The sequence below is a fragment of the Gossypium arboreum genome, chromosome 7 (genome assembly GCF_025698485.1).
Source record: "Gossypium arboreum isolate Shixiya-1 chromosome 7, ASM2569848v2, whole genome shotgun sequence".
Classification (NCBI taxonomy): Eukaryota; Viridiplantae; Streptophyta; class Magnoliopsida; order Malvales; family Malvaceae; genus Gossypium; species Gossypium arboreum.
The window spans coordinates 20075345-20147433 of record NC_069076.1 but is presented as its reverse complement, the minus strand read 5'-3'; positions in this window follow the sequence as shown (position 1 = coordinate 20147433).

Here is a 72089-nt window from a genome sequence, read left to right as displayed (position 1 = left end):
CATGACCGAACCATGTCCCTAAAAGCCTTTGAAACTTTACCTTTTTGCCAAAATCGATAGCTAGCTCCGAATCCGATTGCTCCAACAACCCACGCCTTCAATCCAACACTTAAGAAGACACTAATCATTGACAGAAAACGTCAGTTAAAAACCCTTAGAACCACATGCCCAAATCGACAGCCTCCCTAGATTTTAGGGACTTCGGCTTTTCCTAACTTTGTAAAATAGGACCAGATCTGAGATGATGAATACTTACCCCTTACTCCTTTCCTTATCTCCACGCAATCTGATGCAGATTTATCTTTCAAACGACGGTAAAACTTAACTCCCGGAGTTTTGAAGTTTCGACTATAAGCCCCCAAATCTATGGTTTTTCGGCTTTTGGGTGATGAAGGAGATGACAATATGAAACTATAACCTCGATATAGAATTGCCGACAGGTCTCTAGATTTTAGAAAGAATAATCGTTGATTAATGGAAACACAATGTTAAAGGGTTTGGCTTTGAAGAAATCGGTACCAGTAATGTGTGTTCAAGATTTCGGCTTTTATGGATTCGACAAAAGTATTGATGAACAGCAGAATTGATGAATGGTTTTGAAGAAGAAAAACAGAAAAAGAAGAATAGAGGAAGTGGTAGTTTCGACTAGAGAGGAAGAAGAGAGAAAAGAAAAACCTTGTGATGTCTGAGCAGAAAACAACGGCACCACTCAATACCCTAGGTGCCGAAATACTAACCTCATAACCCTCTGCCGATTTTTCCCTCTTCAATTCCCAAAATTCTGCCAACTCCTAGCCTCTCTCTCAATCCCTTAAATCTCTCCCCTTATCACTCCTTAATCCAAGCGTTTAGACTAATTCAAACTCTCCTCTAGTAGAATCCACCTGGACTCCAACACTTACCCCTCCAGCACTTAAAAATAAATGCATCTATTTGTCAACACAGGGAATCGATCCCATGGCTCCCTCAATGCTCCACACGCCACCTTTTTAGGAGCCTAGTGGTGTCACCCTGGCCACTTTACCAAGGCTCTTTTTGTGATGCAATTTGCCCATAACTCTATACAAGGGCCACCTAGCCAGAACCCCTAACTCCTAAGTCCAAAATTCAAAAATTCAACCGGGTTTTGGCCAACACATGGGCCTTCTATAAGCCCATTTACCTACTCAAAATATTAATTTCACATCTAAATACAAAATTTTTAAAATCTTTACAAAATATTGAAAACCGCGAATAAATCCGAAAATCAAGATGTTACAACTCTACCCTCCTTAAAGAAATTTCGACCTCGAAATTTTACCTTATTAGAACAGTTGAGGGTACTGTTGACGCATAGCCTCCTCAGTCTCCCAAGTAGCTTCTTCTTTGCCATGGTTCCTCCAAAGTACTTTCACTAGTGGAACTGATTTCCTTCTCAACACCTTGACGTCACGATCAAGTATTTGCACAGGTTCCTCTTCGAAAGTTAAATCTGACTGTACCTCGATTTCTGCAACTGGTATGATATGAGTTGGGTCAGATCGATACCGCCTCAGCATGGATACATGAAAAACGTCGTAGATACGATGCAGTTCTGGTGGTAACTCTAGCTGATAAGTCACTGGTCCAACCCGCTTAACAATTCGGTAAGGCCCAATAAACCGTGGGCTCAACTTACCCTTCTTACCAAATCTCAAAATTTTCTTCCAAGGGGAAACCTTCAAGAAAACCATATCCCCAACAGTGAACTCAATCTCTTTGCGCTTCAGATCCGCATACGACTTCTGTCTATCTGATGCCTCCTTTAACCGATCCCTTATCAACCTAACCTTGCTTTCAGTGTCTGCCACAAACTCCGGTCCAAGTACTCATCGTTCACCCAACTCTGTCCAACACGTCAGCGTACGACATCTTCGCCCATAGAGCGCTTCATATGGTGCCATCTGAATACTTGCTTGATAGCTGTTATTGTAGGCAAACTCAGCCAACGGTAAGTAGTCCTCCCAACTTCCACGAAAATCAATGATACAACCTCTCAACATATCCTCCAGAACCTGAATAACCTTTTCTGACTGTCCATCTGTCTGTGGGTGAAAAGCGGTGCTAAAATCCAATTGTGTACCCAACGCTTCCTGCAATTTCCGCCAAAACCGAGATGTAAACCTAGGGTCTCGATCAGAAATTATCAACACTGGCACCCCATGCAGTCGCACTACCTCCGCCACATATAGCTTGGCCAACTTTTGCAGTGAGTAGTCGGTACGAACAGGTATGAAATGAGCAGATTTTGTTAACCTATCCACAACCACCCACACCGAATCTTTCTTGGTGGGTGTCAAAGGTAACCCACTCACAAAGTCCATTGTTACTCTTTCCCACTTCCATAACGGAATTTTCACAGGTTGCAATAATCCCGAAGGCAATTGGTGCTTAGCCTTAACCTGCTGGCACATTAGACATTTCCCAACAAATTCAGTCACCTCTCGTTTTAATCCGGGCCACCAGTACACCTCTCGCAAGTCTCGATATAACTTATTTCCTCCAGGATGCATGGCACAGAGTCCACTATGAGCCTCTTTTAGAATTAACTGCCTCAATTCAGGGTCCTTTGGAATACAAACCCTTCCACGAAAGCACAGAACTCCTTCAGTGTTCAACCCAAAATCCTCGTTCTCACCATCCTTAACTTGCTGGAACCGAAGAGCTAATGAATCGTCCTTCAACTATTTTTCCTTAATCTGCTCAATCCAAGTAGGCCTTACTTGCAGTTCTGCCAACAAGCTTCCATCGTCGTACAGACTTAAACGTGCAAACAAGGCTCTCAAATCAGTAACAACCCTTCTGCTCAACGCATCCGCCACCACATTAGCCTTTCCTGGGTGGTACTCTATCAAACAGTCGTAATCTTTAAGCAACTCCACCCATCTATGTTGCCTAAGGTTCAAATCCTTCTGAGTCAACAGATACTTTAAGCTTTTGTGATCTGTGTATATGATGCACTTTTCCCCATATAAGTAGTGTCTCCAAATTTTTAACGCAAAAATCACCGCTGCAAGCTCCAAATCATGCGTAGGGTAATTCACCTCATGAGCCTTAAGCTGTCGCGATGCATAAGCGACCACCTTGCCCTCTTGCATCAGTACGCAACCTAACCCCACATGCGACGCATCGCTGTATACAGTAAAGTCCTTCCCAGACACCGGTTGTAACACCCCGAACCCGAGACCGTTGCGGTTGCCGGACACGAGGTTAACAAGCCAAGTCCACATATTTGCCCACCAATTTGACATTTCCAGTCGGTGGGAAAACTGCGTCACCGTCCCTTAAAATCATATCTCGAGTTTCAAAACTCAGAAACTGGTTTCGTAAATTTTCCCTGAATTTAGACTCATATATCCATCCATGGATTTATTTCTAGAATTTTTGGTCGGGCCAATTGGTACAGTTTATTAGTTAAATTCACCCATGTTACAGGGATTGACTGCTCTGACCTTCGCGCGTTATAACTTGAATATCTCTCTGTACAGGGCTTTAATACTGGTGCCGTTTATTTCTAATGAAACTAGACTCAAAATGGAATCTTTACATATAAGGCATGACTCCTAATTATTTCTGGATAATTTATAGTAAATTTTTAAAGTTGCAACAGGGGACCCAGAAACCGTTCTGGCCCTGTCTCACAATAGCTTTCATATCTCTTAACATGTAGCTCCTATGACCATTTCGTTTCTTCCATATGAAAATAGACTCATCAAGGTTCATTTACATAGCTTATTCACTATTTAATACCATTCTTACAAATTTTGGTGATTTTTCACATTCACGTCACTGCAGCTGGCAGCTTCTGTTTTTAAGGTAGGTCTTACCTATTTTGTAGTCTCCATGAACCAACTAGTCTTGCCATACAAAGGTTCATATATGATCATTTTAACCATACCAATGGCTGATCATGTGACCAACACTCCCATTTCCAATCCATAATCACATCATGACACCATATATATATATATACAAACCACAAACGGTCTAAGTCCATACTCTACTTTTACGAGCCATTTTCGCATGGCCGTACACATATACATCACAACATAATTGAACCAACAAGGGTAGTCCTATACATGCCATTTCAAATTCCAACCAAAATTATACCAAGATGGAGGCTTTGATAGTGTAGATGACTTCAACCTTAATGATCCCGAATCCGATTGCCATCGAGCAAAATCAGAAACCGAGAGCCAAAGCAACGGGTAAGCATATTTATGCTTAGTAAGTCTCAAGCAATAAATTCAGCTTTAATTAAAGCAATACATTCACATAGCCAAATGCATCATTTCATTAATACACGCTCACATAATCATACTTACTTCACCATCCCAACTCTTATGTTCATACACAAATAACGGCTTCGTTAAGGCCGATAACTCGTTCCATCATAGGAGCGGATATTCATACGCTCTTACTCCTAGCGCATAAGCACACACCACACTTACCTTGTCATTGGGAAATTTCACAAGTGCATTAGCTAAAATTTTCCAGCAAGCTTATAATTTTCAAATCACATACCTTCGGAGTTTAACCGGATATCGCTACTCGTTCAATCGCCTTCGGGACATAGCCCGGTTATGGTAACCCGCACCAAGGCCTCACGGACTTAACTCGGATATCACGATTTGCACAAATGCCTTGGTCTTAGCCGGATAGAATGACTTCATACGAATGCCTTGGTCTTAGCCGGATATAATTACTAGCATAAATGTCCTCGGGACTTAGCCCGGATGTAGCCACTAGCACAATTGCCTTCGGGTCTTAACCCGGATATAATTTCCAGCATTAACGTCTTCGGGACTTAGCCCGGATATCATTCAATTTCTCATGCGCACATACATCAATAATCATTGGACATACATATTTCATTTTCGTTACTAAGGCTCAAACACAATTATAATCACTAGCATAATCGCCTTGGGACTTAGCCCGTATCATTCAAATACTCATACACACATAGTCAATAATCAATACACATCCATACTTCATTTCACATAATTCAAGTAGGGTCACTTCTTGAGGACTTACCTCGGATGTTGTCGAACGGCTTTTACGGCTATTCGATCCCTTTTTCCTTCCCCTTGTCCAATTGTGGCCCTCTAAGCTCTTGAGCTAATTCAAACAAATTCAATTTATTAAAACCTCATTGTGCTAGCTTATGGCCGAATATGACAAGGAGTTTAAATGGTCATATGGCCAACCTTTAGCTTGAATACACAATGGTCATGCACATTTTATACTACATCAAGCAATTCAATACAATTCATTCGAGCATCAAGGAAAAGCTAAGGCCTTCAATAGGCTACCCAAGGCGAATATTCATGTCCATGTTGAGGCCAATTATGCACTTAATACCTCACAAAAACAGCATGCATTTTACTAGTTAATGCTTTGCATATTGTAGCTCAAAACTTATAATATAGCATCAAGCACTCATATGTGTGCTCGGCCGAATGTGCTTGCGATTTCACAATCATTCTTCAACATCTTCTTCTTTAAACCAACATATTCATCACTTAGTTCATAACCAAAACATCATGTGCAAACATATATATACATATATGAGCATGGCGAATTTCAAGGTGTCCATAGCCATCCAAAACACAAATTTTAACTAACATGCAAGAAGCATGAACCATGCTTATGAATGCATCATGGCGAATATGACAATCATGCTCCTTTTCAACTTCAATCATGATTAAACAAAAGAAAACTCAAAATCTTACTCAAGAGTAGACAATCCATCATTGCATGCATCATCATCAAGCTTTACACTTAGCATGCAATGGCTTTATCACCATAACAACTTTGGCCAAATACCATTTCCATGGCATAACAAAGATTTGAGCCATGGCTAACATGCTCATCAAGTTAGCAACCAAAACATGCATGAAACTCCTAACACAACCTCATACATACCTTAATCTTGATGCAAACTTAGCCAAATCTCCTTCTAGATCTCTTCCAAACCAAGCATGAAGCAAAAATCCTCCTTCTTCCTTAGTTTTGGCTCAAAGAAAGGATGAACAAAATTTTTCTTTCTTTCTCTACAACTCACGGCAATGGGGGGAATACCACACTCACACACATTTTTTTCATTCTTTTCTTACCCATACACCTTTGTTTATTATTTCTCCTCATGCACCAACAAAACATGTTTCATGACATGTTTTGCCCATCCTCTCTTGCCATGGCGGCCACTTTATGTTGGGGGAAATTTGACATGCAAATCCTTTATTTTGCATGCATGAGCAACTAGTCATCACACATTTCCCCATCATACTTTCAAAGTTCACTACTAGGTCCTTTCTAGTGAAATTCGCATTTATAACACTAAATCGAAACATCAAAAATGTCACACACAATTTAACACATATCATAGGCATCAAAATAAATTTTTAATTATTTTTATGCCTCGGTTTTGTGGTCCCGAAACCACATTCCGACTAGGGTCAATCTTGGGCTGTCACACTGGTTGAATCAACACTGGCGCTTCGGTCAATACCTTTTTCAACCGATCAAAAGCTTTTTGCTGTTTCTCGGTCCAGACAAATGGTACTCCTTTCCTTATGAGTTTTGTCAAGGTGCCGCCATCACCGAGAAACCCTCCACAAGCCTTCTCAGAGTAACACGCCAACCCTAGGAAACTCGAATTTTCGACATCGACCTAGGTGGCTTCCATTCCAGAATCACTTCAATTTTATGAGGATCCACCTTAATCCCCTCGGCAGAGACCACATGCCCTAAGAAGGTTACCTCCCTCAACCAGAATTCACACTTGCTGAATTTCGCATAGAGCTCCTTTTCCCTTAACACTTGCAGCACAATACGGAGATGCTCATCATGTTTTGTCTCTGTTTCAGAGTATACCAGGATATCGTCGATAAAGACGACTACGAACCGATCCAAGTAAGGTTGGAATATTCGATTCATCGATCCATAAAAGTCTGCGAGTGCGTCGTCACCCAAACGGCATGACCACAAACTCATAATGTCCATATCGAGTTGAATGCTTCTTATGAATATCCCTTCTTTACCCTTAGGCGATGGTATCCGAACGAAGATCGATTTTGGAGAATACCAAGCTCCCTAAGCTAATCAAACAGATCGTCAATCCTTGACAAGGATACTTATTCTTAATCGACAGTTTGTTCAATCGGCGATAATCGATGCACATGCGCATCGTTCGTCCTTTTCTTCACAACAGACCGGTGCTCCCCAAGGAGACACACTAGGCCTAATGAAGCCTCTATCTAACAACTCTTGAATTTGAGCCTTCGGCCCACTAACTCCTTGGTGCCATCCTATAGGTGCAATAGATACTAGAGTGCATTCCGGCAACAAATCGATTCCAAACTCAACTTCCCGATTTGAGGTAATCCAGAAGCTCTTCCGAAAAACATCCCGAATTCCCTAACAGCTCGATGGTCTCCACAATCGGATCCTCGATTTCAGCTTGGCTTACCAAAGCCGATATGCCTCACACCCTTATGCATCGGTTTCAAACCTTCAATGCCGATACTACATTGGATAAGTAATCCTCCGTTCTCCAATAATCATTACCTCTTCATCATTGATATCCTTAACACCATCCTCTTAGTCGCACAATCCAAAGTTGCCTTATGCTTGGTCAACCAATCCATCCCTAGTATCAAATCGAATTCTTCAAGCGGTAACTCCATCAAATCCCCACGAAAACCCTCCTTGAATCTCCGAGAGGCACCTCCTTGAAGAGTTTCTCTACCTTAACCGAATGACCTAAAGGACTTATCACAGACACCCCACACACGTCTCCTCAAAGTGCACACCCAAAGCCCCTGAATTGTTATATGCCACATATGAATGGGTTGATCCCACATCAATCGAGAAGCGATAAGGTACACCATATATAAAAAACGTACCAGTTATGACATCAAGTGCGTCACCCTCCTCGCGGCGACGAGCAGCATACACCAAAGCTGGCTGACGAGCATCCGCGTTACCAATACCTCTGCCGGGTGCCCCACGTCCACGGCCATTACCACTGCGACCTTGTGCACGACCTCTTGGCAATGGCGATCCATCCTCACAGTTGAGCGGTCGACACCCCTTGTTCGCCCCCGAGCACGGGTGGCCCTCCTAGGACAATCCTTAATCCTATGCTCCTTAGACCCACAACGAAGACAAGCCCCTGAACGCTTCCAGCACTCTCCTTGATGCATTCTACCGCAATCCCCACAAGCTTGCGGCCTACCAGTGTTCACCGGAACTGCTCAAACCGGTTCCTCCATCCTATCTCTCTTAACATTTCGATTTGCAGCACCCACCGTCCAAAGATCCCTCCGAACCGATTTCGATCCCTATCACGATTCTTCCATTCGGTTTGCTTCACCTCCTCGGCTATCTTAGCCTTCTCTACCAAAGGCAAATGAAATCTCATTGCCTCATGAGCTATGAGCACCCTTAACTCATCTCGAGGCCATCCTCAAAACGAATCTCACAGCTCAGATTTGGTGGAAGCGATGCCATTAGCATACCGACTCAATCGTAGAAATTCGCCTCATATTCAAAGAATGGTCTTATTTCCACGAGTCGATTCAAGAACTCCTTTCTGCGTGCATCCACTTAGCTAGGTCCAACATATTTTGCCTTAAAGGTCTGCTTTGAACAGCTCCCATGTTACCCTCTCACCGGGGTACCCTTTCTCACAATAATCCACCAATCGACACGCTTTATCCCGAAAGAACGACACCCCTTTCAACTTCGTTCTCTTGAGCAGTCCGGTCATCCATGATCCGCTCTGTGGCTTCCAACCAAGATTTCACCACATTTGGGGCTACTCCAGATCGCCCCTAAAAATCTCAGCTCCGTTGGCCCGAAGTCGTTCAGAAATGGACCCCCTATTCATAGGCCCGATGTTAGCTCCGGCCACTCTTTCCAAAACCCTCAACATGGCTTGAGACAAAGCGACACCCCCTGCGGCCCGGTCATACGGCCCATTTTCATTAACCGGTGGTGGACGTACGTCGCCAGCTGGTGTGTGTTCAGATGACGCAGATCCAGCTTGAGTGTACCTCGGCCTCGACCACGGCCTCTTCCCCGAGTAACCCTTGTACTCATAACGATTTATCTGTTTACGAATTTTATGACATTAGTTTACTGGTTCCACTGTTTATTACACAATGTCTTATGAACAGATAGAGTTTCAGAGTTATTTTCGCGCAATCACAATTTAGCTACGGTCCCAGTTTTGTAGCCCTAATACTACATTATTAATAGCACTATCTCTAATGCTCAGTACTATCTACAGTATTATTTCCAGTCCAGTTCCATATAAATATTTAAAGCAGAAAAACAACACTTACAGACTTGGTGCTGGGGATTCAGTGTGCCACTTCCTTATCAGTCCATTTAAAATTTTTTTAAAAAACCCATGTTTTTGTTTACCGAAAATAAAAAGATTTGATTTGAAAACAAAAACTATTGATTTAACCCCGTTTAACAATAGAAAAACTTTGAACATCTTCGAAAACTTATAGAAAAATTTTTTTTGAAAAGATTTTTGGACCCGATACACAGCCGAGTTGTTGCAACCAGGCTCTGATACAACTAAATGTAACACCCCAAACCCGGCCCAAACGTTACGGCCGAATTTAGTATGTCACATGGAGATGTTTAAAAAAACATGTGTTTAACTAAATTCTTTGTTTAGGGTTTAGCAAAAGTCTGTTCTTGTTTTAAGTTAAAGTGAATGGAAGCTGTGTAGCAGGTAGGAAGCCAGAAAATAGGAGGTGAATCTTATAGGACCGCTTAAGTACCAAGCTCTTCCCGGATCCAATCCTAGACATCCACACATCCATTGCCACACTTTAAGCAGGTTACGTGTCTACGAACATTAAAACAGGTTTAAGTCTGCTTAAAATATTTATTTTCTTGGAAAAACATTTACCTTGCGGAAACTTTGCGCGTCATCGTGATCTTTTAAAAACAAGTAGTTTTTATAAAACGAACCCTAGTGCTAACCAGTTTAATAATCCCCAAAATAAAATTAATTAAAAAGAGCGGCCTTATTACAACTTTAAGCATAATAAAAATAATCCAAATTAAATCCTAAACTTATTAAATCTGGCAATCAATCTTCATGGCCACTCTGAATCCCGCCCAGCTCCAAGTCCACCAACTAGGGCTCACCTACAAGGATGGAAGAGGAAGGGGTGAGTTTGGGAAACTTAGTGCATGCAGAAACCTATCCAAAGCCCAAATCAGCTCGAGCCCATTGGGCCTAATCCCTATACAGATAACAGTACACAGCGGACCAAAGCGCTTTTCAGAATACAGTAGCAAGGCCTTAGCCCCTTTTTACATAACATGTGGCCCATAGGCCCAGCTTCAAGAACATAGGTAACAATAGTAGTAATGCATGCAAACCCATCCTGGGAGACTACTCAACCCACCAACCGCTACACTGCACCAGTACCATTACCCTACACTCCATGTGGGAATATCTCAACCCACCCAAATTTCTACACTCCACAGCTTAAAGAACGCACTCAAATATCAATAAGTTGAGGCAAAGCCTCCAAGACGTGGATGAACCACTTTCAATACTTCCTCCATCAATACCCCAATCCAATGCAACAGATATTAATAAAAGTATATCATGTAAAATACAAGATTAATCAATCATGCGTTTAGCCAATTTAAACCCTAGGGTATATCGGTAATTTTGCTCTTTAGGGTAATCTTCGTAACTTAGCAACTACACAAGCTACTTGATAATTTTCAACAGTTTTATGCAGTTTGGTTCCACCATCTAACTAACAGGCTAATTTGCCCATCTCTTACCCATATTGGTCCGTAAGCCCATTGGGCCCAGTTTTGGCCTATCGACACCCTTTTTCCGAAGTACGTTAAAACGTCACACAAACTTACTTACCACCTTGCGGTGCTAGATCTAACAATTACTCTCGCCTTGAGAGCATTCACATACTCACAAGCCCATGAAATGCCGATTTTGGCATTTCGCTTTTGCCAATTAAACTAAGAAAGGGTGTTAAATACACCGATTCATGACGATCGCTCTCGAGATCCCTTCCGATGTCCTACAATTGATTAGCATAGTTCTTATTTACAAACCATAATCACTAAACCCACAACCTAATTATCCATGACCGAACCATGTCCCTAAAAGCCTTTGAAACTTTACCTTTTTGCCAAAATTTATAGCTAGCTCCGAATCCGATTGCTCCAACAACCCACGCCTTCAATCCAACACTTAAGAAGACACTAATCATTGACAGAAAACGTCAGTTAAAAACCCTTAGAGCCACATGCCCAAATCGACAGCCTCCCTAGATTTTAGGGACTTCGGCTTTTCCTAACTTTGTAAAATAGGACCAGATCTGAGATAATGAATACTTACCCCTTACTCCTTTCCTTATCTCCACGCAATCTGATGCAGATTTATCTTTCAAACGACGGTAAAACTCGACTCTCGGAGTTTTGAAGTTTCGGATATAAGCCCCCAAATCTATGGTTTTTCGGCTTTTGGGTGATGAAGGAGATGACAATATGAAACTATAACCTGGATGTAGAATTGCCGACAGGTCTCTAGAGTTTAGAAAGAATAATCGTTGATTAATGGAAACACAATGTTAAAGGGTTTGGCTTTGAAGAAATCGGTACCAGTAATGTGTGTTCAAGATTTCGGCTTTTATGGATTCGGCAAAAGTATTGATGAACAGCAGAATTGATGAATGGTTTTGAAGAAGAAAAACAGAAAAAGAAGAATAGGGGAAGTGGTAGTTTCGAGTAGAGAGGAAGAAGAGAGAAAAGAAAAACCTTGTGATGTCTGAGCAGAAAAGAACGGCACCACTCAATACCCTAGGTGCCGAAATACTAACCTCATAACCCTCTGCCGATTTTTCCCTCTTCAATTCCCAAAATTCGGCCAACTCCTAGCCTCTCTCCCAATCCCTTAAATCTCTCCCCTTATCACTCCTTAATCCAAGTGTTTAGACTGATTCAAACTCTCCTCTAGCAGAATCCACCTGGACTCTAACACTTACCCCTCCAGCACTTAAAAATAAATGCATCTATTTGTCAACACAGGGAATCGATCCCATGCCTCCCTCAATGCTCCACACGCCACCTTTTTAGGAGCCTAGTCGCGTCACCCTGGCCACTTTACCAAGGCTCTTTTTGTGATGCAATTTGCCCATAACTCTATACAAGGGCCACCTAGCCAGAACCCCTAACTCCTAAGTCCAAAATTCAAAAATTCAACCGGGTTTTGGCCAACACATGGGCCTTCTATAAGCCCATTTACCTACTCAAAATATTAATTTCACATCCAAATACAAAATTTTTAAAATCTTTACAAAATATTGAAAACCGCGAATAAATCCGAAAATCAGGATGTTACAGTTACTCAAGCATTCACATACATGGTAATTTATAACTCGGAAGTGTCAACATATCACATACTTAAACCATTAGGCTTTCATATGGCATTACACACCAATTTCATACCTATTCATCATTATGCCACATTTATTATCATACTCACTAATCATATTTCATACATTAAATATACATGCCATCCATCACACTCGTTAACATAATCAACCATAAATAACCACATCAAGCATAACACATTTGTATGCATGCACAAATGATTAGGGTTACAACCCAAATAATCAATATGAGCCACCTCTCATGGCCATATACAAAAATGAATTCCATTACCATCATAAGCCAACACATTTGGCTAATTAATATGACACATAACAAAATGACCAAGTCCCTATACATGCCATATTCAAAATCTTGAATCTAACTATACCAAGTTTTCCAATTGACAGTGTGATCGAAAACTCTAACGTTCTCCGATCCTCGACCTAGCTTGGTGACACTATAAGGAAAGGAAATAAAAGAAGGGGGTAAGCTTTAAAGCTTAGTAAGTTCACATGCAAATAATGAGCAACATATATCATACAATTAACATAAGGCAAAGTTTCATAAATGTCATCAAGTATCATAAGTATAACTTCCTCATATGCATTCTTACCACATGTTCATAGCATACTGAGATCTTTTATCATGAGTTTATGTACATACTTGTACCAACCTGCACATGATACTTACTTTCTCATCTTTGACGTGTTCACTAAAATTACCTATGAAACTTCTCTTTGAACTACCCATTGAACACTTGGAATACTATCAGATACATCAGAATCTCGAACCTATGTGCCCTATATGTAGCCAACGCTTCCTTATATCACATATCACATGTTGCTCGCTTTTAAGCTACTCACGGGTCTGCTCACTCGAGCTGTCGGTCAGGATGTAGCTACAAGGGCTGCTTACACAAGCTGTCAAATATCTGCAACACATGCGAACTACCCAACCACCGGTAGAACATACAAGACCAGTACCCAAAATGCCAAAACATGTGAAACATATATCATGAACTCAGACCACAACTCATGAGCTTAGATCACATAGTTCCTAGTGACATGTCACTTGTATCGTAAACTATGCCCAAGGTTCAAACGGGATTCTTCGATATCACATTTCTGTTGAGCTTGCTCGTAATGTCGATTTCAATATCCATAGCACCAATCACATACTCATGGAACAATCAAGGCATAATTCATAATAACATTAAAGCTTTACACATGGTACAACATCACATTAATTATATATATACTTACCATACATGTAATATTAAAGCATTTAAAGTATGGTACAGCTGCATAATTTGCAAATCAACTTACCTAAGTACAAAATGATAGAAATGAGCCTAATCTTCGTAAACTTTGTTTTTCCCCCGGTTAAGACCCGAATCACGTTTTTCTTGATCTATAATGCCAAATTTAACTTGTTCAATACATATATTGTTTGAATTGACCCATAATTCATTCTTTGGTAAAATTACCTTTTTACCCCTAACCTTTTACTTATTTACACTTTAGTCTCTAGCTCGAAAAATGAAATGCATGCATTTTCTTGGTTACCCAAGCCTAGCCGAACCTATACCATGCTCATATCAGCCCACAATTTCCTTTATTTCAAATTTTTACTACTCATTTTTACATCCTTTACAAATAAGCCCTTTTCATGCATTTTTATCAAAAATCACCTAGTAAAAGATGTTAAACACACATCAAACTTTCATATTCTTCCATTAAACATCAAAATACAAACATGTCACACGTGGTTCAAGTTTCATACATGAACCCTACTTCAAATATATGGCTAGAAATGGGTAGATCATAATTCAAGGATCTCAAAAATGTTAAAAAAAAACATAAAAAATGGGGCTTGGGAGCACTTACAATCAAGCTTGAAACGTTGAACAAAACCCTAGCTATGGCTCTTGGAAATTTCAGCTAGCACTTGGAGAAGATGAGCAAATTTTGACTTTAACCAAATGATAAAAATGCCCTTTAGGCCTTTCTTTCAAATGTTTCCTATTCATGCCCATTTTTGTCCAAAATAATAGAAATTGGTCAAATTACTATCTAATACCTTCTAATTTATAATCTAATGCAATTTCATGCTTGAAGCTTCTAGAATACATATTTTGGAACTTCTTCAATTTAGTCCCTAACTTCAAATTGGACACTTGAGGCATAGAATTTCTTCATGAAAATTTTACACAAACATGCAATCATATCATAGACCATCAAATAATCATAAAATAATTATTTATATTTTAGATTTGTGGTTTTGAAACCACTATTCTGACTAGACCCTAATTTAGAATGTTACAGGTACAACCAACTTGTATATATAGAGGCAACATGATTTTGAAAAAAGGATACCTGTGCTATTTGGATAAATATTGATATTCACGTGAAAAGGTGGGGGAATTATCTTCTTCAATCTATCTTTTGAAGCTTTTCGGCTATGGCAGCTTAAGTCTCCTATGGGCGAATCAACGTGAAAAGGACACAGATCAGCATCTGACGAGGAGCCCTGAGTGCAACACAAGAGGGAATGGAGAGATTCAAGTAAAGATTGTCTAAGAATAGTGTTCTCCACTTGTTTCTTTTATATTTTTTTCTAAATGATGGTGATTACTTCCTATTTCATGTTTGTATGGAAGTACACATGATTTCTGGGTAAAATGTTAGTTTATTCAATCTTTCTTATACTGTTTAATCTTTGGGTTTGAATATTTTTGGCATGGATGTAACAGCCCATTTTTGGGTTAAATCAGAACAGTTGTTTCGGGACTACAAATTTGAAGTAGAAAGGTTAATTTTATTATTTCTTTAAAGTATACAATATGATTGAATGATTGTGTGAAAATTTTATTAAGAAATTTTATCGATAGAGTGTCCAATTTGACTAATAGAACTAAATTGCAATAGGTGCAAAATCTGTTTTCTAGAAGCTAAAGGTGTCTAATTGCTATGAAATTTTAAATTAGAGGTCCTTAAATGGTAATTAGATCATTATAATCTAGTATGGACAAAAATGGACATGGTTAGATAAAATTTCAAAGTTTTAAGTGAAGGGCATTTTGGTTATTTGGTAAATAAAGACAAAAATAACTAATAAAAATATGTCATCTTCCCCAATTTAGTCCCCCCATGGTCGAATGTCTCTAAGGAAACCATAGCTAGGGTTTTCTAAGCTCTCAAGCTCGATTGTAAGTCTGTCTTTGTCCCGTTTTAAATGATTTTTACGTTTTTGTGAATGTTGTAACTTGATTTAGCTATATCAAGGACTAATTTGGAAAAAAATCAAAGTATAAAATTTTAACCATGTTGAATATTTGTGTATTTTGATGTCTAATAGTAGAAAATGCATGTTTAGTGTTACATAAACAACATTTACTAAGTGATTTTTGATGAAAATGTTAAATAGGGACCTATTCGTAAAAGTAGTCAAATGTGTGTAAAAATGTGAATAAATGAAAAATGTGGGCTCTTATGAGTACTATTAATATTCGGCTTGGCTTGGGTGATGAAGAAATCAAATTAAAATCATTTTACGAGCCTAGGGACTAAAATGTAAAAAGTTGAAAAGTTAGGGGCAAAAATGTAATTTTTGCCATAAGGTGTTTTGGGATTAAATTGAATAATGTGATAATTGAATGAGTTAAATTTGATATTATAGATCAAGAAAGAAGAGGTTCTGACCTAGACCGAAGAAAGAACAAAGTTGTGGACTAAATCGAACTATTACCCATTTTGTACCGAGGTAAGTTCATATGTTAAAAATAAGCTTTAATATGATTGTATTTTATTGCTTTAATATTGAATGAATCTTATGTTTGATAAATATGGATAAGCTTAATCCTATAAATAAGTCTGAAGACGAATCAACAAGCAAGAAATCCCATTTGAACCTTAAGAATAGGGTAGGACGCAAGTGACATGTCACTAAGGTCATTATGTGTAACACCCCGTACCCGAGACCGTTGCCGGAGTCGGACACGAGGGGTTAACAGACTTAATTCACTTATTTGCACAGTCCATTTTAAATTTCCAGACATGCTGGCTAACTGCGTCACTATCACCTTAAAAATCATATCTTGAGTTCCAAAACTCGAAAATTAGTTTCGTAAATTTTCCCTGAAACTAGACTAATATATCCATCCACAAATTTTTTTCTAGAATTTTTGGTCAAGCCAATTAGTACAGTTTATTAGTTAAAGTCTCCCCTGTTACAGGGTTCGACTACACTGACCTTCCTGCATTGCGACTTAGATAACTCCTTATACAGGGCTTCAATACTTATTACGTTTGTTTCTAATGAAACTAGACTCAAAAAGGAATCTATACATATATTTATTGACTTCTAATTATCTCTGGTTAATTTATAATTAATTTTAAAAGTCAGATCATGGGATCCAGAAATCGCTCTGGACCTGTCCCTCGAAAACTTAAATATCCCTTAAAATACGACTCATATGACCGTTTTGTTTCTTCCATATGGAAGTAGATTCATCAAGTTTCGATTACATAATTTATTCACTATTTAATTCCATTCCTAATATTTTTAGTGATTTTTAAAATTTACACCACTGCTGCTGTCAGCATCTGCCTTTAAGGTAGACTTTACCTAGTACATAGTTTCCATGATTCAACTAACTCTTTTACATATATAGCACAAAGTATGATCGTGATTAACCATTCCAATGGCCAATCATTGCCAAGCACATCCACACCTCTCAATAACCATATACATACAAAATGATTATAACATTATGCTCAAAAATATATATATAAGCCATTTTCGCATGGCTATCCAAATTTGTACAATACCGAAAGGTACATGACCAACATCAAAAAGGGTAGTCCTATACATGCCATTTCAAAGTTCGACCAAAAGTGTACCAAAAGGGGCTTTGATAGTGTGGGAGACTTCGACTTCAACAATCCCGAGTCCGATAGCTGACGAACCAAAATCTATAAAACAGAGATTCAAAGAAACGGAGTAAGCATTTAATGCTTAGTAAGTTTTGAGCCATGAAATTAGACACAACTAAAGTGTAGTATTCATATGGCTAAACGGATAATTTCATATGCACAAATTCTCAATATCATACTTACTTCACATTACCAACCCTTATATTCATACACAAAAGATCAACTTAGCCAAAGGCCGGTAGCTCATTTATCGACTGAGCTAATACTAATCGTAAGGGATCAACTAAATCAATGCATATATGAGACATACCTCATTGCTGGGATTTTACGAGCATATTAATTGAAACTATTACAGAAAGGTCGCTCATTCCCAAGCCAAGTACCTTCGGGATTTAACCGGATATAGCTACTCGCTCAATGCCTTCGGGACATAGCCCGGATATAGTAACTCGCACCAATGCCTTCGGGAATTAGCCCGGATATAGTAGCTTGCACAAATGCCTTCGGGAGTTAGCCCGGATGTAATAACCCGCACAAATGCCTTCGGGACTTAGCCCGGATGTAATAACTCGCACAAATGCCTTCGGGACTTAGCCCGGAACTAGTCACTAGCGCAAATGCCTTCGGGACTTAGCCGGGTTATCATCCGAATATTCATGCACATATCAATAAATCATGACACATTTATATCTCATTTTCATAATTAGAGTTCAAACACAAGTCACGTATTAAGCATTCCCATTTTCGGCTCACTAGCCACATACAAACAACATGGTTTAGTTTGCTTTATGACACGATCTCTATGCACATACGGCTACCCGTCATACGTATAGACTAATTAACTCATCATATAATTCAAGTAGAATCATCATATCACCGTATATTTGTTATGCTCATACATCATGACTTAATCAAATCATAAACTAAGTCTCATTGCTCGAAAACTTACCTCGGATGTTGTCGAACAATTTCGATGGCTATTCGACCACTTTTTCCTTCCCTTTATCGGATTTAGTTCCCCTTTGCTCTTGAGCTTAATTTAACAAATAAATTGATTTAATCATTTGAGCATCGAAAAGAGGAACTCAAGGTACTTAGCCCATATATATATACATTAGACATTAAAGTCACATACATATGAAATCATGAATCAACTCAACACATTAACCCACACTTCCTTTTAGCCGATTGTCTAAGCCAAGATAAAAGCATCAATATGCTTGCCTCTAACCGAATACATGCAACACCAATCTTCTTCCTATGGCGAATATGCATGTCTATGTTGAGGCCGATTATATGCATAATACTTCCTACAAGTATGGTTACTTGTATTGGTTATATATCATCTTGTTTCAAGTTCAAAACTCAAGCTAATACGCATATATACACTAGTAATCAAATACTAACATTTTGCACTTCACCTTACTACCATTTCACATCTATTTTCTACCATGGCCGAATGCATCAAGACACCATACCATTCAATTTTGGTCATGGGTTACACAAAGAACTTAATGTCTAACTCAAAATGCCAAAAGAAAATCCAAGAGTCATCAATCACCATCACATGTATCATTACAAAGCTTCACACTTAGCATGCAAATGACATCAACACAAATCCACCTTAGCCGAAACTTAACTCATCTTCATGCCTCATCACCACAACATCAAACATCAACCAAGAAGATGACACCCATGGCCGAATATCATCTCTATCTCATAGCAAAGATTTAAACCATGGGCTAGGTAGAACTCAAACTAACAACTAAAAACATGCATGAATCTCAAGGACAACATCAAACATACCTTAGTCTAGCAAACCACCATAGCCGATTTTCTCAAGCTCTTCCCCTTCCTTTCTTTCCTCTATTCGGACAAAGATGTTCAAGAATGAACACTTTTTTTTTTGTTTTCTTACTTCAATTCATGGCAATGGGCGGGGAACATGGATGAGACAATTTTTTTCATCATCATTTACCTTTCCATTATTATTTTATTGCCCATACTTCTTATTTTATTTTTTTCTAACATAAACCATTATCACAACATGTTTTATGACATGTTTTGCCCATCACCCTTTGTCATGGCCGGCCACTAGTAATTAAATGGGGGAAATTGACATGCAAGTCCACCCCTTTGATTACATGCACTAATAGATTCTTATAGATTAACCTATCACATTTCAAAAGTGTCACACATAAGTCCTATTGACTAATTTCACATGCAATTTACTAAATCGAAGCTTAAAACTTTCACACATTCATAATCACATATTTTAGACAATAAATATCATATTCAAATAATTTGGTGACTCAGTTTAGCGGTCCCGAAACCGCTTTCCGACTAGGGTCACTTTAGGGCTGTCACATTATGTGTTATGTGATTATGTGATCTGGGTGCTGGTCTTGTACGTCCTACCGGTGGCTAAGTATACTGGCATATGTTACAGATACTTGAGAGCTTGTGTGAACAGCACCGTATAGCTACGTCTTGACTGACAGCTTGTGTAAGAAGGCCCGTTGAAAGCTCGAGAGTGAGCAACTATGTAATATGAGACTTTGGTAGCTTTGGCTACATATGTGGCACTTAGTGTGCAAATTTCCCGAGTATCCAACATTTTTATTCTGAGTGGTTCACGGGTATGTCAAAGATAAGATTATGTGTAAATTCCTTTCGATATGGTACAGGTATGTACTTGAAGCTCATTTCTATTAATTGCTTGAAATGATGAATATGAGGTAAGTTTTATGATGGAATGAGTTATGATTATGAGACCATGGTAAATGTACATTTAATTATGTTATATTATTTGAATGTTATATGCATGGTAAGGTTGCTTATTTCTTGCATACTAGCTTACTAAGCTATATAGCTTACTCCGTTTATTTTCCATGTTTTTTTAGTGTCGCGAAGCTAGTTTGGATCGGAGATCATTGGAGTTTCGAATCACACTATCAAACTTTAATCTTGGGTATTGATGATCTTAGTATTTTGAAAGTATGACATGTATAGGGACTTGGTTATTTTGTTATATGTGTCATTATGATTTTAGCCAAATGAATTGGTTTGTAAATGTCAAAGGCTTGTTGTGGAAATTGGCCTTGTAAATTGTCTCATCTTGGTTAACATGATTGTAAGTCTATTTATATGTATGTATGTGATAATGCTTTTAGTGATGTGGTTCATAATGGTTTGTTACTTGTTGATTGTGGTTTAATTCCTTGTTGTGAACTGGATGTGTTGGTTTATTTACATGCTATATCATCTTAATGAGTGAATACAAGTTGGTATTAGTCCAAGTGGTGTTTTGGAAATGTGAAAATGGTATGTTTGATTTAGCCTGTTAAATGTCATGTGCATACTAGATGATGGTATTACATTGATGTGCATTAGCCATGAATTGTGGATGTTTGGTTGCCTAAGTGTGCCATGGATTTGTGCTATTGAATTGGAATAAGTGTTTGTAGTAATAAAGGTGGCAACTGGCTTGGTAAATAGCCTTTATTTTTTGCACATAGGTAGACACACGGGCATGTGTCTAGGTAGTGTGTGACACACAGTTTGCCCCATGGGCATGTGTTCTGGCCGTGTGTCCCCTGCACTTAATTTTGAGAAAAAAATGCTCAAAATTGAGCACACAGGCAGAGACACGGATGTGTGTCTTAGCCGTGTGGATGACACTGCCTTAGGCACAAGTGTATGTACTAGGCGTGTGAAGTCTACACCTATTTCATGAAAATTAAATTACCCACACGGCCTAGTACATAGGCGTGTGACTTGGCCATGTGACATCAATTTGTTCATGCATTGCAAAACAAAGAGTTACACGGGTTAGGGACATAGACGTGTGTGCCCACATGGCCTACCCACACAGGAGTGTCCCAAACCACAGGGTGTGTGACACCTGTTTAGTGAAAAAATTTTCTAAGTTTTGTAAAAATTTCTAAAGTTCTCGGTTTAGTCTCGGACCACTTCCAAAGCATGTTTTAGGCCTTGTAGGCTCGTACTAGGGACTTTATGATTGAACCCGAAATGTTTTAATTTGGATGCAAATTTATGACTCGAAATTGTATGATTGCTTGTGATGTGAGTCTGGTAATCCCTCGTACCCTGTTCCGACATCAAATATGGGTAAGGGGTGTTCCAATGGAAGTGTTATTGTGGTCACTGACACTGGAAAGTGCAATGAGAGTTCAAGCTAACAAGCATGACAATGGAAGTTGCTTGAGGATTAGAGGAATTTAATCAACTTGTTCTTAATAGTGTTCCATTGCCATCATCAGAAGGTGTGGTTAATGTGCATGTTTAAGTCTTAGATTAGATATAGAAGTTAAGCTTGGTAAGACATTCATTGCAATTTAATGCACCGGCAATCACCTATCCTTTTATACCTTGTGAGCATTTAGTATTCTGTTGAATTTTCATGTTGGGGATCCCAGTTTATCATTATCATATTCTATCTTACTTTTTTCAAGTTATTGTTTTGACAACTACGCTCACAATTTATCTCGTTTCTATCTATTTATTGCATTGACATTGATAGACAAAAGACAACCATCCTCATGGGATCGATATTCGACAGACTCATATCTGTCTACTATACTTGCATCAACAGTGTACACTTGCAGATTATTGCTGTGACATTAAACAGTCGATCAATATGCTTATGTTTGAATGAATTATACCATGAGTTATGAAATGATTGAATGTAAATGTTTGTAAGTTATGCTTTTATGATAATGATCCACAACCCTATTCTAGCGATGGAGTTAGGGGTGTTACATGATCGTTTGATGAAATCTGTGCATTTTATTCCTTTGTGTAGAGATTATTCACTCGAGAGATTAGCAAAATTATATGTTGCTTAGATAGTCAGATTGGATGGGGTTCTCTCTATTTTGGAGAAAGTTGCATGAAGCTTTAGGTGCTCATTTGCATTTTAGTACCACATTTCATCCCCAAATCAATAGTCAGTCTGAGCGAGTGATTCAGATACTTGAAGATATGCTTCGATGTTGTGTTTTACAGTTTGAAGGTAATTGGGAAAGATTTCTACCGTTAGTTGAATTTGTATACAACAACAGTTATCAATCGAGTATAAAGATGGCACCTACGAAACTTTGTATGGTCAAAAATGTAGAATTCCATTATATTGGACTAAGCTCATTGAGAAAATGCTTCACGAGGTTGATATGATACTAGAAACTGAAGAAAAGGTTAAAGTAATTCGAGACAGTTTGAAAGCAGCTTCAGATCAATAGAAATCTTACCCAGATTTAAAACAAAAAGACATTGAATTTCAAGTCGGAAACAAAGTATTCTTGAAAATCTCACCTTGGAAGAAAGTTCTTCGATTCGATCATAAAGGAAAGCTAAGTTCGCAATTTATCAGGCCGTATGAGATCACTAAAAGAATCGGGGCAATAGCTTATAGATTAGCTTTACCGTCAGAGTTAGAAAAGATTATTGAAAAGGGAAGGAACGATAAGTGTTCCAATAGCTAAGTTAAGAACTTATGGAAAGGTTACGAATTGTTGATGATCAAAGTATGTATAACCATTTTTATGAAAAGTATGAATTCAAATATGCTATGTTCATGAAATCTACATGAATTCAAATGTGCTATGTTCATGAAATCTATCTTACCATGTGATGATTTTGTTAAGTTATGTGTTTAATCACTACCTTGTGTTGTTGGTGATGCTTAGGCTTGTGCTAAGCTTATGTTGGATTGACTCATGTCTATTTTATAAGATTTTGCACTGAAATGGTAAGCTATGTTAATGATTTACGAACTTACTAAGCATTATATGCTTAAGTAGTTTTCTTTCCTATGTTTTATAGATTATCGAATGCTCGATCGGTTTGGAAGCTCGTCGGATACCTATCACACTATCCATTGATTATATCAATAGATTTTGATGTTTTGGACAAGTTTATAATGGCATGTATAGGTGACTTGTGTTTAATGAACTAGTCGTTATGTTTGGCTTGTATATATGATGATCTGGTGGTGTGCTTTTGGCATTTTGATACCTTGATGGTTAGTTTTGTATGGTCAAATTGATGCATGGTTTTATGACCAAAATGGTAAGTATTGCCATGTTTGCAATGTAATCAATTAGGGCATGCTTTGACACGGAATTTAGTTAAGTATGCTTGGATGAAATATGACCACTTCGACACAAATTTACGTATGAATGCTTGGTTGTGATTGAGGTGCCTATATGGCATATTGGTTGTATGGATAAATGACCTATTGAATTGGTCTTATTCTGTATGTTTTAAGGTTTTGGTTATATGTGCAAATGTCTTGTAGGTACATGCTTGAATTGATTGAGGTGCCTATATGGCATATTGGTTGTATGGATAAATGACCTATTGAATTGGTCTTATTCTGTATGTTTTAAGGTTTTGGTTATATGTGCAAATGTCTTGTAGGTACATGCTTGAATTGAGTGAAGGAAATGGCTTGATTTTGGCCTATTTCTTGTCCACAAAAACTAAGACACGGACGTGTATCTCAGCCTTGTGTAACACACACCCATGTCCCCTATAGGTTTTATAGGTTGGAAGTCAGGTAGTTACATGGCCGAGCACACGCCCTGGCACACGGGCGTGGGCCTTTTTGAATGTTACACGCTTGGCGCAAGAGCATGTCGCTTGGCCATGTGACCCAAATCAGAGAGTTACACAGGCATGGACACGGCTTCAGACATGGGCATGTGACCCCTGCAGTATGGATTTTTCTAACTTTTTCCTCAATGTTTTAAATGTTCCCAATTTAGTCTCGAATCATTTCTATAGTATTTCTAAGGCCTCGAGGGCTCGGATAAGGGATGATATGCATGTGTTTAAATGGATTATGCTATGATTTATGAAATGTTTGGAAATGAATTATTTTAAGTTACATTTTTATGGTAATGCTCCGTAACCCTATTCCGACGATAGATACGGGCTAGTTGTGTTACAAAAACCTTGCCATATAATTCCACTAACCAATATAATTGTCTAATTACCATCTAAGTCCACTCACATTTAAGTTTCATAGCCATTTAACCCTCTTAACAAATAGAACTCCATTTTTGCACTTTGTATGATTTAGTCCTTTTACCTAATTAAGCATGCAAATGTCAAAATTTATTAACGAAATTTTTATATGACCTTTCTAACATTCCATAAGCATTAAAATAATAATAAAATAATAATTTACTTATCAAATTTGTGGCCTCAAAACCACTATTTTGATTTAATTAAAAACGAGCTATTACAACCTAACCCCTTTACAAGCTCTTAAAGACCTTTTGATTAGTGTGTCAAATCATTTTATAGTGGTGGAGATTTGATTCTCAAGCAAGCTTATGGTAATGAAATTTCTTGTTTGATTGTTGAGTGCTTATTCTTGAACCTTAAACACTTTAAGTGATTTTAGTGAATCTTTAGTGAGGAAGTCAATTCTTGTCGATTTGAATTAAAGGTAATTACTTAGATAAGGGGAGATACCTATGTTTTCGTGCTTTAAACAATTTCGACTTTGATTGTTTGAATATTTAGTGCTATTTTAGTTGAATTGCCAATGCATGATTATTTGCAAATTATTTTGAGACATTGTTGATGAGAACTATAAGTTGAGAAAGATTAACTTTAATGTGAGTTGAAGATTTTTCTTGAGGACAAACAAACGCTTAAGTGTGGGGATATTTGATAAATGATAAAACTAACATAATTTAATCCCATTCTTAATATGTTTTTGGATGATTATTTATGAAAATTAGTGAATTTGATGCTTTTAATCCTTTCAATTCATTTGCATATACTTAACGAGCAATTGGGAGCAAAAAGAGTGAAAAACGAGTGAAAATCGGAGAAAAAGAGTAGATTTCAGGAGCCACATGGGCTGGACACACGCCCGTCACAGCCACATGGGCTAGACGCATGGCCATATGCTAGCTCGTGTCGATTTAGAACCTTGCTTCCCAAAAACGGGGAAAAACTCAAGTTTTAGGCTTTCTGAGCATTATAAAGTCTAAATACCAAATAGAAGAAGAGATATAGGGGCCATCAGAGAATATTGAAGAAACAACTCGAAGAACACCATTGGAGCCAACTCTGAAGTAGATTCCCATCAAGATCAAATACCTCCTTTTAATTTCTTGTGAAGTTTTTATGAGTTTCTTTGCTTCCTGTGATTTTTTTGACTTTGAGATGTTTTTATACAGAATTATGAACTAATTCCCTAGATACCTAGGGAAGATGAACCCTATGATGAATTTTATTATTTAATTTCTGTTTTACGTGATAAATACTTTATTCTTGTTCTCAATTATGTATGCTTATTTCTTATTTTAATATTTTTGGGATATTAATTCATGTTTAATGTGCTTAATTAAGTGGAGGAAAAGTCCCTGTTTAAGAGTAGATCTAGCATAATTGAGTGGAGTTGTATGCAATCCTAGAGACAGGACGACATAAATCTATCGAATTAGATTCAAATAAGGGAATCCATAGATCGAGTTAATGAGACGATAGGGGTTTTAATTAGAAAGAGATTTCAATTAATTAACCTAGAGTCAGTTGCTCTTATTCTTAAAAGAGATATTAGCATAATTTAAGGATTTCTACATATCAAGATATCAAGTAAATAAATCGTTTAATTTAGATTCATAATAATAGGTGAAGTCTAGGTGGATTCTTTTCTGAGTATTGTCTCTCTCATTGGTTATCTTTCGATTACTTTCCTTATTCATTCTCTGTTGAGTTCTTAGTTAAATTAGTTTAGTAAATTTAGTTTAAAACACATCGCTCCAATTTGTAGGCTAAATAATAAGAAAACGATAATAACTAATACTTTTAGTTCTCGTAGATACAATATCTCTACTCACCATAATAATACTATCTATCGATAGGTGCACTTGCCTTCATTGTGTTTTTAGTTAGTCACATGATACACATCATGTTATTTTAACCCTTACAAAAATACTATCTAGGCCATTTAACCAATAAAAATCAATAGCGATAAAGTTTTACGGTTTTTATGATTTAGTCTTTATAACTTAATTACTAACTGATCACTAAAATTACCGGGCCAAAACCTAAAATAATATTATAATATACTCATAAATATTAATAAATAACACTTACTGGTTCGATTATCTGAATATGGGGTTCCAAAACCACCATTTCTCGTACCACTGAAAAATGGACTGTTACAGCTCTCCCCTTAAAAAAAATTTCATCCTCGAAATTTTTTACTTGAAAATAGGTTCGGGTATTGTGGTTTCATATATTCTTCCATTTCCCATGTATCTTCCTCAACTCTGTATCAATGCCACAGTACTTTAACCAATAATAACAACCAAAATTTTAACTGGTTCATCATCGTAAGATAAATCAGGTTGATTTCATCAGGAGATGTCACGTGTGGTTGATTAAAACGATAATAGTGAAGCATTGAAATGTGGAAAACATTATAAATTTTTGTCGAGTTCCAGAGGTAACACTAGCCAGTACGCTACAGGTCCAATTCTCTTCGAAACTTTATACAACCCAATGAACCTCAGACTGAGTTTCCCTTCTTTCCCACCGAAACGTAAGACTTTTCTCTAGGGAGAGACTTTCAGAAACACTTTCTTACCAATAGAAAACTCTATATCTTTCATTTTCAAATCTGTGTACAATTTCTAACAATCAGAGGCAACTTTCAGATTATCTTGAATTATTCTAACTTTGTCTTCAGTTTCTCAGACTAAATCTATCTCAACTAACTTTCTTTCATTCAAATTCGACTAGTATAATATACTTTTGCATTTACGTCCATATAAAGCTTTGTTCGGTGCCATTTTTATACTCAACTGGTAGCTATTATTAAAAGAAAAATCAGCTAATAAAAAATATTTCTCCCAGTTACCTTCAAATTCAATTACACAACACTATAACTCTTAATTATCATATAGATTGGTTTAACTCTTGGTTTAACTCTTTTTTTATAATTATGATAGCTATTATTAAAAGAATACTCATGATAAGAAATAATAGATAACAACACACCATACAGTTTAACAATTTTTTGGTATGTACAGTTCAACTAGCTTTTCAAGCAAATAGTTAGCCCTGACAGGTATAAAGTGCACAAACGTTGTTAATTTGACTATTATTACCCAAGTCGGGTCTTTTCTTTTTAGAGTCAACAACAATCAAGAAACAAAATCCATCATACACGATTCCATTTCCACTCTGGAACCATCATAGGCTATAGTAGACTTGATGGAACCTAATTTTCGACCTTTACTTGCTAGGGTATCAAACATTTAGATAAGAATTCAAATATTTCATGTTTCATTCTAGACCACTAGTAAATTTGCTTCAGATCATTTTACATTTTGTTGCTTCTAGGATGAATTGATTAAACACTGTTATAAGCTTCATTCAACAAGTCCTGTTTCAACTCCGAGTCATCTGGTAAACATAAACGATCATGGAAATACAATCAATTATCAATGCTAATTCTAAAAACAATAGTCTATCTACTATCTACCAATTTCTATTTCATTAACAAATCTGAGTCATTTATCTGTAAATCCCGAATTCTTTCTGAGAACATTAGTTTAACTCTTAATTCGGCCAGAAGAGAACCATTACGTTCTAAATTCAAACTTTTATTCATAGGCCTAAAAGCAAACAAATATTTTTGGCTTAAAATGTCAACTACCACGTTAGCTTTTCTGGGATGGTAATCAAACACCAATTCATAATCTTTTAATAGCTTGAGCCATCTAATTATTGTAAATTGAAGTCTTTTTAAATTGAAGTCTTTTTGAGTCATTAAATACTTTAGGCTTTTGTGATCGGTAAAAACATTACACTTTTCACCTTACAGATAATGCTGCCAAAGTTTCAAAGAAAAAGTAATTGTTGCTAATTCTAAATCATGTGTTCAATAGTTTTTCTCGTGAGGTCTCAACTGTCGCGAGGCATAAGCAATTACTTTTCTCTCCTACATCAGAATACAGCTGTGACAGCCCAAAATTGACCCTAGTCGAAATGTGGTTTCGGGACCACAAAACCGAGGCATAAAAATAATTTAATGTTCATTTTGATGCCTATGATATGTGTTAATTTGTGTGTGACATTTTTGATGATTTGATTTAGGATTATAAATGTGAATTTCACTAAAAAGGACCTAGTAGTAAACTTTGAAAGTAGGAGAGGGAAATGTGTGATGACTAATTAAAGCATGCATGCAAAACAATGGTCTTGCATGTCAAATACCCTCTTTTTACAAGTGATGGCCGGCCATGACAAGGGAGGATGGGCAAAACATGTCATAGACATGTTTTGTTGGTGCATTAGGGAGAAACATTAAACTAAGGTGTATGGGTAATAAAAAAATGAAAAAAAAAATGTGTGTGAAGGCTTCTCCCCTCCCCATTGTCGTGAGTTGAAGGGAAAGAAAGAAAGAAATTTTGTTCATCCTTTTTTTGAGCCAAAACTAGAGAGAAAATACAAAGAAGAAAAAAAAAATGTGTGTGTTCATCCTTGAACATCTTTTGGCCGAAAATTGAAGGAAAAAGGGAAGAAGGGAGTGAAGCATTCGGCTATCCTAGGTCACTATCAAGGTAAGTTTGATGTTTTGCCATGAGATTCATGCATGTTTCTAGTTGATAGCTTGATGCTCCTATTAGCCCATGGTTCAAATCTTTGTTATATCATGGGGATGGTATTTGGCCAAGGTGGATTTTGTGTTAATGCCATTGCATGTTAAATATGAAGCTTGATAATGATACATGTGATGGTGGATTGATGGCTCTTGGACTTTCTTTTTAGTATTTTTGAGTAAGACATTAAGTTCTTTGTTTAATCATGACGAAAAATTTTGGTGTTGTGATGTATTCGGCCATGGTACATCCATAAGTATGATTTATGCTCATTGCATGGAAAGTAAGATTTGTGTTTTGGATTTATGTTCATGTTTAGTTACAATCAACTTGAGATTCGGCTCTAGCATATATATATGTATATATGTTTGCACATGATGTATTGGTATGACGAATATACTATCTCAAGGTATATATTTTCTTATGATGATGTTTCGGTCATGAAGGAAATGATAGATGTGTATTGAGTTACAATATGGAATGCGTTAGTTAGTAAAATGTATGCTGTTTTTTGTGGTATTAAGTGTATAATTGGCCTCAACATGGACATGCATATTCGCCACATGAGGGAAATGGTGTGCATGCATTCGGTTAGAGGCAAGCATATTGATGCCTATTCTTGGCTTGGAAAATTCGCTAAGGAGAGTACTAACTAATGTGTTGAGTTTGATTCATGATTTCCGTACATATGTGACTTTAATGTCTAATGAAAATATGTGGGCTAAGTACCTTGAATTCCTCTTTCGATGCTCAAATGATAAAACCAATTTATTTGTTAAATTAAGCTCAAGAGCAAAGGGGAGCTAAATCCGATAAGGGGAAGGAAAAAGTAGTTGAATAGCCGTCGAAATCGTTCGACCATGTCCGAGGTAAGTTCTCGAGAAATGGAACTTAGATTATGATTTGATTAGATCATGCTCTTTGTGTGTGGCTATTGAGCCGAAATTGCAAATGTGATAAGTGACTTGTGTTTGAACTTTGCTAATGAAAATGAAATACGAATGTGTCATGATTTATTGATAATTGTGCTTGGCTATTTGAATGATGTCCGGGCTAAGTCCCGAAGGCTTTGTGTTAAGTGACTATATCCGGACTAAGATCCGAAGGCATTCGTATGAAGTTAATAAATCGGGCTAAGCCCAAGGCATTTGTGTGAGTTACTAAACCGGGTTAAGTCCCAAGGCATTCGTATGAAGTTACTATAACCGGGCATTGTCCCGAAGGCATTTGAGCGAGTCGTTATATCCGGTTAAATTCCGAAGGTACGTGATTCGAGAACGAGCGTTCTTGCTGTAAAAATTTCAGTTAATACGCTTGAAAAATTCCAGCAATGAGGTATGTTCGTACGTGCTTGAAATTAGTTGATTCCCTTCGAATGATATTCGCTCAGTCGAGTAATGAGCTTCCGGTATTTGGCTAAGATGACCCCTTATGTATGAATATAGGGGTTGGAATGTGAAATAAGTATGACATTGAGAATTTATGCATACGAAATTATCCGTTAGCTATATGAATGCTATGCTTTTGTTGTGCTGGAATCCTTGCTCAAACTTACTAAGCATAAATTGCTTACTCCGCTTTCTCTGTTTCTCTGCTTTATAGATTTTGCTCGTTAGCTATCGGATTCGGGATCATCGAAGTCGAAGTCATCCACACTATCAAAGCCCTTTTGGTATTCTTTTAGTTGAACTCTGGATATGGCATGTATAGGACTACCCTTTGCTGTTTTTCAAGTACGTTTTGTGATGTATGTGTGTACAGCCATGCGAAAATGGCTCGTAAAAGTGGAGTATGGCATTAGACTATTTGTGTTTATGTATATATGTATGGTTTCATGATGTGAGTATGGACTGGAATGTAAGTGTTGGGCAAATGATCAGCCATTGGAATGGCTAAATATGAGTATATGTGGACCTATGTATGACAAAACTCCAGTTGGTCCGTGGAAACCACGAAATAGGTAAGGTTTACCTTGAAAACAGATGCTGACAGCAGCAGTGGTGTGGATTTGAAAAATCACTAAAAATTGTAGGAATGGACTTAAATAGTGAATAAATTATGTAAATGAACCTTGATGAATATACTTTCATATGGAAGAAACGAAACGGTCATATGAGTTACATGTTAAGAGATATTAAAGTTCTCGTGAAACAGGGCCAGAACAGTTTCTGGATCCCCTGTTCCGACTTTGGAAATTCATTGTAAATTAACCAGAGATAATTAGGAGTCATGCCATATATGTATAGATTCCACTCTGAGTCTAGTTTCTATAGAAACAAACGGCATCAGTATTGAATCCCTGTACAGGGAGATATCCAATTCGTAATGCACGTAGGTCAGTGTAGTCAAACCCTGGATTAGGGGAGACTTTAACTAATAAACTGTACTAGTTGGCCCAACCAAAAATTCTAGAAAAAAATATGTTGATGGAATTATGAGTCTAGTTTCAGGGAAAAATTACGAAACTGATTTTCGAGCTTTAAATCTCAAGATATGATTTTTAAGGCGACAGTGACGCAGTAACCAGCTAGTCTGGAAATTTTTTTTTTTTTTTGGACTGTGAAAACAATTAAGTCTGTGTGCACCTTGTGTTCGACTCCGGTAACGGACTCGGGTACGGGGTGTTACAACAGCCCAGGCCATTAAGTGAGGCCTCACTATATACAACAAATTCTTTCTCGAATTTAGATTAATTAAGAACTAGAGTTTCTATTAACATAGCTTTTAACTGTTCAAAACTCTGTTGGCATTTTTTAGAACACACAAAACTAATATCTTTCTATTGTAGTTTTGTCATTGGAGAATCTATTATCAAGAATTTTTTTAATAAAACATTGATAATATCCGGCTAACCCCAAGAAACTACATACCTCAGAAACATTTTTTTTGGAGCTTTCCAATTCATGATTGCAAATATTATACCAAAACCTATGTGGATATCATCTATGGAGGTTAGATGTCCCAGAAATCCAACCTCTTAGTGCTAAAACTCACATTTGCTAAACTTTGTGTACAACTGCTTTACACGTAAAATCTTTAATACAATTCTCAAATGTTCGTCATGATTGGAATCGTTCATCGAATATATCAGAATATCATTGATTAAAACAATGACAAATCTAAGTACAGTTGGAAAACCCGATTCATCAAGTCTATAAATGCAGTAGGGGTATTAGTCAAACCAAAAGGCACCACTAAAAACTCATAATGGCCGTAACAACTTTTGAACGTAGTTTTTGGCACATTTGGTTCTTTAACTCACAGCTAAAAGTAACCAAATCAAAGATTGATTTTAGAAAATATTGTAGCTCCTTTCAGCTTATCAAACAAATCGTCAATTCAAGGCAACAAATATTTAATCTTTATCATAACTATTGTAACAACCCGTTTTTAGTGAAATCAAAACAGTGGTTTCGGGACCACAAATCTGACAAGTAAAGTTAATATTTTATTATTATTTTAATGTTTATGGAATGTTAGTAAGTTCGTATAAAAATTTTGTTAAGAAATTTTGATGTTTCCCTGCTTAATTATGTGAAAAGGACTAAATCGATAAAGCTACAAAAGTAGAGTTCTATTAGTTAAAGGTATCAATTAGCTATGGAATTTAAATGTGAGTGGACTTAGATGGTAATTAGACCATTTATAATGTTACTGGACTTTTATGGACATAAATTAGGTGATTTTTAAGTAAAAGATAAAGGTTAAATAAAACAAAACAAAAATTTCCACTCGTCTTCATCCTATCTCTTCCACCAAAAATAGAAAGAAGAAAGCCATAACTAGGGTTATTCATTTGGCCAATATTTTCCTAAGCATGTAAGTGTTATTTTGTCTAGTTTTTAATGATTTTTATGTTTTCAGGATCATTGTAGCTTAATCTAGCTAGCCCAAGGATTAAAATGCAAAACTGTTAAAGGATTAAGGTTTTTCAATGAATTCTTTTGCATGATTCTTGAAGTTTAATGAAAGATTATGAGTCATTGTAGATAAATAAACAAGTTTTGTAAAGTGATTTTTGATGAAAATGTGATTTAGGGACTTATTTGTAAAAGTAGTAAAATTCATGGTAAATTTGTGAAATGATGGTTTATATGGGTTGATATAGGTTGCTAAAGGATTAAAATGCTTAGATTTTAAATTATGAGCTTAAGGACTAAACTGTGAAATGTTAAAATGTTAGGGGTAAAATTATAATTATGCATAAATGTGATTTTTGGATTAAATTGAATGTTTGAGATTGATTGAAACACTTAATTGAATATAATTATTTATTTAGATCAAGATAAATCTCAACTAGATCTAAATCGAGGAAAGATGAAAATCACAAATTAGCTCGATCGTATTTCTACGCTCTAGTTGTCAATGTAAGTTCATAGTATTTCAGTACATAATTGAATTTCTACTTGTATTTTCACATTATAGTTATATAATTAATTGCTTATAGTTAATTATTCCCTAAATTGAACATACATGCCCCTATTTGTACTTCAGTACCCCTGAATTGAACATACGTGCCCTTGTTTGTACTTCGGTACCCCTGAATTGCACACACGTGCCCCTATTTACACTCTGGTAACATTGAATTGAGTAAAATATGAGTTGTATTCAATTTTTGTTAAGTTAAATGATATACTATGTTCTTATTAAGATCTATAAGCTTATTCGTTTTAGTGGATTGTTTTGTAGATCGTTGTCGCTGACTTTTGGATGGATCGAAACTTCAGCTCACACTATCCGTTGATGTTAGTAGTTCTTGTGTTCTTTAAGGTAGTGGCATGTATATGTTGATATATAGGTTGTTTTGGTAAAATATGACAATATACTAAACTAATTTGTTTGGTACTTTATTAATATTGTAAATAGGTATCTTTTTGGTACAATTAGAATGGTATGAAATTGATCACTTATGGTTTGTTTTTGGCTTGTGAGTAAAGTAAGTGCTATGCTAGAAATGTATCAGTTTTTGCATGTTTTAGTTGTTGATGTTGGATATAATTGTGGTGTCTATGAATGGCACCTTGGTTGGTTGTTTTTTAGGACATTAAAATGGTATGTTATGTTGAGTTATTTGTGGTGTCAATTGTGGTATGCTTTAAGATGAAATTGAATTAGTTGTGTATGTTTGAAATGTGGTAATGCATATGTTTAGGTAAGTTTATTTGATTGTGATTGAGGTTCCATATACGACATATTGGTTGAATGGATTTGGTCATTTGAATTGGTCAATTTAAGCGTGTTTTGGTATGTTTTTAATGCCTTGGTCATGGAGGGTAAATTGCTTGTAGGTACATATTTGGCTTGGTGATGGAAATGGCTTGATTTTGGCAAATTTCATGTCCACAGGGTTTAGGACACGAGTGAGTGTCACAACTGTGTGTGACACATGGCTATGCAACACGATTGTGTGTCCCCGGTACGTTTTAAAGGCATCCAAGTTAGACAGTTACATGGCCTGCCACATGGGCGTGTGGCTTGGCCGTGTGACCCAACTCAGAGAGTTACACGAGCATGAACATGGGCTAGGACATGACTGTGTGTCCCTATTTCAATTGTTACACTGCCTGAGTCACGGGCTTGTGTCTCAGCGTGTGACTTCTGCAATTCAATTTTTCCAACTTTTACTTAAATGTCCCAAATGTTTTTGATTTAGTCCCGAATTGTTTCTAAAGTGTTTCTAAGTCCTCGAGGACTCGATTAAGGGACGTTATGCATGTATATGTTTGAATTTTTCAATGTTTTTGTAGAGCTACTAAATGTATGTTTAAAAGTTACAATTTTTTGGTAATGCTCTCTAACCCTATTCTGGCGATAGATACAGGTTAGTGGTGTTACGTTTAGTGGTATCAAAGCTATGGTTTAGTCGGTTCTAAGCCTAACATAGCAAAGTAAGGTTTAGTATATACATGCCACATATACCCTGTGATAGTGTGATGCTTTTGATCCATTCTAACATTTTATTTCTTATAGATTCAAGATGTCAGATGAATCGAATCAAGCTATAGTTAATGAAGTTCAAAGTAATGTTTAAGCTTCAAATCCTGAGGTATGTAATAGCACATTTATTCCAAATATTTCTTGGAATGATGAACCAATGGTTCAACGAGTTTAAGCAAGCAAATCTTGCAACTCAGCCACCTCAACCCTTTGTTGTGCCTCCTCCGGCACGCTTGAATACTCCAAACCCTGTACCTGTGATGGTTACCCAAGTATTTGTAGACAAAATAAAAAAATATGGCGCAGATGAGTTTAGAGGTATGGTAGATGATGATCATTCAAAAGCCGAGTATTGGCTATTGAACACAAAGAGAGTTTTTGCAAAATTATTGTGCACCCTTGAAGATTGATCGAGGTGTACGGTGTCCTAAGCCGTGTGAGTACTAGAGCTATTTTAAATTTTAATTCAAGTCAGAGATTTACATGGGAAAGAGATGCAGCTGTGCCACACGGGGGTGTGTGAGACCGTGTGCAACACCCCTTACCCGTATCAGACGTTGGGACAGGGTTTGAGGCATTACTGGACTTAAAACGTAAACAAACATACAAAACTGGGCCATAAAATTTCATCCAATCTTTGAAACCTGTCAATCACATGCAATTTGTCCCTTTAAAGGGCCTACGAGGCCCAAAACATACACCGGAAGTAGTTTAGGACTAAATCGAGAATTTTCGGAACCTTTTTGACACTTAGAATTTTTTTTTTTGTTTTGGAGAGTCACACACCCGTGTGGGTAGGTCGTGTGGTCACACATGCCCGTGTGGCTTGGGACACGCCCATGTCCTCAATCCTGTAACTCTCTAACTATGATGTCATCAACCAAAATAAGGTCACACGGCCAAGTCACATGCCCGTGTGCTCAGACCGTATGGTGAATTAAATTCCAAAAATTAAGTGTAAACTTCACTAGACATGGGCACACGTCCATGTCCTAAGGCCGTGCCCTTCACACAGTTGTGACACATGGCCTTGTCTCTGCCTGTGTGTTTATTACTGGGCATTATGTTTTGCATTAATTATGCTGCAGGGGACAACAGCCAAATCACACGCCCATGGGGTAGGCCGTGTGTCATACATGGCCTAGACACCGCCCGTGTGTCTACCCGTATGGACAAAATTGAGGCTATTTTCCAAGCCAATTGTCACCCTTAAATTCTCATTTACTCATTCATCTAGATGGCATGCAACATAGTATATTTAGTCACTCAAAAACTCATAAACATGATTAATCCATGCCTTTGTAATGCCAACATATCACTTACCCAAACCATCATATTTTTACATGGCATTTCTCACCAATTTCATATTCATTCATCATGGTAAACCCGCTTTCAATTTACTCAATTATACCATAGTTTTGGTCATCCGTATTAGCCATGATTCATTCACTTAGCACATGTGCCACTCATCACTCATCTCATCCATAAGCAATCACATCAAGCATACTACGTTGCATGCATGCATAATTGATTAGGGTTACAACCCAAATGATCAATATGAACCATATCACATAGCCATATACAAAATGAATCAAAAATTACCATAAGCCAACAGATTTGGTTAAACCAATATGACATATAACAAAAAGACCAAGCCCTTATACCATACTCAAAATATTGAGACTAACTATACCCAAATGTCCAATTGATAGTGTAATCGAGCCTCCGATGTCCTTCGATCCTTAAGCTAGCTTGGCGATGATATAATAAAATGGAAAAGAGAGGGGAGTAAGCATAAAGCTTAGTAAGTTCACATGCAAATAAATAGCAACATAATCATATGTATAAATACCATTGGCATAACATAGTTTACTTTTGTGTTATCATAAATTCATAGGCATAGCTTAATTTGTAGACATAACTTACACAATTTCAATCTTCCCAAAAGTTCATCACATATCGAGCTCATTCATATGAGTTTATCGTACATACCTGTACCATCTCGAATCACATTTTCATATTTCCACATCATTGACTTACTTATTGAATAACTCATAGGTTTACCCGTTGAACACTCAAAATACTATCGGATACACTGAAAACTTGCACATAGTGCTTTAAACGTAGCCACATACCTCACATCATAATCACACATTGATCGCTCTTGAGCTAATAATGGGCCTACTCACACAAGCTGACAGTCAGGACGTACAAGCTGACAGGTACCCACAACACGTGCCGGGCTACCCAACCACCAATAGAACGTACAAGACTAGCACCTGGATTCACATAATCACATATACATATAATCTCACGAGCTCATATTCACATAGTTCCTAGTGACATGTCACATTGTATCCTACATTATTCCTAAGGTTCAAACAAGATTTTTCTCTGTATCACATATTCGTTGAACTTGTTCACAATGTCATGCTCATAGGCTATAACATTGTTCATACACTTGTCATAATAATTAATCATAGAGATGCATGCATTACTAAAATATTAAAACATGATATATCATTTCATTATTTACACATGAACTTACCTCGGAACAAAATATGGACAATTAATTCGATTTAGTCCAAAATCTTGTTCTTTCCCTAGTCTAAGTCTGGACTTTGTTTTTCTTGATCTATAATAGCAAATTCAGCTCATTTAATCATCACATTGTTCAAAATAGTCCAGAGGTCATACTTTGGAAAAATTACACTTTTACCCCTAAACTTTCACATAATTACAACTGAGCCTCTAAGCTCATAAAATGAAATGTGTTCATTTTCTTTGATACCCAAGCCTAGCTGAACTTATATCATACTCATATCAGCCCACATTTTCTTTCAAATCAGATTTTTAACCACTTATTTCACAACTTTTACAAAAAAGGTCATTTTTAGGTGTTTTCATGAAACACCACTTAGTAAAAGATGTTTATCATACATCAAACTTTCATATTCCTCCATTAAACATCAAAATACAAACATGTCACACATGGGTCAAATTTCATACATGAACCCTAGCTCAAAATATGGCTAAAAATGAATGGATCATGTTTCAAGGATTTCAAAAATGCAAATAACATAAAAAACGGGAGGATTTCAAAAATGCAAATAACATAAAAAATGGGGCTAGGATTGACTTACTTTCAAGCTTGAAAAGTTGAAAACCCTAGCTATGGAGAGCTTGAGAATTTCAGCTATGGAATGGAGAAGATGAACACAATATTGACTTATTTTTCCCTTTTTATTCTTTTATTAACCAAATGACAAAAATGCCCTTAAGGCCTTTCTTTTAAAATTTTTCTATTCATGCCCATTTATTTCCATAATGATAGAAATTGGGCACCTCTAATCAATAATCCTGGCAATTTCATGCCTAAAGCTTCTAGAACTCACATTTTGTAACTTTTGCAATTTAGTCCTAAATGTCAAATTGGCCACTTTATTAATAGAATTTCTTCATGAAACTTTCACACAAGCATGCAATTATATCATAGACCTCATGAGAATCATAAAATAATTATTTCTATTTTGGATTTGTGGTCTCAAAACCACTAGTCCGACTAGGCCTTAATTCGGGATGTTACACCGTGTGCCCCACACGGCCTCGCACACAGGCGTGGGAGAAGCTAAAGAAATCACACACGGCCTGGCATATAGCCATGTGTGCCATACGGGTTGAAAAGGATCCACAAGCGCGTGTGACACGGCTGTGTTGCCCAACACGGTCCTCTACACAACTATGTTACCCTTTTAAAACCCTAAGCTCCTTTAATGTTTTTTCGTCTTCCCACCCCAAAAAAGAAACTCTAGCCATCACTCACCAAACCCCACACCATCCTTTTTCCCTTCCATTCACCTTTCCCCGCTCTGACGCCCTTCCTCATTGTTGAGCACCCCACCTTGTCCTCTACCTTCTAGCCCTGCACCACCCCTCATTCCTTCGAACCACGCACAACCTTCCTTGATTCCCCCATCACTGTCACCCCCCACACACACGTGCACGCTCACCCCTTCCTTTTCCCTTTCCTTTTCCCCTCGACGAAGCCCCGAGTTCTCGTCACCGACCATACCCATCCAGTCGCGACCACCACCATCATCCATCAGTTTCCCCTTTTGTCCTTTTTTTATTTATTATTTATTTTATTAAATTTTAGTTCTTATTTATTATTTATTATTATTATTTCTTTTTTGTTTATTTAGTTGCTTTGATTTGGTTTTATGTTTATTTTAATTTAGTTCGAACATTATTACTATTTTTAGTTTTTTACTATTTCCTTTAGTGTTATTGTTATATTTATTATTTTTAGTCTTATGTTTATTATTTTTATTTTAGCTATCGTATTGTTTTAGTGGCTTGAATTATAATGCTTTTTCATTTTGTTGATTTATTATTTTCATTCATTCATTCATTATTATTATTTTATTATTACATAGTCTTATTACTATTTTGATTTTGAGTCATTTAGGTATTTTTATAGTTATGTTAATAGTTTATTATTTTATTGTTTTATTCTGTTAGAATTTTATTTTCTATTATTATTATTATTCTTTTATTAGTATTATTATTCTTTGTACATTCTTGCTGCTTATTTCAAGTGCTAGTTGGATTCATGTATTTAGTTGTGTGACTGTGGATTTTAGCGTGATTCAACTTTCGTTTTATGATAATTTGATGTAATAACCTAATATTGAGTCTAGTCGGAACAGTGGTTTCGGGACCACAAACCCGATGTAGAAAATTTTATTTTTATTATATTTTTATGGTCTAAAATTTTATGGAATGATTTCGTGAAAATTTTGTTAAAAGATTTTGATGTTTGGGCACTCAATTTGGTCAAAAGGACGAAATTGCAAAAAGTGTAAAACTTGAGTTCTATAAGCTGGAGGTGTCTAATTATTATGAAATTTTAAATTAGAGGTCCTTAAATGGTAATTAGACCATTAGTTAAATTGTTGGACAAAAATGGACATGGTTAGGTATGTTTCTAAAGTTTTTCATTAATGGAATTTTAGTAATTTGGTAATTAAATGAATTAAAAAGCCAAATTAAAAGCCAATTTTTGTCCATCTTCCTACAATGGCCAAATTTTATAAGAAGAAACCATGGCTAGGGTTTTTCAAGCTTCTAAGCTCGATTGTAAGTCTGTTCTAGCCCCGTTTTTAATTATTTTTATGTTTTTGAAATCCTTGTAACATGATCTATCTATTTCTACCACTAATTTAAGACATAATCAAAGTCTAAAATTTTACCCATGATGGATATTTGTGTATTTTGATGTTTAATGGTAGAAAATGCATGTTAGTTGTTTGACAAACGACTTTTGCTAAGTGATTTTCGATGAAAATGCCTAGAAAGGACTTATTTGTAAAAGGTTGTAAAATGGGCGTTAAAATGTGAATAAAAGAAAACTATGGGCTGCTATAAGCATGTTTAAGGTTCGACTAGGCTTGGGTATTAAAGAAATTTAGTACATTTCATTTTGCGAGCCTAGAGACTAAATTGTAAAAATGTCAAACTTTAAGGTTGTGATTTTTGGGCTAATTTGCATAGTATAATGATTGAATAAGTTAAATGTGATATTTTAGATGAAGAAAAATGGGGTTCAAAATTAGAACAGGGGAAAAGTGCATATTTGACGATTATGACATTTTCGCTATTTTTATGCTGAGGTAAGTTTGTATGTTTAATAAGTATTAAATTATATATGTATAAATGCTTAATTGATATAATTGTGGTAAATGCTATTTTATTGAAATGAAATGTGAATGCTATTGAGTACGATACTACGGAAATGACCAACAGAGATTCGATACAGAGAAAGTCCCTGTTAAACCTTAGGAATAGATAGGATACAAATGTCATGACATTAGGGTTACTAAGATTATGTGTAAGATCATATTTGGGATATGGCATCGATACGAGACTTCGTGTAATTTGACCATAGCTAGGCTATTGGCATCGATACGAGATTTCATCTAAGACCATATCTGGGATATGGCATTGGTATGGTACTATGTGTACGAGATTCTTGTTATTTTTTAGTATTCCAAGTGGTTCAACGGGAAATTCAACGGGTATGTCAAAGAAGACAAAAAGTATGTAAGTATTACAAATTGGTACAAGTATGTACGTCAAGTCTATATGCATTGACTGCATGAAATTTGTGAGTTCATGATTTCCATGAGAATGATTTTGTGAAAACCTTGTGATTTTTGCCTATACTTGTGACGTATGAAATTCATGATAAATTTTGTTGAGGATCATGTGATTGGCTTCAGGGCCAAATTGAGTTATGATATAGCATGTTTTATTCACACATATTGTGATTTATCGGATATGAGAAAAAGGAATGATTGGCATAATTGCCTATTAAAATGACTATGGAAGTATGAAAAGATATGAGCTTTAACAATTGAAAGATGTTAAAATAAATGCTTGAAAAGTAAATACTCATGATTAATGTGTATGTTTTTTCTGAGGTTTGAAATGATGGGTTGGTTATGGTAATCTGTTATAATGGAGAGATTACAGTTGTTAGGCTAAAATTAAGACATGTTAAATTATGCTTGCAAATTGATATAGCAAACAATGTGACTGAATAATTTATAACTATGAGGTTTATAGCAATTTATACTATTTTGTTTTGTGTTTATGTTGTGGACTTGGTAAATGATTGGTAAGAGTTGCTTATTATGTTTATACAGACTTACTAAGCTATATAGCTTACCCCCTTCCTTTCCCATGTTTTATAGTGCCGTGAAGCTAACTCGAGTTGGAGATCATCAGAGATCCTATCACACTATCAAGCTATCATTTTGGGTATTTATGAATTCATGTATTTTGAGTTATGGCATGTATAGGGACTTGGTCATTTTGTTATATGCATCATATGATTTTAGCCAATGTAATGGCTTGTAATCGTCAAAGGCTTGTTTTGCTATTTGGCCATATAAGTTGGCTTATAGTGGTAACATGGTTGTAAGCCTAAGTATATTCATATATGTGTCAATGTCTATGGTGATATGATCATGGTATGCTTGGTGAATGTGAAATATTTGGAAATGTGATTTATGACATGATTGTGTAATGTTTGGAAATGTGTCCTATTCATGAGATGAGGAATTTAAGTATAATTTGGTAACTAGATAGTAATTGAATGAAGCTTAATAAATGTGAAATTTACATGATTGAGTTAAGGCATAATAAATGTTATGAGTATGACACATGTTGATATTACTTTCGTATTTTTTGGACATTATTGTGTATATAATATGTTTTGTGACATTTGGTGTAAGTGTTTGTGCAAATAAGGGTGGAAAATGGCTTGATAAATAGCCTTATTATTGTCCACATAGGTAGACACACGGATGTGTGTCCAGGCCGTGTGTGACACGCGGTTAGCCCCATAGGCGTGTGATCCGGCCGTGTGTCCCCTACACCTAAATTGTTCTGTAACACCCCTTACCCATGTCCAACGCTGGGACAAGGTACGAGGCATTACTGGACTTAAACATAACCAATCATACAAAACCGAGTCATAAAATTTCATCCAAATTAAAACTTTTCATGTTTCATCATAAAGTTCCTAATATGGGCTTACAAGGCCCAATACATACTTTGAAAGTGGTTCGGGACCAAACCGAGAACTTTTGAAGATTGAGAAAATTTTCTTGAAAAACAGGGGCACACGCCCTGAGCACATGGCCGTGTGGCCAGCCATGTGGATTAAAGTTAGGCTATTTACCAAGCCTTTTTCTATCCAAAACATTTACACACTTATACCAAATTTATCAACACACAACATGGCATTATCATAAACATACAACTTAACCAATAATAGCCAACATCAATGGCCTTATACAAAATGAACTATCAAATAACATAGGTCGACATTTTAGGCCAAATCAATTATGACACATAACAAAATAACCAAGTCCCCTATACATGCCATAATTCAAAATATTGCTTTCAAAATACCAAAGGAGCGTTGATAGTGTGGATTGATCTCTGACAATCTCCGTACCTCGAGCTAGCTTGGTGACACTATAAGACAAGGGAAAGCAAAGGGAGTAAGCATATAGCTTAGGAAGTTGGTATGTAAATAATACACAATTTATTAACATTCTTTTACCAATCCTCATAATATGTTCCCAAGATAATACAATCATATTGCACATAGTTTCACTATTCACTCATGTTCATATCAAGCTATCTACGCGAGTCATAGTAATTAAATTATTTATATCTGGAGCTATAGAACTCCAAATTAAGATCTTATAATTTTTCCAGAAACTAGACTCACATATATTCTTACCATAAAATTTTTAGAATTTTTGGTTTAGCCAATAAGTACAGTTTATTTCTTAAAGTCACCCCTGTTTCACTATTCGATAGTTCTGACCCCTCTTCACCAAAAATTAATTATATCCTCATAAGGAATTCAGATGGTGTTTATATTTCTTTATTTTAAAAATAGACTCGTTAAGGATTTTAATCATATAAATTATAACCCATAATTTTGTTTTTTACAATTTTTAATGATTTTCCCAAATCAAAATAGGGGATTCCGAAATCATTCTGACTCTGTCTCACAAAAATTCAAATATATAATAATATGAAATTATTTTACTTACATCGTTTCCTTTATAATAAAATAGACTCAATAAGCTTTAATTTAATATCTTATTCAACCTCTAATACGATTTCCACAATTTTTGGTGATTTTTAAAATTCCCATAACTGTTGCTGTCCAAAACTTTTTTATTACTAAATTTCACCCTTTCATGTTTTCTTTGTAGTAACTTTCATTGTAACACTTACTCCATACCAATATTACCAAAGTTCGATCACATATCGAGCACATTGCTAATAGGTTTACACTCACGTACCTGCACTTATTCATCACATAGTCATATTCAATTACACCAAGTTATTTCCCGTTGAACACATCGGAATAATAACGGATACTCGGTGGCCTGCACATAGTACCACCCTTGTAGTCAAAGCTACCTTCTTCACAAAGTGGCCTTCACATAATACCATACTTGCGACCAAAGCTATCTTTCTTCACAAAGTGGCCTTCACATAGTACCACACTCGAGTCACTAGTGACATATCATTTGTACCCTAATCTGTTCCTAATGTTTAACCGGGAAATTTCTCACTTTTTAATACTTGTCAATTTCATTCAATATTCAGCAGTATTTTTGAAAACATAATAAAATGTGATAAAGTAAGTAAAAACGATGCATTATTTACATACAAACTTACCTCGGTGCAAAATATGATGAATTTACAATTTAGTCCACAACCTTTTCTTTTCCCCGATCAAGGTCAATTCCTCGTATTTATTGATTTATAATAACACATTTAACTCATTTAATACTCACTTATTCAATTTAGTCCAAAAATTATACTGGAAAAATTACATTTTTGCCCTTAAAGTTTTACAAATTTACAATTTTTTCCCTAGGCTCGTAAGATGAAAAGCACTTATTTTTCTCAAATCCTAAGCCTAGCCAATTCATATTCCCTCTTATAGTAGCTCACATTTTTCACTAAATCACATTTTCTACACATAATTTTACAACTTTTACAAATAGGTCCTTTTATGCAATTTCATCAAAAATTACTTAGTAAAAGTTGTTTATCATACCCCAAACTTTCATATTCTTCCACAAAACATCAAAAAACATGCATGTCATCCATGGGAAAATTTTTAAACACAAACCCTAGCTCAAAATAATGGTGGAAATAGCTAAACCGAGCTATGAAGATATCAAAAATGTAAAGAACATTAAAAACGGGGGTAGGATGCACTTACAATCGAGCTTGGAAGCTCGAAAAACCCTAGCTATGTCTTCCTTATGTGAAATTCGGCCAAAGGTTGAAGATGGACAAAAATTGGCTTTTAATTTTGTTTTTTATTCATTTTAATTACGAAATGACCAAATTACCCTTAATGAAAAACTTTAGAAGTATACCAAACTATGTCCATTTTTGTCCACCAACTTAACCAATGGTCTAATTACCATTTAAAGACCTCCAATATAAAATTTCATAACAATTGGACACCTCTAACACATAGAACTCAACTTTTGCACTTTTTACAATTTAGTCCTTTTGACTAAATTGAGTGCTCAAACGTCGAAATTTTTGAACAAAATTTTTATGAAATCATTTCGTGAAATTGTAGACTATAAAAATATAATAAAAGTGAACTTTACTACATCGAAATTGTGGTCCTGAAACCACTATTCTAACTAGACCCAAAATTAGGCTGTTACAGTTACAAAACATAATGCTCAGTATGGAGCACACGGGCATGAAACATGGCCATGTGTCTCAACTGTGTGAAGGACACGGCCTCGGGACACGGGCGTATGTCTTGGCCGTATGACTTCAATTTGTTCTTAGGTGACAAATAGAGAGTTACACGGGTTAGGGACATGGGCATGTGTGACCACCGGCCTGCCCACACGGGTGTGTCCTAGGCCACATGAGTGTGTGACCCCTATTTAGCAAAAATTTACTAAGTTTGTAGAATTTCCCTAAGTTCTCAGTTTAGTCCCAAACCACTCCTAAAGTATGCTTTGGACCTTGTACGCTCATAATAGGGACTTTATGATTGAATCTAAAAAGTTTTAATTTGGTGAAAAATTTACAACTCAGAATATATATTTGCTTGTGTTTACGTCCGGTAATGCCTCGTACCCTGTTCTAGAGTCGAATACGAGTAAGGGGTGTTAGAATTTTGAACTAATCAATTGTCTCGATTTGTGTTTTTACATTGAATCCTGGAATTAATAATTGGTCATTTTATTTTATTGTAGATTCACCATGACGAACACACGCGGAAAATCTAAGGTCGTCGTCCTTGTTTCGAAAAAATGGAAAACTCCGAGTGTGACCTCCCCCTCGACCGCTTCCACCGATGCCCGCTATCCATTCTTATGATTCTTACAAGGTCCTCAAAAGGACCTATATCAGCATCTTTGACAGAGGCCACTCGAATGAGGCTGTTGCATTGATTGGGCCGCTTTAGAGTAGGTCCAACTAGCTGTTCCTGTCTGCACCATCATTGTTACAGCTTTTTGGGACTGGTTCTTTTCCATCATCGAGCCCACATACATGGAGTTGAATTTGGATTTTTGTTCAACATTTCTCCTACAGCAAGTGATGGCGACCCATGACTAGCTAGGCACCATTGCCTTCAGACTCGATGGCACGGTGCAACATATGAGTGTCCCAGAGTTCGGTGCTACATTGGGACTCAGCACTACAGAGTTCATGGGTGCCAAGGGGTTTCTTCGATTATATCGACACATCCACTACTCGCCATCTCTTTGTTGGGTGGACCTCACGGCAAGTATGACGCCTTATGACCCGAGTCATTTAAAGGCGACTTCTCTTCCTTGGGCCTTGCACTACATTTATGCCATCTTAGCTCACACATTGACTGGTAGGAGAGAGCACCAAAGTCATCGGTACAACTGATGCATATTTTCTATGGAGCATAGCCACGAGGCGCATTTTTGATTTAGCTTATTTCATCGCCCTAGCTATCCGCCATCAGATAGAGCGTAGTAGGAAGGGTCCTATCTACTTAAGCCTTTACGTGACTCGACTCATATGACACTATGGTCTCCTTGACACACCAGAGCAGTCATCCTCACTTACACTAGTAGGCCAGATGTCCCCGCAGGGATTATTGAGCATGAGCCATATAAGGATGATTGAGAGACTTCATGGAGTGGGTCCTCCTTAGTATCAATTATCTCATTCTAGTCCTCAGGATGAGCCCAAGGACTTCACTGATGGTGTCCCCTTCCATCATGAGATCTACCTCATCATCGACATCAGAGTCACCATCCAACTACATCTACTGCTACCTTAGCGGACCCCTCTGAGCGGTTCACTTGCTTCAAGCAGCATTGCTTTCAGCAGTTCGACAGTGTTGACGCGAATTTATAGCAGATCTACCAGCACCTCCATATATCCTTTTTAGCCCGACGACTCACAATATCCATGCCTCTAACGATGAGGATCATGGATTTTATTTATTTTACTTTTATTTTTATTTTTATTTTTATTTTTCTTTTTCTTTATACTTTTATTTTTATTTTTATTTTTGTTTTTAGTTGTTTTATTTTAATTTTATTTTCTTAGACTTGTTTCATTTATTATCTTTTGAGCTATATTTTTCTTTTTATGGTTGTTTCGAATCGAGTTTTGTAACCTTTTAATCTTATTCACTATATTTGTTTATTTTCTTATTAGTTTGCTTGGAATCATGCATTACATTTATATTTTCCTACAATTTTGCCTTTCACCATTCTAGTGATTTCATCCACTATTCAGGGCAATTTCAGTTTTCTCCCTCTCTTATGATATCATGCTTATACTGTGCTTATATTTGTTTGTACATTAAGAAAAATTTACATCTTAAGTGTGGGGAGATTATTTATATAATTATTAGAAAATCCCTAAATAATTTCTTGTATTTAAGTAATTTTCTCATACTTCCATTAGAATGAACTTTTGTTTATTTGAGATTTTTGTTGATGTGTTTTGGATTAATTTGTAGAAATTTATGCATTGCTTGGTTTAAACTTTAAGACATGAGAGAATCATTCATGATAAGTTATTTTTTAGAAATTAAATTTTTTAGGTTGATTTCCTAAATTGAAGTATTATCTTGAAGTTTGAGATTTGCAAGTTTGACAAAAAAAACATGATTTTTTTGTGAGATTTTGATCCTTTAAAGCATGCTTTTTTCTTGCTCATTTTATTATTGGTTATGAGTATGTCAATTTTATTTGTTATTTTAGAACTTGCTTCGATTATACATGTCGAGACCACACCTTTGATTTGATATACTGAGATGATAAAGTCACTTAGGTTTTAACCCACTTATCCCATAAAAAGCCTACCTTTTTAATTAACCCTTAGTGAACCCCGTTGAGCCTAACACATCGTTTCTTGATGTAACCATTAATGTTAACCCATAACTCATTTTTTGTTGAGACTTTTTCTCATTTTATTGACTCTCTTTTTGTCGAGATTTGATTTGGTTAGTTGCCTAACTATGCTCTTCTAGTTGATTTGTTGAACTATTTATTATTGTTCTTGTAAAAAAGAAGAAGAAAAAGATCAAAAAAATTATTGATTATTAATTAGTGTTATTTGTTGATTGAGCTTGAACAGTTAAGTCCATATTTTGAGAAGAAGCTCGTTTTTATTCTTGAATAGTTCTTGACTGATGCACTTGTTTTTAATTCAGCATTTGTTTATTTTTTCTAGTTTGGTAAGTTATCAACTCGATCTCGATTATAAAAAAAAAATTTGGCCTTTCTTCGCACCCTTAACTTAAGCCCCATTACAACCTTTTAAAGACCTTTTGGTTAGTGTGTCATATCTTTAATGAGAATGTCAATTCTTGTAGATTTTGAATTAAAGGTAATTACTTAGATAAAGGGAGATACCTATGTTTTTGTGCTTTAAAAATTTTGACTGGCATTGTTTGAATTTTTAGTGCCCTTTAGTTGAATTATCAATGCATGATTATTCACGAATTATTTCAAAACACTATTTACGAGAATTAGAAGTTGAGAAAGATTAATTTTAATGTGAGATGATTTTGTTTGAGGACAAGCAAATGCTTAAATGTGGGGATATTTGATAAATGATAAAACTAACATATTTTAATTTCATTCTTAATGCATTTTTTATGATTATTTATACAAATTGGTGAATTTGATGCTTCTAATCCCTTTAATTCATGTTCTTATAGTTAGGTGAGCAGTTGGGAGCAAAAAGAGCAAGAATCAGAGAAAAAGAGCATATTTCAGGAGCCACACGGGCTAGGCACACGCCTATGGGAGCCACACGAGCTGAACACACGCCTATGTGCTAGCCCGTGTTAATTTTGCACCCTGCTTCTAGAACATGCGGAAAAACTCAATTTTTAGGTTTTCTGATGTAACACCCTTCACCCGTATTCAACGCCGGAATAGGGTTATGGAGCATTACTAGACTTAAAACACATATAGCCGTACTTTTCTCATTCATTCGATCAATTCATACAATTCTCATTCAATCTTAATAAATTTGTCCCTTATAATAGCCTACGAGGCATAAAACATGCTTTAGGAGCGGTTCGGGACTAAACCAATAACTTATAAAACTTTCATGAAACTTTGCAAATTTTACTCAAAATAGAGGACATAACTCAAAATAGAGGACACACGTTTGTGTGGGCAGGCCGTATGTCTCACACAAACACCAGACACGCTCGTGTCATAAGCCGTGTGAAAACAGGGGGTACATACTGACTTGGGTCACACGGCCAGCCACACGCCTGTGTGTCTAGTCCGTGTACCCTTCGAAGTGGCCACACGCACTTGTGTGCAAGGCCGTGTACTAGGCCATGCCAAACCTGTAGGGTATATTGACTTATGTAACACGGCCAAGTCATACGGCCGTGTGCTAGGCCGTGTGCCAATTAGGGGGTATACTGACTTGTACCACACGGCCATCACACGCCCGTGTGTGAGACCATGTGGGGTATACTGACTTGATTTAATTATCAACACTAGGGGACACATGGCCGTGTAACATTACTGTGTGTCACATACGGCTGAGACACATTCCCGTCTCTATCCGTGTGGACAAGAATAGGCTATTTACCAAGCCAATATTCCACCCAAATTTGCATATACCTACAGAGCCAATATGGCACCAATTCAAAGCCTAAATAAACATCCAAACTAGCCACAATCAAGACTAATTCATACCATATCCAATACCAATTTTTCAACATGCTTATAACTCCAAATCTTACTCTATCAAAACATACCGAAATACATATATAATTCATCTAGTTAAACCTTTACTTAACATGCATCATTTTGCACTAATTTACAAGCATAATACCAATTCCACAAATCTCATAATATAAGTCATTCACACATCCATTCATGAACTTAATTATCAATCATATATGCACATATATGGATACAAACAAATACACCAAATTAAGCCAAATTTCATGGCTATATATACAAACCAAAACATGACCATGATCCTATACATGCCATATGACCAAACCATGACATCAAAAGTACCAAAATGAAGGTTGGACAGTGTGACATAGCCTCTGACAATCCCGAATCCGAGCTACCTTTGAAATCACTATAAGACATGGAAAAATAAACAAAGTAAGTTATAAAGCTTAGTAAGCTCGTAAGAATATAATCAACAAATCATAATACAAAAATCATTAATTTGAACTATATAACATATATTTCATGATAACAACAAACCTTCCATATACTCAATCATATGCTTATATGCAAATTCATAACTTCTTCTATTTGAATTTCATACTTTATTTGTACATACCTATACAATTTCGTAATGAACTTATACTTTTTCAGAATACAGTTGAGTACTCGATATCTCCGACACTAAGTGCCTTACATAGGTGAAGCTATCTCAGTCTTGCACGCTAAGTGCCATATATAGCCGAAGCTATTCCGAATCGTACACTAAGTGCCATATATAGTCGAAGCTATCTCGAATCGCACACTAAGTGCCATATATATATCCGAATTGTCGTCAAACATGACTATAAGTTTATAAACACAATTTATACAATATAAAAACATTTAAAGCATAATTGTAACAATGCATATCACATACAAACTTACCTCAGATGTGAAAATAGAGAATCGAGTCGATTAGTCGATAACTTTATCTTTTCCCCGATCCAAGTCCGTATTTTGCTTTTCTTAATCTAAATATATTCAAAATTAACTTATTTAATCATTTATTCATTCAATTTAGTCCAAATCACTCTTTAAGGCACATTTATATTTTTGCCCCTAAACTTTCACATTTTTCACAATGTAGTCCTTATCACATAAAATTGCAAATTAATGCAATTTAGTACAAACCCATGCTTAGACGAATTTAATACATGTTAGTATCAGCACATATTTTCAATTTATTCTCACTTTTAACCACCGCATTTCACATTTTTTCAATTTAATCCCCTTTTGACATTTTTGTCAAAAATCACTTTACAAAAACTATTAATCTAACATTGAACCTTCCAAATATATAATAAATCATCAAATTACTCAAGCATTCAACAATGGCAACATGGAAAATCTTTAACAATTTTGCAAAATAGTTCTTAGGCTAGCTAGTACTAGATGCAACGATCATAACAACATAGAAATCATTAAAAACGAGTCAAAATCACTTACCAATTGAGCTAATGAGTGACCAAACCCTAAAATTCTCTCCAAGCTTTATTTTCCTTTCTCCAATCGGTTAAATATGATGAATATGAACATAAAATTGTTTTTGTTTTAATCAATATAAGTTAATTATGCTAATTACTATTTTAACCTTAATAAAAAACTATTAATATCATCCATTTAATGACCAATATTGTCCACTTACTATTGTAATGGTCTAATTACAACATAAGGACCTCTAAATTAATATTCCATAGCTATTAGATACCTTTAGCTAATGGAACTGTACTTTTACATTTTACGCGATTTAGTCCTTTTTATCAAATTAACTATTCAAACGATAAAATTTCTTCACAAAACTTTAACACATAATTATGTTGTAAAAACTTAAAATAATATTAAAATAATTTTATGACCTCAGATTTATGGTCCCAAAACTACTATTCTGATTTAACTAAAAACGGGCTGTTACATCTGAACACTCTAAAGTCTATAAATACCAATTAGAAGAAGACATAAGGGGGCCATCAGAGAGGATCGAAGAAACAACTAGAAGAACACCATCGGAGCCAACTCTGAAGTGGATTTCCATTATGATCCAAGACCTCCTTTTAATTTATTTTGAAGTTTTTATGAGTTTCTTTATATCTTGTGGTTTTTCTAACTTTGAGATGTTTTTATTCAAGTCCTAGATACATAAGGAGGATAAAACCTATGATGAATCTTTTTATTTAATTTCTATTTTATGCGATAAATACTTGATTCTTGTTCTCAATTATGTATGCCTATTTCTTGTTTTAATATTTCTGAGATATTAATTAATGTTTAATATGCTTAATTCAGTGGAGGAAAAGACCCTGTTTATGAGTAGATCTAGTATAATTGAGTGAAGTTGCATGCAATCCTAGAAATAGGACAACATAAATCTATCGATTAGAGTCTAATAAGGGAATCCATAGATTGAGTTAATGTGATGATAGGGGTTTTAACTAGAAAGAGATTTTGATTAATCAATCCAGAGTCAGTTGTTTTTACTCTCGAAAGAGATATCAACATAATTTAGGGATTTCTACGGATCAAGACACAAGTGAATAAATTTTTAATTTAGATTAATAATAAAAAATGAAGTCTAGGTGGATTCTTTCCTATGTATTATCTCTCTCATTGGTTAATATTCAATTATTTCCTTAATTCATTCTCTGTTGCATTCTTAGTTAAATTAGTTTAGTAATTTTAGCTTTAAAACTAACCACTCCAATTGTCAGTTAAATAATAAGAAAATGGTAATTACTAATACTTTTAGTCCTCGTGGATACGATATCTTTACTCACCATAGCTATACTCTTGTTCGATAGGTGCACTTGCCTTTGTCGTATTTATAGTCAGTTTAATGACCATCAATTATTTGTTGTTGATTTGATATGGGAAACTGAAGAAAAAGTTAAAGTGATATGTGACAATTTTAAAGTAGTAAAACATAAATTTTACGTAGATTTGAAAAGAAAAGACCTTGATTTTCAAGTCGGTGACAAAGTATTTTTGAAAGTATCACCCTGGAAGAAAATCCTCCATTTTTGTAATAAAGCAAAGTTTAGTCTGCGGTTTATCGGGTCATTTGAGATCATCGAGAGAATCGGGCTAGTAGCTTACAGATTAGCTTTGCTGTCAGAGTTAGAAAAGATTCACAATGTATTCCATATATCTATGTTACGATGGTATCGATCAGACCTTTCATAAATGATTTCACTTGTTGACATTAAGATTAAACTAGGTATGACTTATAGTGAAGAACCAATTAGAATTTTAGCCCGAGAGCTTAAAGAATTGAGAAATAAAAGCATAGCTTTAGTAAAAGTTCTTTGGCAATGTCACGATATAGAAAAAGCTACTTGGGAGCCAGAAAAAGCTATGAAAGTGCAATACCCGAACCTCTTTTCTGGTAAGATATTTGGGGACGAAAATTCCTTTAGGGGGAGAGTTATAATAGCCCGTTTTCAGTGAAATCAAAATAGTGATTTTGGGACCACAAATCTGATGAATAAATTTAATATTTTATTATTGTTTAATGTCTATGGAATGTTAGTAAGGTCAATAAGAAAATTTGACGTTTGATTGCTTAATTATGTGAAATGAACTAAATCGAAAAAGGTGCAAAAGTAGAGTTCTATTAGTTAAAGGTATCAATTAGCTATGGAATTTAAATGTGAGTGGACTTAGATGGTAATTAGACTATTTATATTGTTAGTTGACTTTTATGGATACAAATTAGGTGATTTTTAAGTTAAAGATAAAGGTTAAATAAGTGAATTAGTAAATAAGGTTAAATAAAACAAAACAAAAATTTCCACTCATCTTCATCCAATCTCTTCCACCGAAAATTAGAAAAAAGAAAGCCATAAGTAGGGTTCTTCATTCGGCCAAGCCATAAGTAGGGTTCTTCATTCGGCCAAGATTTTCCTAAGCATGTAAGTATTATTTTGTCTTATTTTTAATGATTTTTATGTTTTTGGGATTATTATAGCTTAATCTAGCTAGGCTAAGGATTAAATTGCAAAACTGTTAAAGGTTTAGGGGTTTTCCATTAATGTTTTTTCATGATACTTGAAGTTTAATGAAAATTATGAGTCCTTCTAGATAAATAAACAAGTTTTGTAAAGTGATTTTTGATGAAAATGTGATTTAGGGACTTATTTGTAAAAGTAATAAAAATCATGGTAAATTTGTGAAATGATGCTTTATATGGGTAGAAATAGGTCACTAAAGAGTTTTTCTAGTTCAAAATAAGGATGAAAATGCTTAGATTTTAAATTATGAGCTTAAGGACTAAATTGTGAAAAGTTAAAATGTTAGGGGTAAAATTGTAATTATGCATAAATGTGATTTTTGGATTGAATTGAATGTTTGAGATTGATTGAAACACTTAATTGAATGTAATTTATTAAGATCAAGATAAATCTCAACCGGATCTAAATCGAGGAAATGCGAAAATCACAAATTAGCTCGATCATATTTCTACGCTCCAATTGTCAATGTAAGTTCAAAGTATTTGAATATTTAATTGAATTTCTACTTGTATTTTCACATTATAGTTGTGTAATTAAGTGCTTATAGTTAGTTTTTCCTTGAATTGCATATACGTGCCCCTGTTTGTACTTTGGCATCATTGAATAGCACATACGTGCCCGTGTTTGTACTTCGGTACCCCTGAATTGCACATATATGCCCTTATTTACACTTTGGTAACTTTGAATCGAGTAAAATTTGAGTTGTATTCAATTGTTGTTAAGTTACATGATATACTATGTTCTTACTAATCTCTATAAGCTTATTCATTTTTGTGGATTGTTTTATAGATCGTTGTTGCTGACTTTTGGATGGATCAAACCTTTAGCTCACACTATCCATTGATATTAGTAGTATTTGTCTTCCTTAGGGTAGTGGCATGTATATGTGGCTGTATAGGTTTTTTTTTGGTACAATATGACAATATACTAAACTAAGTTGTTTGGTACTTTAAGATTGTAAATAGGTATCTTTTTGGTACAATTAGAATGGTATGAAATTCAACACTTGTGATTTGTTTTGTCTTGTGAGTTTATTAAGTGCTGTGCTAGAAATGTATCAATGTTTACATGTTTTAGTTGTTGATGTTGGATATAGTTGCGGTGTCTATGAAGGGCACATTGGTTCGTTGTTTTCAGGACATTAACATGGTATGTTATGTTGAGTTATTTGTGGTATCAATTGTGGTATGCTTTAAGATGACATTGAATTAGTTTTGTATGTTTGAAATGTGGTAATGCATATGTTTAGGTAAGTTTATTTTATTGTGATTAAGGTGCCTTGTACGTCATATTGGTTGAATGGATTTGGTCATTTGAATTGTTCAATTTAAGCATGTTTTGGTATGTTTTTGATGCCTTGGTCATAGGGGTAAATTTCTTGTAGGTACACATTTTGCTTGGTGATGGAAACAACTTGATTTTGGCCAATTTCATGTCCACGCAACCTAAGACACGGGCATGTGTCACAGCTGTGTGTGACATACAACCATGCAATACGACTGTGTGTCCCTTGTAGGTTTTAAAGGCATCCAAGTTAGGCAATTACACATCCTAGCATACGGCATGGCACACGTGCGTGTGTGGCCATTTCGAGTGTTACACGGCCCAACACACGGGTGTGTGGCTTGGCCATATGACCCAACTTAGAGAGTTACACGAGTACGGACATGGTTGGGACATGACCATGTGTCCCTATTCCGAATTGTACACGGCCTGAGACATGGACGTGTGTCTCAGCCATGTGACCCCTGCAATTCAATTTTTGCAACTTTTCCTTAGATGTTCCAAATGTTTTTGATTTAGTCTGGAATTTTTTCTAAAGTGTTTTTAAGGGCTCAAGGGCTTGATTAAAGGATGTTATGACATGTTTATATAAAGGTACTAAATGTATGTTTAAATGTTACGATTTTACGGTAATGTTTCGTGACCCTATTCCAGTGATAGATACGGGTTAGGGGCGTTACAACTATGTTCAACTACCGATAGTCTATACATAATCTCATTGACCTATCTTTGCTTTTCACAAATAACACTGGTGTACCCCAAGGCAACATGCTTAGTCAAATAAAACTACGATATAATAACTCTTGTAATTGTGCTTTCATCTCTTTTAACTCAGTAGGAGTCATTTTGTAATAGCCCGTCCGATGTAGTCCCAATTGGTGGTTTGTATGGGCAAATTGTTGGATAAAGTATAAGCCAATAAAGGTTGATTTATGCCCTATCTGCCAAGTTAAGTTAGTGGTAGTTGTTGTGCCATGATTGGCAGATTATTTGGCTAATCAGGTAAGCCTGCAAAGACTTGGTTGAAGGTTCGTCTTTTTACAAATAATAGGTTACTGATCTATACATCTTAGCGTGGCTGTTATGGAGAACCAACTAATCAGTGGATTCTCTTGACAATCCTTGTGTTGGCAGACCCTTCTGTTAGTATCCGCTAGTTGCGAATTGTTAGGTCATGGACTTGATAGCTTTCTTTATGAGAATATGGGTATGCTATTCAGTTTTAGTTGTTTCTTATTAAGATCTATTGGAAATTAACTAGAGTACAAGGATTTTTAAGGTAGGATTTGTCAAGAAATTATTATGTCGGCCACAAACGGTTGTTGAGTTAGCTTTGCATGGTTGGCCACGTGTAGGGTAATTATGAAAGCTGTGTGGGCTATAAATAAGGGTGTTGCTGCTGTAGTGGGGGTTCTTTTCTTTCATTTCTTCCGCCATGTTTTTTTTTCTTGTACGCCGAGAAAAGAGGGAATAACCTCGTCAGAGAAGAACCAACAAGTACCCGAATAAGAAGTACAGGTTATGAAGTGTATCAAAAGACTTGTGGTGTAACCAACTACTTAGAAATCTTCTATGAGTATTCAGTTTGTGTGGGTTTTCTGTAAGTCTACTCTGAGTCCCAATATACTTTTAGTTTTTGGCTTGTAGTAGTTAAGGGTTATGAATTTAGGTTATCAATTTGTGTGGAGTGTAGGGCATGTTAGTTGCTAACTATGGCGAAAAGTCTTGACCTTATGGGAAAACACAATTCTGTTCGAAATAATGTGGATTAAGACATCTGTGATGAGTGGTAAATATGAGATCCTAGGTTAGCACAAGGAAGGGATAGGAAATAGTAAGAAAATGTGAATTTGGATTTGTTTCATGTAATCCATGTTACGTATATTCGTAGTAAGATATGAGATAGCCAAACAGAAATGTTGACTATGTAGTTGTATTGCATGCTAAGTATTAAGTCTTAATCTCAATTAATGTGTTTTGCGTGAAACATAACTGTTAGTTGTAGTGTTTAGTGTATTCTATCTGCCAAAGGAGAGTCATACTTAGTAGGTAGATAGATGCTAGTCAACAGGTAAATCTAGGATGATAGAGTAAGTGAATGTAGCTTTTGTGATATATATGTTCTTTTGATGTTAGCGAAATTGTTCTCTGTGAAAGTAGTTGCATATTGTTTCGATTGATGATAGAGTCCACCAGGGGATACTATCCCTTTGGGATAGGTATTCGCCATTGTTGTATGTGAAAGAGTAGAAGTGTAACAACCCGTTTTGCAATGGTGTAGAAAATAGTGGTTTCAGGGCCACCAAATCTGACGAGTAAGTTTGTAAATATTATATTTAATATTTACAAGTAAAATATGGTTTTTAAAAGGTTTTTGATATGATAATATATGTTATATAAATGATTCATTAAGTTCAAGTGGTTTGACCTTAAGGTTAAGTCGTTTTAGAAAATAAGGTATCGGGACCTCGTTTTTATAAATCGAGCCATAAATATTTTTATAAATATTTACTGAGTGTCATTAAGGTGGTATTAAAGTTTGTTGAAATATTTTAACGTTTCGATGGTTAATTAATTAAGAAGGACTAAATTGTAAAAGATGTAAAATTTAATCACTGTTTGATTTGAGTGATTAAATGGCTATTTGAATAAAGGAAAAAGGGACTTAAATAGTAAATTGACCATTCAAAGGTTGGTGGACATTAGTGGCCTTATAAATTGTTAATGTTTGGTTTTAATTACAAGGGTAAAAGACTAAATTATTAATTATGTATTTTATAATCAAAACATGACAAAATTAATTATCATCTTCTTTAACTTTGGTTCCACCGAAATTTGTTGAAGAAGGAAGCCATAGTTAGGGCTCAACATTTGGCCAACTTTGGCTTGTTGAATTGGTAAGCAAACTTTACCAGTTTTTGATAATTTTTATATTTTTTAGATCGCTGCAACTAGGTCCAGCTAGCCCGTACCTTTGATTTTGAAACTGTTATAGATTTTGAATGTTGCCATTGATGAATCTTGTGGTTTATGATTTTAGATGATAAATTTGGAATGTTGATTGATATTTTAAAGTATGTTGTTAAGTAATTTTGATAAATTTTTTTATTAAGGACTAATTTGTTAAATTAATAAAAGTATAAGGATTTAATATGAAATTGTTGTATAAATGGGATTTTTTGAATACTATGAACAATCGGCTAGCTTGGGTTTGTATTAAAAATGGTTAATTTGCATAATTTGGGTTCAGGAACTAAATTGAATAAAAGTAAAACTTTAGGGACAATTTTGTGAAAATGTAAAAAATACCAAATTGCATGAAATGAATTGTTTTATTGTCTGAATTAATATGTTGAATGAAATTATTAATTTAGATCAAGATTGGGTGGAAATTTGAGAAAATGAAAAATTACCAAAATGCCCCTAAATCTTGGTATTTCTGCAATTTAGCCAGGTAAGTTCGTATAAATAGTATTCTGTATAATTTTGATTGAAGTGAATGCTAATAGGTGATTATATTGTGATTAAATCAATATATATATGTTAATATGCAATTTATCATGTTATGAAATGACGTAAATCCAACGACGTACGACGATTACTGAGTCCCGTTTGAACCTTAAAAATTTGTAGGATACAAATGACATGTCATTAGGGTTACCGATTCTCAACTCGAGAGAGCTTACCAATATTCAGCTTGTATGAGCTTACCATTACTCAGCTCGTATGAGTTTACCGATTACATCTTGTAAGAGCATACCGATTCAGAGCTCGTGTGAGCATACATGTACAGCAATTGACAGATTACAGTTTAGCACACCATGTGTGAGCTATCCAAGTATCCAACGATATTCTAAATGGTTTAATGGGAAATGTTCTGTTACAAGACAATATGAGTTCGTTACAAATTAATACAGGTATATATATGAAATATATGGAAATGATGGCACATGATATATTGATATATTGAAATGGATGATATATGTATATGAAGAAATGGTAAGAGAATGATATGTATCATGACATGTACATATATGAATATATTTGATATGTTGATACATTGAAATTATGTAAGTTGAGACGAGTAATAAAATCAAGTGTGACATGTTGAGAAAATAAGGTTATCAATGTTGAATTTATATGAAATATGTTTAAATATGCTAACATGTGTTGTTGTTTGATGCTTAGGCAAGTGCCAAGCTATTGGTTGAATGGTATTATGTTTACTTATCAGATTCATTGAAATGGTATGTGCTCAAATGAAAATATGCTTGTACTCATTAAAAGTTGGTAAGGTTTAAATTATGCAATTTTTTATGAAATGACTTATCATGTGATTAGTTTGAAAAAGGTTATGTTTAAATGCACTAGCTTGTGGCTATGGTTGAATGATATGCTTATGACTTGTGTGTTATGCATATGGAACAGGTGTGGAAAGTAATGAAATGCAAATGAAAATAAAGAAATTTGGAAGAGTTTAAAGTTGTTTAAAATCCTACTATGCTAGGGATAATATGTATAAGTGATGTTGTGGATTTACTCATTTTGTGAGTTGTGGAATTTGGTTTCATGAATCGTGTGGTATCATTATATGATTATTCTTGATATGTATAAATTTCATATTGGAAATGGATTGATATGATTAAAGTTTATATGAGCTTACTAAGCATTCATTACTTACATAGTTGTTTTTCCTTACTTTTTAGATTAGCGGAAGCTCAATCGGGTTGGAAGCTTGTTATAGTTATATCACACTATCCATCGGTTCTATCGGTACTTTTAGATGTTTTGATTTTGGTTATAATGGCATGTATAGGTATTTTGGTTAATGTTGGCCTATGTGTTTGAATGTTGAAATGGCCATTTGACTTGGTTGAGTTTTGGTATATCTTGATTGTATAATGGAAAAGTTTGACATTTATGTGAGTAGCCTTATTATAGTTAATGTTTGGCTTGCTTGTTTGAATGATAGAAGATAAAATGATAGTTGAATATGCATATGGTATATGTGCTTTATGATATGTGGTATATGTGGTAATTTGGTACCTTGTTATGTATAGGTATTTTGGTTAATTGATATTAGTTAAAGAATGGCATGTTCGTAACAAATGGTTTGTGTTTTGGTAAGTAAGATTTATGGTATATATGGATGCAAATCAAACTGGAAGTTAGTTGTTTATTTTGACCAAATGGAGTACATGGTTATAAATGTTTATAAGTTGTTATTTGAGATGACTATGCGCATATTGGTTGAGTGTGGTTATACTATATGTGTAAAGCTAGATTATGCATGATTTTGGTGCCTTGCTATGGCTGGTATACGTGTGCATTTTTTACTGTAGGTACATGCCTTATTGGGTGAGAAAAATGGATTGTAAAATAGCCTATTTTCATCCACACGGGCAGAGACATGGGCGTGTATCTCAGCCATATGTGACACACGGCTAGGTGACATAGCCGTGTGTCCCCTGTAGCTTGTAAAAGTTTGCAAGTCAGTATGTTCACATGGCCTAGCACACAAGCGTGTGGCTTGGCTGTGTGACCCAAGTAGTATAGTAACACAGGCACGGGCACAGGCTGAGACATGGCATTGTGTCCCTATTTTGAATGCCCACACGGCCTAAGACACGGGTGTGTCTCTTGGCCGTGTGACCTGTTACACCCCAAACCCAGCCTAGACGTTATGGCCGAATCTGTGATGTCACATTGAAGTGTTTTTCGAAAAACATAATTTCATTGGAAATTCAAACCTTTTTACAATCTTAACAAAAATTTAGGATATCTTGTTCATTGTTAAGACTCAAGTCTTTTTAGCAAAATATTGATACAATTAGATTGTTATTACACTTTAAAACAATGTTTGTTGTGGAAACTTTCAAAATATGTTGTTTAGGCGTGGTGTTTTGGAAAAACGTCTATATATATATTTTTATTGAAAATCCGTGACCTATTCCTAATAGATATAAATCAAAGTTATAAATCCCAAATTAAAATAAAAAAACTTAAAGAGGCTTTATTACAAAACAAAATACCCAAATTAAATTACTTAAAAATTAAAAGTTAAAAAGGGAAGCAAATGCGGATGTGTCGCCACCTTCAAGTCCCTCGCAGCACTGATTTACCTAAGGATTACCTGCACAGAAAATAGAAAGGGTGAGTTTATGAAAACTCAGTGTGTAATCCCTTATCAACAGTTAGTCATACAATAGGCAATTACTGACTGGGCCTAAGCCCGCTTCAGTAACAGTTTAATTTCAATTAGGGCCTTAGCCCATTACAGTAGCAGAATTAGTGTGGATCTTAGCCCAATTCAGTAGCGGTCACAGTACAGATAAGTAGTTAGAAATCCTACCCAACCAGCCTCTACACACCACTCCGTCCAGCCCTACACACCATGTGGGGATACAATCAACCTACCCATCCCTACACACCAAAATTAGCACCGGTTGCGGCACTAAACAAAATTTGCAGCAGAGCTGCCAGTACAGTACACTTCCTCCAATCATAATAACCCATCCCTATACAACATATCATAATATCATGCATGTATGCAACATATATAAAATGGCAAGCTCAATACAGTCATACATATCATAAGGGCATATCAGTCATTTTACCTCATAGCGGTAAAACAGTCATTTCATCATATTGGGGTCTAGGTATGCTTACCGACCCAACAGTAGGTCCAAAGTCGTCTCAGGCAACCCGTGCAACTTTATCATTTAAACAGTGAAAATGGGCTCAAGACCCATAATGTTGGCCCATGTGGGCCTACATGCTCGTGTGGCCCACTAAGCCTAACAATGGCCTTGGCAGTGGGAATTACACAACCAGGCCTAATAATCTCTGCATGTCCATGTGATTTAATCGTGTGGAACCCACGAGCTCATGGGGCCCACACAGCCCATTTTGGCCCAACGTGGCCCAACACGGCCTAAGCCCATGAAATCGCTCATGGTGGCCTCTACTATCAAACGCCCATGTTTTACATGTTTAGTTTACCACACGAGTGAGCGCACAGTCGTGTAGCATCAATAGTCGCATTTTTCAGCTTTTGCAGGTTTACAGTTTGGGCAGTGTTGACACTTGAAAGTGTGTGACTAGCCCACGAGTACTCTAACCTATATACAATCACGACGTTCGGTCAGTCTTTTATTCAATAGGGTAAAACACCCTTTAAAACACCTAACCCAAAATAATATTGATACCTGCCTTGATTGAACGAGTGTGATTTAGCCCACTTAAATCGCTGACGAAAGTTGATTACAAACTCCCTGACTAAAGATTGCATACAATCGAAATCCATTAACCTTCATCGATATTGTTCGAGTTAATAAATTGAACTAACATAAAGCACTTACTAAGAACGTAAGGTTGATTGTGGTGAAGAAAACAGTCAGCCTATTCCCAAAATGAGATCCAACACGACAAGGGCCAGGGTTCAGCACCTATACGACCTAGCCATAAATGGTAGCAAAGAAAGTTTTAGAAGGAAAATTACTACACAAAGAAAAAGGAGAGAAAAGAAAAGAATTCAAGCACCCACCGATTGTTCAAAGATCAATTGTAAAAGCCAGAATCAAAAGTAGAGAGAGAGCAATGCAGTAACGGTCAAAGTATTAATGGTGAAAGGATGACAAGAAGAGAGGAGAAGAGAAAGGGTATTTGGCAACTGATCAAAAGGAGAGGAGACAATAAGAGGAGTGATTGGGAAGGGAAGAAGTGCATAAAAAGGGAAGAAAAGTTATTCGGTGAACAACAAACCAAAAGAAGGAGGGGGAAGATAGAGTAGTCGATCAAGAAGAAAAATCGAGAGACAAAATTTGTCAAATCTCGAAAGTTTTAAGAGGGAAAGAACTAATAGTAAAAATTGAATATGCAAATTCGCAAAACCTGAGAGGAACCCCAATACTATTCAGCCACTAAACAAAAGAAAACAACCAAAACCAATCAAAATTGACATTTTGAGAGAAACAACACCTTAGCAAAACTTTTTGAGTGCTACAAACTCAAATCGGCACACTACATCCTCTCTCCCCAGCTCCCCACAATTTTCTCCTAAAATCCCTCCTCACATCACTCAACCTGATCACTATCCAAATCCCCTCAAAATCTCCTAGTTTTTCTCTCCACCTTACTCCTCAAATCACTCACTCAATCCGTCTATAACTCTCTCCAACATACTCTTCCCAACCACCTATTCAAACTCCATTCAAAAACTTCAGTTTCAGTCAACCTAGGACACTACCACGACACTTGTAGCAAAATAAAATCCATTGTGAAATACAAGACTTGAATCTCAGACCTTCAGGAACACTCCACATGCCACTTACCCCTAGACCAGCAGGCTTTTTATGCCAAGTTTTGCCCAATTTTATTTAAAAGCCTAGTTGTCTAAAGCCAAGGGTTTAGTCAATTAAAATTATTTTTTTTGCAAATACCCAGGCTTGAACCCAGGACTTCTCAGGCACACCCTAGGACACATAGCCACTAAAGCAGATACACACTTGTGTAACACAACACACAAAAATAATTACTAAAGATTTGGGGTGTTAGAACTCTACCCCCTAAATGAAAATTTTGGCCTTTGAAATTTACCTTTCAAAACAGATGAAGGTATTGTTGTCACATCTCCTCCTCGGTTTCCCACGTGGCCTCCTCAGAACTGTGATTATGCCAAAGTACTTTGACCAGTGGGATAGATGTTTTCCTCAAAACTTTTACATCATGATCTAAAATTTAAACTGGCTCCTCCTCAAAAGTTAGATCCGGCTTAACCTCAATCTCCTCAGTCGAGATAATATGCATTGGATCAGAGTGATAACGCCTCATCATAGAGACGTGGAACACATCATGAATCCGGTCCAACTCTAGAGGTAACTCAAGTTGATAGGCAATCGATCCCACACGTTTCAGTATGCGGTAAGGCCCAATAAACCTAGGGCTTAGCTTGCCCTTCCGTCCAAACCTCAGCACCTTCTTCCATGGCGAGACCTTGAGAAATACTAAGTTCTCCATAGAGTAATCAATTTCCTTACATTTCAGATCGCATATGACTTCTGTCTGACTGATGCTGCCTTCAGTCGATCCCAAATTAGTGTAACTTTATCTTCGGTATTAGAAACCAACTTAGGGCCCAGAACACGCCATTCACCCAACTCAGTCCAACACGAAGGAGTACGACACCTACGACCATATAATGCCTCAAAAGGTGTCGTCTGTATGCTAGACTGGTAGATATTGTTATATGCAAACTCTGCTAACAAAAAATAATCCTCCCAACTGCCTCGAAACTCTATTACACAACTCTTAACATGTCCTCTAGTACCTGAATCACCCTCTCTGACTAACCATCTGTCTGAGGATGGAACGCAGTACTGAAGTCCAATCTTGTACCCAATGCTTGATGCAGCTTCTTCCAAAATTGAGATGTAAAGCGAGGATCTCTATCAGATATAATAGAAACCGATACCCCATGCAGTCTCACTATCTCAACCACATATAACTTGGCTAGCTTCTGCAACGAATAATCAGTACGGACTGGTATGAAATGAGCAGATTTGGTCAATCGATCCACGATAACCCATACTGAGTCCTTTTTAGAAGGCGTTAGGTGTAGCCCACTGAAAAAGTCCATAGTCACTCTTTCCTATTTCCAAAGTGGAATCTTAACTGGCTAAAGTAACCCTGAAGGTAACTGATGTTTAGCCTTAACCTACTGACAAGTTAAACATTTACTCACAAAGTCGGTAACTTCATGCTTAAGGCCTGACCACCAATATAACTCCCGAAGGTCTCAGTACATCTTATTCCCACCAGGATGCATAGCTTAAGGACTACTATGCACCTCTCGCAGTATGGACTCCCTCAAATTAGTATCCCTAGGTACACAAACTCTCCCACGGAAACAAAGTACCCTTTTGCTGTTCAGTCCAAAATCTGAAGTTTCCCCACTCTCAAAGTCTTAGAATCGAGGACCCAGTGACTCATCCTCCAACTGTTTACCCTTAATCTATTCAATCCACGTCGGTTTAACCTGAAGTTCAACCAACAGACTTCCATCATCAAATAAGCTAAGACGAGAAAACATAGCCCTTAGATTCGTCATAGCCCTACGGTTCAGTGCGTTAGCCACCATATTGGCTTTACTAAGATGGTATTCAATCAAACAGTCATAATCCTTAAGTAGTTCAATCCATACAGGTAATGCCTCCAAATTTTTAGTGTGAATACCACTACGGCCAACTCCAAGTTATGCGTTGGATAATTTGCCTCATGAGTCTTAAGCTGGTGAGATGCATACGCCACCACCTTACCCTCTTGCATTAACACACAACCCAAAACAACGTGTGATGCATCGCTGTAGACTGTAAATTCTTTCCCAAACTCTGGCTGTATCATGACAGGGGCCTTAGTCAGAACTTTCTTAAGTTTCTCAAAACTTTCTTACTGAGCATCAGTCCAGTTAAACAGCACCTCCTTACGCAACAACTTAGTTAGAGGTGTACCAATCAACGAAAACCCTTCAACAAACCGTCTATAATACCCTGCCAGACCTAGAAAACTTTGAATCTCAGATACTATCTTAGGCGGCTTTCAATCTAGAACAACTTCAATTTTCCGAGGGCCAACCCTAATCCCTTCAACAGATCCACATGGCCCAAAAATGTTACCTCTCGTAACCAAAACTCACACTTACTGAACTTGGCGTACAGTTGTTTCTCCTTCAACATCTGCAGAACAATTCAAAGATATGCATCGTGTTCATCTTCAGTTTTCAAATACACCAAAATATCGTCTATAAACACCACTATGAACCGATCTAGATAGGGCTGGAATACTTGGTTCATAAAATCCATAAAAGCTACTGGTGCATTTGTCAATCCAAATGGTATCACTAGGAACTCATAATGACCGTAACGAGTCCTGAACACTGTCTTAAAAACATCAGCCTCTTTGACTCTCAGTTGATGGTACCCAGATCAAAGATCTATCTTAGAGAAAATTGATGCACCACAAAACTGGTCGAATAGATCATCAATCCTCGGTAGAGGGTACTTATTCTTAACAGTCAATTTATTCAGTTGTCGATAATTGATGCACATACGCATGGATCCATCCTTCTTTTTCACAAATAAAAATCGGTGCTCCCAATGGAGACACACTAAGGTGGATGAACCCTCGATCTAGTAATTCTTGAATCTAAGCCTTAAGCTCCACTAGCTCCTTTGGTGCCATTCTATAAAGGGCGATGGACACCGAAGCTGTACCCGGTAGGAGCTCAATTCAGTTTGGAGGTAATCCCGGTAGCTCATCGAGAAACACATCTGGAAAGTCCTTAACTGTTCTGATATCTTTAATAGGAGAAACCTTAGAATCAGAAATACCAATGTAGGCTAGATACACTTCACAACCCTTACGAACCAACTTTTCAGCCCTTAGTACAAAAATCACATTCGAAAAATATTTCTGACACTCCGCAATTACCATACCTCATCACCCTCCGTAGTTTCCAGTACCATCTATTTATTAGCACAGTCCAAGTTCACCTGATGTTTAACTAACCAGTCCATTCCCAATATTAAATCAAATTCTCCGAAAGGGAGTTCCATTAAATCCGCAAAAAATATAGTTCCTTGAACTTCCAAAGGCACATCTCTGAACAATTTATTTACCCTCACAGACTGCCTTAATGGACTCAACACAGTAACCTCATTCACATTACTTTCAACCATTATACCCAAAGACTCAGATACAGTACATGTTATATAGGAATGCTTAGACCCAACATCAATTAGTGCAGTATAAGGTACATTATGAATAAAGAACGTACCCGTAATAACATCTAGGGCATCTCCATCCTCTCAATGACTTGTAGCATAAGCTAGAGCTGGCTGCCTCACCTCAGTACGACCGGCACATCTGTCCGGTGCCCTCTGACCATGACCAACACCATTACCACTTCTAGCCTGGCCACGGCCTCTCGGGGGTTGCTGGACACCTCTCAGTGATTTTACATTACCCAAACCAGTAGCTTGCATTTGTTCAAGCCTCCATGGACAATCTTTGATACAGTGCTCCAAAGATCCGCACCTAAAGCATGGCCTGATCCTTCCCCAGAACTCGCCTTGATGGCGTCTCCCACATTCAATTCAGGGCAGTGGTCCAGTAGCAGCAATAGGGGCCCCAACTCTAACTGACCCATCAACTCTAGCCTTTTTCTTAGGCCTTAAAACTTAACTTGAGGGCTCCCAAACCCTTGTGTTCCTACCTCTGTCCTTCTCTCGGTTCTGATGCTCAACGCGCTTCACATCTTTGGCGATCTTCGCCTTTTCCACTAATACAATAAAATCTCGATCCCTCTGTAGAGCTATCAAAGCCCTTAAATTATCCCTGAGGCTATCCTCGAATCGAACACAATGCTCATATTCAGTAGCCACTATCCCACACGCATAACAGCTAATTCACAAAAATTTAGCCTCGTATTTAGCCACAGATTTATCCTCCTGAACCAAATTCAGAAACTCCCTCCTCCGGGAATCCACAAAACTATTGCCCACATATTTTCCCTGAAAGTAGTCTTGAAAAATTCCCAAGTCAATCGGTCGGGCTGAGTACCCTCTTTAGCTATAAGCCACCATTGATAGGCTTCATCTCGCAACAATGACACCGCACCTTTTAGTTTCTGCTCGGAGGTGTAGTCGAGGTCATCCATTATTCTCTCTGTGGCCACAATCCAATATTCAGCCGCATTAGGCGCAACTCTAGCGATACCCCTAAAAATCTTAGCCCCATTGGACCGAAGTCATTTCGTAACTAACCCACGGCCCACAGTACCAGTATTAGGCTCAGCGACCTTCTCCAGAATTCTCAACATAGCTTGGAATAGTGCGTCATCCACAGTTGCACGATCATGAGACCCCGTATCAGTCACGGGTGAAGCCGGTGCCTCTCTAGCTTCAACGTTAGGCATATGACCAGATGACGAAGACCCAGCCTAAGCACCTCCATGACCTCCGTCGCAGCCTCTTATACCCCTTCCACGAGTAGCCATGGTGCTCATTATCGATTTGAAAATTATCTGAATTAGAAATTTTATGCATCAGTTTACAGTTCCAGTGTTTATTACAGGATATTTTATGAAAATATTATCAGTAATTCAGAGTTTTGTGTTCGCAGATTGCAGTCTTTATTACAGTTTTAGATTAACCTAAACAGGGTATTTTGGTACAGTTTATTACCTACAGTAGTTTCAGTATTCCAATTTAAACAAACAGTAATTTTAGGGAACTTACAAAGTCGGTGCCAAAAACGCAGTGTACCACACATTCAGAAAAGAAAAAAATATATCCAAATACCTTACAATAATTTGAAATAGTTCTTTTTGAAAATTTCAAGTGATTAGGAAAAACCCAAACCCACAGTCGAGTTTTGCAACCTGGCTCTGATACGATTAAAAGTAACATCGCAAACACGGCCTAGACGTTATGGCCGAATATGAAATGGCACATTGAAGTGTTTTTCGAAAAACATAATTTTGTTGGAAACGCGTTCTATATTAAAGCCTCATTGTGATCTTCACGAAAATTTAGGATATCTTGTTCATTGTTAAGGCTCAAGTCATTTTAGCAAAATGTTGATCCTATTAGATTGTTGTTACACTTTAAAACAATGTTTGTCCTGGAAATATTCAAAATATGTTGTATAGATGTGGTGTTTTGAAAAAAAACATTTATATATTTTTTATTGAAAATCCATGACGTACTCCTGACAGATATAAATCAAAGTTATAATTCCAAAATTAAAATAAAAAACTTAAAGAGGCCTTATTAAAACAAAATACTCAAATTAAATTACTTAAAATTTGAAAGTAAAAAAGGGAAGCAAATACGGATGTGTGGCCACCTTCGAGTCCCTTGCAGCACTGATCTGCCTAAGGATTACTTGCACAGAAATCAGAAAGGGTGAGTTTATGAAAACTCAGTGTGTAATCCCTTATCAATAATCAGTCATACAGTAGGCAATTACTGGCTGGGCCTAAGCCCGCTTCAGTAACAGTTTAATTTCAACTAGGGCCTTAGCCCATTACAATAGCAGAATCAGTGTGGACCTTAGCCCAATTCAGTAGCGGTCACAATATAGATAAGTAATTAGAAATCCTAACCAACCAGCCTCTACACACCACTCCGTCCAGCCCTACACACCATGTGAGGATAAAATCAACCCACCCATCCCTTCACACCAAAATTAGCACCGATTGCTGCACTAAATAGAATTTACAGTAGAGCTGCCAGTACAGTACACTTCTTCCAATCATAATAACCCATCCCCATGCAACATATCATAATATCATGCATCTATGCAACATATATAAAATGGCATGCTCAATACAATCATACATATCATAGGGGTATATCAGTCATTTTATCTCATTGGGGAAAATCAATCATTTCATCATATTGGGGTCTAGGTAAACTTACCGACCCAACAGCAAGTCCACAGTTGTCTCGGGTGACCTGTGCAACCTTATCAGTCAGATAGTGAAAATGGGCCTAAGGCCCATAATGTAGGCCCACGTGGGCCCACACGCCCCTATGGCCCACAAGCCTTGGCCGTGGGAATTACACAGCCAGGTCCAATAATCTCCGCACGTCCATGTATTTACCCGTGTAGGGCCCACATAGCCCATTTTGGCCCACTGTGGCCCAACACTACCTAAGCCCATGAAATCGCTCATTGTAGCCTCTACTATCAAACGCCCATGTTTTACGTGTTCAATTTATCACACGAGCGAGCGCACGCCTGTGTAGCATCAATAGTCGCATTTTTTTAGTTTTTTCCAATTTACGGTTTGGGTAGTGTTGACACACTTGATTGTGAAAGTGCGTGACTAGCCCACGAGCACTCCAACCTATATAGAATTACGACGTTCGGTCAGTCTTTTATTCAATAGGGTAAAACACCCTTTTAAACACTTAACCCAAAATAATATTGATACCTGCCTTGATTGAACAAATGTAGTAATCGCTGATGAAGGTTGATTACAAACTCTCTGATTAAAAACTGAATACAATCGAATTCTATTAACCTTCATCAATATTGTTCGTGTAAATAAATTGAACCAAGAAAAAGCACTTGTGGGGAAGAAAACAATTGTCCTATTCCCAAAATGAGAATCCAACACGACAGAGGCAAGGTTCAGTACCCACACGACCCTAGCCATAAATGGAGGCAAAGAAAGTTTTTGAAGGAAAATTACTACACAAAGAAAAAGGATAGAACATAGAAGAATTCAAGCACCCACTGATTATTCAAAGATAAATTGTAAAAGCTGAAAGAAAAAGTAGAGAGAGAGCAATGCAGTAACGGTCAAAGTATTAATGGTGAAAGGATGACAAGAAGAGAGGAGAAGAGAAAGGGTATTCGGCAAGTGATCAAAAGCAGAGAAGACGATAAGATGAGCGATTGGAAAAGGAAGAAGTGCAAAAAAATGGAAGAAAAGTTATTCGGTCAATAACAAACCAGAAGAGGGAGGTAGAAGATAGAGTAGTCACTCAAGAAGAAAAATCGAAAGACAAAATTTGTCAAATCCCGAAAGTGTTAAGAGGAAAAGAACTAGGGTAAAAATCGAATATGAAAATTCGCAAAACCTGAGAGGAACCCTAATACTATTTGACCACCAACCAAAAAGAAAACAACCAAATGCAATCAAAATCAACATTTTGAGAGAAACAACACCTTAGTCAAACTTTTTGAGTGCAACGAACCCAAGTCAGCACACTACCTCCTCTCTCCCCAACTCCCTACAATTTTCTCCTAAAATCCCTCCTCACATCAGTCAACCTGAACACTATCCAAATCCCCTCAAAATCTTCTAGTTTTTCTCTCCACCTTACTCCTCAAATCACTCACCCAATACGTCTATAACTCTCTCCAACATACTCTTCTCAACCACTCATTCAATCTCCATTCAAACACTTAAATTTCGGTCAACCTAGGACACTTTCACGGCACTTGTAGCAAAATGAAATCCATTGTGAAATCAAAGGCCCAAACCTCAGACCCCCTTGAACACTCTACACGCCACTTACCCCTAAACCAGTATACTTTTTATGCCAAGTTTTGCCCAATTTTATTTAAAAGCCTAGTTGTCTAAAGCCAAGGGTTTATTCAATTAAAACAATTTTTTTTGCAAATACCCAGGCTTGAACCCAAGACTTCTCAAGCACTCCCTAGGACATATAACCACTGAAGTATATACACACTTGTGTAACACAACACACAAAAATAATTACTAAAGATTTGGGGTTTTACATGACCCATGCAGTTTTAAAAAGTTTAAGTGTTTTCAAAAAATTCTCTGAGTTTCTGATTCAATTCTGATTTGTTTCTAATGTGTATTTTGGGCCTCAAGGGCTCGCATAAGGGACGATATGTATGATTTGACTTGAATATAATGTGTTTATTGATATGATATGAAATATTTTAAATATCTGTCCATTTGATTTGTAAATGTCGGTAATGCTCTGTAACCCTGTTCTGGCGATAGATACGGGTTAGAGGAGTTACAAGAAGAGCAATTGCTTTTTTGAGAATTTTGTTAACTTATTGTTACTTGTATATGTATATATATGCCCAAATATTCCTACTCATGGAATTTGTATAGAAAGGATGAAGCATTTTTATTACTAGAGCTCACTAAGTTTTTTTTGAACTTACTCCCTTTCTTTCCCTTTTTCAAGGTGGTACCTTGATGTAAAAAGGCTTGTAAAAGGTGATACTATACGTATACCTTCATTTTGAGTGAGTGGCGTGTAGCTTTGTTTTGTAACCAACATTTGTAATAATTTACTTCTTTCACCAAATCACTATTTTAAGAGAGTGTTTGCATACTCTTGATGCATAGGTTAAACCTTTCTGAATTATGGTTTATGAGATGATCTTTTATTCGTATACATAAAACTTATTTCAACTATATTTAACTGCCAG